The sequence below is a fragment of the Triticum urartu genome, chromosome 2A (assembly GCF_056163025.1).
Source record: "Triticum urartu cultivar PI428250 chromosome 2A, HENAU_Tu73, whole genome shotgun sequence".
NCBI lineage: Eukaryota > Viridiplantae > Streptophyta > Magnoliopsida > Poales > Poaceae > Triticum > Triticum urartu.
Genome location: NC_141874.1, coordinates 528,946,560 through 529,018,648, shown reverse-complemented (window position 1 = coordinate 529,018,648; position 72,089 = coordinate 528,946,560). Strand labels below are relative to the sequence as shown.

Sequence of the window (72,089 nt, the reverse complement as noted above, 5' to 3'; positions counted from 1 at the left end):
GATACCGACGATCGAATCTCGGGCAAGTAACATACCGATGACAAAGGGAACAACGTATGTTGTTATGCGGTCTGACCGATAAAAGATCTTCGTAGAATATGTAGGAGCCAATATGAGCATCCAGGTTCCGCTATTGGTTATTGACCGGAGACGTGTCTCGGTCATGTCTACATTGTTCTCGAACCCGTAGGGTCCGCACGCTTAAGGTTACGATGACAGTTATATTATGAGTTTATGCATTTTGATGTACCGAAGGTTGTTCGGAGTCCCGGATGTGATCACGGACATGACGAGGAGTCTCGAAAAGGTCGAGACATAAAGATGGATATATTGGAAGCCTATGTTTGGATATCGGAAGTGTTCCGGGTGAAATCGGGATTTTACCGGAGTACCGGGAGGTTACCGGAACCCCCCGGGAGGTATATGGGCCTTAGTGGGCCTTTGTGGAAGAGAGGAGAGGTGGCCAGAGATGGGCCACGCGCCCCTCCCCCCCTTGGTCCGAATTGGACAAGGAGAGGGGGCCGGCCCCCCTTCCTCCTCTCTCTCCTCTTTTCCCCCCCTCCGCGAATCCTATTCCAACTAGGAAAGCGGGGGAGTCCTACTCCCGGAGGGAGTAGGACTCCTCCTGGCGCGCCTCTCCTGGCCGGCCGGCCCCCCTCCCTTGAGCCTTTATATACGGAGGCAGGGGCACCCCTTAGAGACACAAGTTGATCCACGTGATCATATTCATAGCCGTGTGCGGTGCCCCCTTCCACCATAGTCCTCGATAATATTGTAGCGGTGCTTAGGCAAAGCCCTGCGACAGTAGTACATCAAGATCGTCACCATGCCGTCGTGCTGACGGAACTCTTCCCCGACACTTTGCTGGATCGGAGTCCGGGGATCGTCATCGAGCTGAACGTGTGCTAGAACTCGGAGGTGCCGTAGTTTCGGTGCTTGATCGGTCGGGCCGTGAAGACATACGACTACATCAACCAAGTTAACGCTTCCGTTGTCGATCAACAAGGGTACGTAGATCACACTCTCCCCCTCTCGTTGCTATGCATCACCATGATCTTGCGTGTGCGTAGGAATTTTTTTGAAATTACTACGTTCCCCAACATCTAGACCCGTTCTGGCACCCTGCCGGAGGGGGGAATCCCTCTCCGGTGGTCATCTTCATCATCCCGGTGCTCTCCATGATGAGGAGGGAGTAGTTCTTCCTCAGGGCTGAGGGTATGTACCAGTAGTTATGTGTTTGATCTCTCTCTCTCTCTCGTGTTCTTGAGATGATACCATCTTGATGTATCGCGAGCTTTGCTATTATAGTTGGATGTTATGTTTCTCCTCCCCCTCTACTCTCTTGTAATGGATTGAGTTTTCCCTTTGAAGTTATCTTATCAGATTGAGTCTTTAAAGATTTGAGAACACTTGATGTATGTCTTGCCGTGCGTATCTGTGGTGACAATGGGATATCACGTGATTCACTTGATGTATGTTTTGGTGATCAACTTGCGGGTTCCGCCCATGAACCTATGCATAGGGGTTGGCACACGTTTTCATCGTGATTCTCCGGTAGAAACTTTGGGGCACTCTTTGAGGGTCTATGTGTTGGTTGAATAGATGAATCTGAGATTGTGTGATACATATCGTATAATCATACCCACGGATACTTGAGGTGACATTGGAGTATCTAGGTGACATTAGGGTTTTGGTTGATTTGTGTCTTAAGGTGTTATTCTAGTACGAACTCTAGGGCTGTTTGTGACACTTATAGGAATAGCCCAACGGATTGATTGGAAAGAATAACCTTGAGGTGGTTTCGTACCCTACCATAATCTCTTCGTTTGTTCTCCGCTATTAGTGACTTTGGAGTGACTCTTTGTTGCATGTTGAGGGATAGTTATGCGATCCAATTATGTTATTATTGTTGAGAGGACTTGCACTAGTGAAAGTATGAACCCTGGGCCTTGTTTCAACACATTGCAATACCGTTTGTGCTCACTTTTATCATTAGTTACCTTGCTGTTTTTATATTTTCAGATTACAAAAACCTTTATCTACCATCCATATACCACTTGTATCACCATCTCTTCGCCGAACTAGTGCACCTATACAATTTACCATTGTATTGGGTGTGTTGGGGACACAAGAGACTCTTTGTTATTTGGTTGCAGGGTTGCTTGAGAGAGACCATCTTCATCCTACGCCTCCTACGGATTGATAAACCTTAGGTCATCCACTTGAGGGAAATATGCTACTGTCCTACAAACCTCTGCACTTGGAGGCCCAACAACGTCTACAAGAAGAAGGTTGTGTAGTAGACATCAAGCTCTTTTCTGGCGCCGTTGCTGGAGAGGTTAGCGCTGGAAGGTATATCTTTAGATCTTGCAATCGAGTCTTTTAGTTTCTTGTTTTATCACTAGTTTAGTTTATAAAAGAAAACTATAAAAAAATGGAATTGAGTTTGTCTCATACGCTTCACCTTTTTAATATCTTTCGTGAGTATGATGGAAAGGATAATTGTGCTCAAGTGCTAGAAGAAGAAATCTATAAAATGTTTGGCACTAAATTTTTGAATGATGAGCATGATTGCAATGTTGTTAGTATGAATTCCTTGAATATCCATGATGCTAATGATATGCAAAGCCACAAGCTTGGGGAAGCTATGTTTGATGAAGATGATATTTTTTGTCCCCCAAGTTTTGATGAGCAAATTTATTATGATAAAAGCATGTCTCCTATCTATGATGATTATTGTGATGACACGTATGCTTTAAAGAATAATGATAACCATGAAACTTGTCATCTTGATCTTAATTTTCAATCACATGATAGTTATTTTGTTGAGTTTGCTCCCACTATTATTCATGAGAAGAATTTTGCTTGTGTGGAGAGTAGTAAATTTTCTATGCTTGTAGATCATGAAAAGAACGCTTTAGGTTCTGGTTATATTGTTGAATTCATTCATGATGCTACTGAAAATTATTATGAGGGAGGAATATATGCTTGTAGGAATTGCCATAATATCAAGTTTCCTCTCTATGTGCTTAAAATTTTGAAGTTATGCTTGTTTTACCTTCCTATGCAAGTTGATTCTTGTTCCGACAAGTTGTTTGCTCACAAAATCCCTATGCATAGGAAGTATGCTAGACTTAAATGTTCTAGTCATATTCTTCATGATGCTCTTTTTATGTTACAATTCTTATCTTTTATGTGAGCATCATTGAAATCATCATGCCTAGCTAGGGGCGTTAAACGATAGCGCTTGTTGGGAGGCAACCCAATTTTATTTTTATTCCTTGCTTTTTGCTCCTGTTTAGTAATAAACAATTCATCTAGCCTCTATTTAGATGTGGTTTTATTGTTTTAATTAGTGTTTGTGCCAAGTAGAACCTTTGGGAAGACTCGGGGAAAGTCTTGTTGATCATGCTGTAAAAAACAGAAACTTTAGCGCTCACGAGAATTGCTGCCATGTTTATTTGTAAAGTTCTATTTAGTTAATTATTTTTGCATATGATTAATATATAAATTCCTCAGGTTTATTTGAGAATTTTATGAGTTCTAGAAGTATACGTTTGATTCAGATTACTACAGACTGTTCTGTTTTTGACAGATTCTGTTTTTCGTGTGTTGTTTGCTTATTTTGATGAATCTATGGCTAGTAAAATAGTTTATAAACCATAGAGAAGTTGGAATACAGTAGGTTTAACACCAATATAAATAAATAATGAGTTCATTACAGTACCTTGAAGTGGTGATTTATTTTCTTATACTAATGGAGCTTACGAGTTTTCTGTTAAGTTTTGTGTTGTGAAGTTTTCAAGTTTTGGGTAAGGATTTGATGGACTATGGAATAAGGAGTGGCAAGAGCCTAAGCTTGGGGATGCCCGAGGCACCCCAAGGTAATATTCAAGGATATCCAAGAGCCTAAGCTTGGGGATGCCCCGGAAGGCATCCCCTCTTTCGTCTTCTTTCATCGGTAACTTTACTTGGAGCTATATTTTTATTCACCACATGATATGTGTTTTGCTTGGAGCGTCAATTTATTTTGTTAGGATTTGCTTGCTGTTAGTTATAACAATGTTTTGCATCTTTTATTTCAATAAAAGTGGCATTGATAGCCTTTACTATGCCTATTTTACAAGTCTTCATGTTGCTGTTTGAAAACAGAAAGTTTACCGCTGTTGCAATAATTCCCTAGAAAAGTCAGAATGTGATAAAATGTTGAAACCTTTTGCATATTAAGCTCTGATAAAATTACTACAGTGGGAATTTTCTTTCATAATTTTTGGAGCTAGGGAAGTATGGATGTTGCTGCATTCTTTACAGACTTTCCTGTTTAGGAAGATTGCTGTTATGTTTGCATTGTTTGCATATGTTTGCTTCTTTAATGATTCTATTTGAGGATAGGACTACTAAATATGCAGAGGCATTTAGTATGCAATGTCGAATAATAATTTTAGTGATTTGCTATAGTAGAGTATGATAAGGTTTTTGCAATGGTTTATACTAACTTATCTCACGAGTCCTTGTTGAGTTTTGTGTGGATGAAGCTTTTGAGATTTAGGGAGACCGTGATATGAGAGGAATTAAGGAGACACAAAATCTCAAGCTTGGGGATGCCCAAGGCACCCCAAGATAATATTTCAAGAAGTCTCAAGCGTCTAAGCATGAGGATGCCCCGTTTGGCATCCCACCTTTCTTCTTCAACAACTATCGGTTAGTATCGGTTGATCCTAAGTTTTTGCTTCTTCACATGATGTTTGCTATTCTTAGATGTCATTTTATTTTGCTTTGCTTACTGTTTGAATAAAATACCAAGATCTGAGATTATTAAATGTTAGAGAGTCTTCACATAGTTGCATAATTATTCGACTACTCATTGATCTTCACTTATATCTTTCGAAGTAGTTTGTCATTTGCTCTAGTGCTTCAATTATATCTTTTAGAGCATGGTGGTAGTTTTATTTTGAAGAAATAGATGAACTCTCATGCTTCACTTATATTATTTTGAGAGTCTTAAACAGCATGGTAGTTTGCTTAAATAATCCTAATATGCTAGGCATCCAAGATGGAATAGTAAAAACTTTCATATAAGTGCATTGAATACTAAGAGAAGTTTGATGCTTGATGATTGTTTTGAGATATGGAGGTAATAATATCAAAGTTGTGCTAGTTGAGTAGTTGTGAAATTGAGAAATTCTTGTGTTGAAGTTTGCAAGTCCCATAGCATGCACGTATGGTAAACGTTATGTAACAAATTTGAAACATGAGGTGTTATTTGATTGTCTTCCTTATGAGTGGCGGTCGGGGACGAGTGATGGTATTTTCCTACCAATCTATCCCACTAGGAGCATGCGCGTAGTGCCGAGGTTTTTGGTGACTTGTAGATTTTTGCAATAAGTATGCGAGTTCTTTATGACTAATGTTGAGTCCATGGATTATACGCACTCTCACCCTTCCATCCTTGCTAGCCTCTTCGGTACCGTGCATTGCCATTTCTCACATTGAGAGTTGGTGCAAACTTCACCGGTGCATCCAAACCCCGTGATATGATACCCTCTATCACACATAAACCTCCTTATATCTTCCTCAAAACAGCCACCATACCTACCTATTATGGCATTTCCATAGCCATTCTGAGATACATTGCCATGCAACTTTCCATCATTCCGTTCATCATGACATATTCATCATTGTCATATTGCTTAGCATGATCATGTAGTTGACATAGTATTTGTGGCAAAGCAACCATTCATAATTCTTTCATACATGTCACTCTTGATTCATTGCATATCCCGGTACACCGCCGGAGGCATTCATATATAGTCATACTTTGTTCTAGTATCGAGTTGTAATCATTGAGTTGTAAATAAATAGAAGTGTGATGATCATCATTTTCTAGAGCATTGTCCCAAGTGAGGAATAAAAAATAGAAAGGCCATAAAAAAGAGAAGGCCCAAAAAAAGGAAGGAGAAAGGCCATAAAAAAAGAGAAGGCCCAAAAAATGAAAATAAAAAAATGAGAGAAAAAGAGAGAAGGGACAATGCTACTATCCTTTGCCACACTTGTGCTTCAAAGTAGCACCATAATCCTCATGATAGAGAGTCTCTTGTTTTGTCACTTTCATATACTAGTGGGAAATTTTCATTATAGAACTTGGCTTGTATATTCCAACAATGGGCCTCCTCAAGTGCCCTAGGTCTTCGTGAGCATGCAAGTTGGATGCACACCCACTTAGTTTCTTTTGTTGAGCTTTCATACATTTATAACTCTAGTGCATCTGTTGCATGGCAATCCCTACTCCTTGCATTAACGTCAATCGATGGTCATCTCCATAGCCCATTGATTAGCCTCGTTGATGTGAGACTTTCTCCTTTTTGTCTTCTCCACATAACCCCCTCATTATTCTATTCCACCCGTAGTGCTATATCCATGGCTCGCGCTCATGTATTGCGTGAAAGTTTATAGGTTTGAGATTACTAAAGTATGAAACAATTGCTTGGCTTGTCATCGGGGTTGTGCATGATGAGAGCATTCTTGTGTGACGAAAATGGAGCATGACTAAACTATATGATTTTGTAGGGATGAACTTTCTTTGGCCATGTTATTTTGAGAAGACATAATTGCTTAGTTAGTATGCTTGAAGTATTATTATTTTTATGTCAATATGAACTTTTATCTTGAGTCTTTCGGATCTGAATATTCATGCCACAATTAAGAAGAATTACATTGAAAGTATGCCAAGTAGCACTCCGCATCAAAAATTCTGTTTTTATCATTTACCTACTCGAGGACAAGCAGGAATTAAGCTTGGGGATGCTGATACGTCTCCAACGTATCTATAATTTTTGATTGTTGCATGCTATATTATCTTCTGTTTTGGATGTTTATGGGCTTTATTATACACTTTTATATAATTTTTGGGACTAACCTATTAACCCAGAGCCCAGTGCCAGTTTCTGTTTTTACCTTGTTTTAGGGTTTCGAAGAAAAGGAAAATCAAACGGAGTCCAATTGACCTGAAACTTCACGGAACTCATTTTTGGAAAGAAAGAAGCCCAGAAGACTTGAAGTGCACGTAAGGGAAGCTTCGAGGAGGCCACGAGGTAGGGGGGCGCGCCCACCCCCCTAGGGCGCGCCCTCCACCCTTGTGGGCCCCTCGTGGCCCCCTGACATACTTCTTCCGCCTATATATCTCCATATACCCTAAAAACATCAAGGAGCACAATAGATCGGGAGTTTCGCCGCCAGAAGCCTCCGTAGCCACCGAAAACCAATCTAGACCCATTCCGGCACCCTGCCGGAGGGGGGAATCCCTCTCTGGTGGCCATCTTCATCATCCCGGTGCTCTCCATGACGAGGAGGGAGTAGTTCTCCCTCGGGGCTGAGGGTATGTACTAGTAGCTATGTGTTTGATCTCTCTCTCTCCCTCTCGTGTTCTTGAGATGATACGATCTTGATGTATCGCGAGCTTTGCTATTATAGTTGGATCTTATGTTTCTCCTCCCCCTCTACTCTCTTGTAATGGATTGAGTTTTCCCTTTGAAGTTATCTTATCAGATTGAGTCTTTAAAGATTTGAGAGCACTTGATGTATGTCTTTTCGTGCGTATCTGTGGTGCCAATGGGATATCACGTGATTCACTTGTTGTATGTTTTGGTGATCAACTTGCGGGTTCCGCCCATGAACCTATGCATAGGGGTTGGCACACGTTTTCGTCGTGATTCTCTGGTAGAAACTTTGGGGCACTCTTTGAGGTTCTATGTGTTGGTTGAATAGATGAATCTGAGATTGTGTGATACATATCGTATAATCATACCCACGAATACTTGAGGTGACATTGGAGTATCTAGGTGACATTAGGGTTTTGGTTGATTTGTGTCTTAAGGTGTTATTCTAGTACGAACTCTAGGGCTGTTTGTGACACTTATAGGAATAGCCCAATGGATTGATTGGAAAGAATAACTTTGAGGTGGTTTCGTACCCTACCATATTCTCTTCGTTTGTTCTCCGCTATTAGTGACTTTGGAGTGACTCTTTGTTGCATGTTATTATTGTTGAGAGGACTTGCACTAGTGAAAGTATGAACCCTAGGCCTTGTTTCAACACATTGCAATATCGTTTGTGCTCACTTTTATCATTAGTTACCTTGCTGTTTTTATATTTTCAGATTACAAAAACCTTTATCTACCATCCATATACCGCTTGTATCACCATCTCTTCGCCGAACTAGTGCACCTATACAATTTACCATTGTATTGGGTGTGTTGGGGACACAAGAGACTCTTTGTTATTTGGTTGCAGGGTTGCTTGAGAGAGACCATATTCATCCTACGCCTCCTATGGATTGATAAACCTTAGGTCATCCACTTGAGGGAAATTTGCTACTGTCCTACAAACCTCTGCACTTGGAGGCCCAACAACGTCTACAAGAAGAAGGTTGTGTAGTAGACATCACTCGTGTTCTTTCGGAGTTGACTCAGGTTTGGGTTGCTACTGAGGATATCAGTACATCTAGCTTTGGGATCCATCTGGTGGGAACTTTGTTGATTATGATTGAGCTAGAGCAGTGCACTGAGACGATTTCTTATATGATAAAACATGGTCTGCATCCTTTAGGCATGAGTGCTACTAGCAGGGCATTGTTGGTGTTACAGCTTGAGAGGACATTATTTCCACGTACAGATTTTCTTGTTGGAAACCTTGCAGTCAATTCAAATTCCTGTGCAGTCAATGCCCCTGGGGATTATAGTCATCAACATCCCTTTCTTCAGATTGTCAAAGAATTTGGAGAATGCTTACCGATAGTAGAGAACAATGGTTCAAATAATTCAGTGGAAGATCTCAAATATGATACATCAGTATGGCGCCTAGAGGATTGCAAGTGTGTGATTTTGATGCCGCTCAGCTATGAAGAAGCACCGAGTTCGACGGTAACTCAACCGGTGAACAGTTATTTCAATGGGTTTGCAAGTTCTTGTTTGAGGGTATCTCCAGTTCATGAATTCAATTATATGATGTCTAGTGCGACAATTTCAGATGGGCCGTGAGGTTGGGGGCTTTTCTCTTGGGCAAGTTACCCTACACATCCTTTTGTTTACCATCAGTCCAACCAAAACACCCATGGCCATCCCCTGTTGCAGCCATGTTCACTCAGTGGCTCTTATTTCCCATGATGACTATTACTGGATTTGTGCCTATTCATAAGATTTATGTAAGGCTCTATGAAGTTGGGATTGCTCAATGGATTGGCAGTAAATCAGCTAGTGCATGTCACCTTGAGAAGTCTTGGGATCCTGGCCCCGGTAAAAAAACATTGTCAGTTCAGATTTCTCACCCATGGGAAGATATTACTCACTGTCAAATAATGTTTCAAGATGACCAACATGTGGTGGATGAAATGCAATTCTCTTCTGGCTGCCCACAAGAACATTTTCATGAAGGAAACAATCCTAGTTTTGTGAAGATAATCAGCAGTGGAGCACCGGCCATGAGTGGTATGACATTCTCTACAGGCTACAATCAATATCATTTTCAAGAAGGAGGGGTGTCATCACCGTCGCCACCGTCTTCGCGCAAGGCTCTGTCAACCATGAGCACTACCTCGGCTTCGACCACAACAGTGTTGACAAGGGCTATGTCCTCGACGCCTTCTTCGCTGGAGCTTCCATCAGCCACAACTACTGCTCCTACTTCCTTGAAGTCCACTTCTGTTTCGACCGCCAGCGTGACTACGTCCTGGTCAAGCAACATCAACTGCAATGGGATCCGGGGGGTTTTGTGTGGCGTCGGCTTGGGGTCAAGCCGAATTTCAAGAAGGGGGGATGTCAGGAGCCCTCCTGATGGGTATGCGGGCATGCCCCTGGACAGGTACATGGGTCGGGCCCATCAGCCTACCGAAGCTGAAGACTACAAGTACCAGCAAGTGGACGACGCTCTGGTCATCCAGTGGATCACGGCACGGAACGGCGGCGGCTCCTCTCTCTTTCCCCTACCTCCAGTTCTTCCCCTTCATCTCATTCGTGTATCCAGATTCTTGTAATAGCTACTGTGATTGAGTTCCTCTGCGAGACTACTACTAGTTCGCGTGTGAGATATCAAGGGGATACTTACAATGGGCGAATCGAGGCGGCAGCCGAGGCGAACAATGATGGAGGGGAATGGCGTGGGTAGCGTTGCGGGTGCTTCCCTGCCTTGATCCAGGGGTGTGGTCGATGAAGAGGAGCATTGTCGTCCTCTTGAAGAAGTTGGTGCAGCTCGAGGTGGCTGGTGGACGTGGTGGTTTGCGACGGCGTGCTCCGATGCGTCTCGGCGGAGCTCCAAATCGAGAACATGGGCGAGGGGAAGGGTAAAAGGGGGAACTAGGGTTTCAGGGGACGGAGAGAGACGACTGGGATGGTGTTATCCACTCCACGGTGCTGCACTCGCAAGGGAGGGTCAGGCACGCTGGCCATGGCGATCGCCCTTTCCTGGGTGTGGCAAGAGCTGGGGAAAGGCCGGCTAAAGTGGGCCGGGCCGCACTGTGCCATTGCTGGTCCAAGTGCACAATGTAAGTTTTTTACTTTTATTATTTTTCTCTTCTATTTTGTATTTTTTCTTTGTTTTACATTTAATTTCGCTACTAAATGATTTTAGTAAGTTATGAAACTTGGCATACAAAATCTAGGCAACAAATTGACGAGGCCCACAAAGTTTGAGGCCAATTGGAAAATATATATAATTAGGTTTATATTTAAATGGTTATTTTAACTTTTGCTGGACCACTTATTAATTTTCTATGAATTTATTTGTGGGCCAAATGATGTTGGTTTATACATGATAATTCCTTGATGATTATTTGCAACCTAACCAACATTTGTTTTATTGATTGAATAAATAATAGTTTGACTTGAAATTTGAATTTGTCTTGAGTTTTAATATAGTGATAATTAGTTTAGTAAGGCATGGTAACATGTCATCATTAGGGTGAGGTTACTGTAGCATGACACTCGGGGTGTTACATCCACCCGGTCGAAGCGTACATAACGTTGTCCGTCTGGTCGCGAACATGCACATACGATGAACTGTGGCCGAGTAAGTAGATCCCTCGACATAGCAGTTCAGACAGTCCCGTCTAAACCGTGTACACGTACATACAACCACATGCCAAAAAATACAGCCACATATGTACATACGGGCGGGGTATCAAACGCGTACTCGCATATACGTACGGACAGGGCTCGTGTACATGGAGAAACAACGGACGACAGCAACAGCGTCCTATTCATCGGCAGACAACCGGCTGGGTCAGAACGGAGAAACAATGTCGTGTTCATCGGGAGACAACGGAATGCGTCATGTTCATTGGGAGCCAACCGGCTTGGACGGAACAGCCGAAATGGGGTCAGGCATACCGCAAAGCGGAGCAAACGACCTTTTGTTCGACCGCGTACAGTCGAGATGAGATCACGTTCACCGAAAGGAGTCTGGCGTGCCGCAAAACATAGGAAACAGACTTCTTTTTGAGCGCCTATGGTCGAAATAATGCCATGTTGATCGGGAGGTGTGTAGCGTACCGCAAAATAGAGAAAACAGACTTCTGTTCGATCGCCTACGGTCGAAATGGGGTCCTGTTAATCGGGAGGGTGTGTCGTATTGTAAAACGGGACTCCACGGCCTACTGTTCATCCATCGTCGACTCCCTCAGCCTCCACGAGCTACTGTTCATCCACTGCCGACTTTCTCCAGCATCCATCGGCTACTGTTCATTCACCCTCGATGGGGTCCTGTACATCCACTCCCAACCGACATGGTGTGGCGGCCCCCTCTCGGGGTCCTGTTCATCCAGCGGCAACCGCCTACATGGCCGGGGTCCTGTTCATCCAACCCTCACCGGAAATTGTTTATCCACAGCCAACCAACCGGTTGGACTCACCACACGTCTCGACTCGCTACGTATCGCGTGTGCGGCAGCAACGGGCACTGTTCATCTAGAGGCAACCCAACGCCAGTTGGCTACGTCTCGCTCGGGGGCTCGATCAGCTTTAGTAAGCAGCAAAGGGGTCGATGGGGTTCAGTCCGCAGGGAAGGGATCGATCAGGTTCAGTTAGTAGCGAAGGAATCGATCGGCTTCAGTTAGCAGCGAAGGGATCGATCAGCTTCAGTACGTGGTGGGATCGATGGATCGATTGGGTTCAGTAAGAGAAGGCCTCGCACACACACACACGCATACGAGGGAAACACGCAAACCACACTGCATCGCTCAGCCCCGACCACCCACCGTTAACCAGGAACTCCCCGAAATTTTCCTCGCCCTCACTTCTACCATGATTTTTTACGCCATGGACGGCCCAAAGAATGTCATGCAGGTGCGCCTCCGGCATGCCTAAGGAAGAAAACCCCATTTTCTGTCATGATTTTTTGTCATAGAGGTAGGAGCCCTCCACATCTATGATGATACGTGTTTTTGTCACAATTATCGTCATAAAAGTGTCATAGCCATGACAGAAAAAGTTTTCGTTCGGGCCATAATGTCAAGTATGTTTTTTTGTAGTGGTACGGCCCGACCGCACCGATCTGGTAACGGCCGTTTATGGCCTCGCCGTCACACGCGGCAATGACGTGGCCTGACTGGCGGGGGCGGAACGTCAGAAAACGGTTTAAAATGTTAGCAACGGACAATTGGGTTTTTTGAGACAACCGACGCGAAAAGTGGTGGGTATCAGTCACAAACAAATTTTCGGTAGTTTTTCGGAACCCTAACGTGAAAAATGGTAGTTTTTTACTATTCACTCCCCCCTACCCAACTTAACTAGTAGACTTCTAAATTTTTTTAGTTGGGCTTCTAAAATAAGCTAGATAGGAGGCAACTTATTCTATAAGTCAGCAAAAAAAACTTGCACCTAGCAAATTATGGTTTGTTTAGTACTTCCTCCATTCCATGATGTAGTGCATATAGATTTTTTTGAAAAGTCAAATCTCACAAATTTGATCAAGTTTGTCGAGAAAAACATTTACATATAAAATGTCAAACATATATCATTAGATTAACTATAAGATGAAGTTCCATATTATATATATATGGTATCGTGGATATAAATAGTTTTTCTCTGCAAACTTGGTCAAAGTTTACAAGGTTTGACATTTCAAAAAAAAACTATACACACTACATTATAGAACGGGGGAGTAACAATTATGAAGATAAAACAGGTGTGGTATGTGGTTGTAACAGTACACCCTGTTTATGTGCATCTATATAGAATTATAGATCCAGCGGTTGTGATATACTTGCACAAATAAAGGGATGATGCGACAGATCGACGACATGATATTTTGCATTCTCGTTTATGTGCTGATTTTTTAGTGAGTTTCTTCTTTATACCGAACTAATGTGCTGGTAAGATGAGTTGGGAGTTGGGACAAAAATATTATGTTCTGAAAAGAGAACCTATTTCTCTGCTGTCATTTAGACGGCTGTCTTGCCACCCATGCATCAGCTGTCCAAGCTAGGTCTTGTCGTTCTAATCCTTTTTAAGTACAGGAGGAATACAATAGCAATTAGCAAAGCATCTTTTGAGATGACAATATTATCTTATCTTAACGTACACAGTCAGTCCCAACTTATGCACATGCTCCAGTTGCACGGGGGTCCCAAACTGCCATGTGGACAGCACAGCTATTAAGGATGCTTCACCAGTGATCACTTGGTAAGAAAACTCAGTTATTAGTAATTTTTAAGCCGTTATAACAGCTCGCAAAAACTAGAGTGATATTCTCACAGATCAAAGTAGGTACTCTTGTCCTTTCACATTTGTTTTTATGTTGTTCTGGAAATAAACGGCGTTTGTTTGCAAAACGATTAAAGATTAACGAAGTAACTGAAATTCACAGGGACACGCAGGTGTGGTGACACGCACCTGCTCAACCGTGCCTGCAAAGTTCTTGGATCTTGCACGAAGGCACAACAAGTATTAAGTTGTTGGATGTTGTCGGTCCTTCTAAAACATGTGATTTTGTCGGTCGGTCATACCAAGTTTTAGAGTTGAACTTAAAGCTTAAGATGTTGTCGGATTTTGTCGGTCGCTTGTACTAAGTTTCAGAAGTTGAAAGCCCTTGTCGACAGAAACATGAATATGAAAAAAAATATTAATTTGGACATTTGGTTCAAAAAATACGAAAGATTGAAAATCGAAAGCCAAAAGAAACAGGGGGATGTGTGCCCTCGCATCTGCGTGCTACAAATCCCCTCCCAACAAGTAGGTAAACAATTCCGAGCAGTATTGAATTCCAATGACAATTTTAGGGGTTGTTTGCACTCTCTATAGAGAAAGGATTTCCATCAACTTAAGACTATTAGTACATTATTATTATTTTCCTTGTGGCATGAAACACTATTTAATCTAAACTCAAGTGAATTTCTTATCACATAGAATTTGAAAGAACATACCACTCCAATCGTATTCCTATTCCTATTCCTAAGTTTAAAAATGTTGCAAATCAAAGGTGCAGCTGCTCTTGAGCGAATGGATTGGAACTTTAGTTTGATTACTGTCGCAACTAGTGCAGTTTTAGAGCAAGTCTAGCAAAGTCGTCATATGTACAATCAGCATGGTGTATATCGAGCGCGGTTTGCTCTATATGCATTCGAAGGCCAGGCACACGACGAGCAAACTCAGAATCATCATATTGCAGTCTTCATAATTTTTTTCCTGTTTTCATTCAAAAACTTTGTTCTCTCCCAAATTTATCTGCAGAGCACATCAAGTAACACATAGATATAGTTTTCGACAAGTTGCATGAACAAAAACAGTTAAACAAATGACATGTACAAATCACATGTTACCATCATGTGCACTGTCCCATCCTCCTTTGGTGTGTGCGCTCCTTCGAAGTTCTTGGAACGTATGACCATATCTCGCGCCTTCGTCCAAAAATCTCACACCACTGGATCCATTTGGCTCAAATCCAACATGATAAACCGATTATGCCTGGCTATGCATTCATCTCTCACACGATCTCCTTAATTTGGAGCCTAAGCACCTCCATCTCCTTTTGATTTTGGAGCCTTGCTACTCCCGAAGGAGTTGTTAGATTTCCCTGAAGAGTCAGGGTGATGTAGCACAATAGCATAAAGTATTTTCCTTAGTTAAGAACCAAGGTTTGTCGAACCAATAGGAGGCAATACAGGTACAATGTTAACAACACTTGCACACAAACAAAATAATTGCTTCCACCCAACAAAGGCAAGGGGGTCATCACTCCCCTTGTTCTTGCTAGCCACAAGGTTAAAAGAAAATAATAATAAAGATAGCAAAGGATAATAATAACTAGGATAATGATAGTAGATTGATAGCAATTGTAGGAACTAGTAATATATGGAGAATGGACCGAGGGGCCATAGGTTCACTAGAGACATATCTCCCCAAAGCAGAGTAGCGAAGGGTAAACAAATTACTGTTGGGAAATTGACAGAATTGCGCATAGTTATGAAGATTATCAAATGCATAATCATTATATAGGCATTACGTCTGTGACTAGTAGACCGTTAAACTTACTGAAGTGTACTACTATTACTCCATGCCAAGACCCATATCCAGCATGCATCTCAAAGTATTAAGTTCATACAAACCGAGTAACACATTAAGCAAGATGACATAATGTATACAGAATAAGGCCAAGCAATATGTTCAAAGTCCATCCTTTTATCCTTACTAGCAAGAATATAATTATGTGTACTTATCCTTTCTGTCACTGGACATGATCACCGTGAGATTAAACCTACTATAAAGCACCTATCCCACTAAGGATAAATCAATTAACTTGGCCAAAGTAGACTGGTAGATTGGAGTAAAATACGAAGCTATAAAATTACACAGTAATTAAGGCTCAAGAACTCAAAATAGATATATGAATAATCTGATCATAAAGCCACACTTCATCGGATCCCAACAAACACATCACAAAAGATTACATCAGATTGATCTCGGAAGAATCATTGTATTAAAGATCAAGAGAGAGAGAGAGAGAGAGAGAAAGCCATCCGGCTATTGCTATGGACCCGTAGGTCCTATAGGAACTACTCACACATCATCATCATGGAGGCAACAAGGTTGATGAAGATAGCCTCCCCAATGGTTTCCTTGCCTGGAAGAGTACCAAAAAAAGCCTCCAGATGGGATCGCGGAAGAAAGCGGCGACAGAAAAATAGCCTTGCGGTGGCGGAAGAATTGGTTCGGGGCTCGCTTCAGGGTTTTTGGAATATTAGAGAATTTATAGGCTAGAGATTAGGTCAAACAGAGGCTTAGGGGGGCCACAAGTTCACCTCTGGCGCCTACCCCCAGGGCTCACCACGAGGGATTGTGGCCCCCTTGTATGTCTTATGGTCTCTCTTTGAAGCTTCTAGGGTCTCTTATGTTCCATAAAAAATCACCGTCAAGTTTCATCGTGTTTGAACTTTGGTAGGTATGTTTTTCTGTGAAACAAAATACATGCGAAAAACAAGAACTAGCACTGGGCACTAAGTTAATAAGTTAGTCGATAAAAATAATATAACATGACATATAAAGCATGTAAAAGTGGTAATATAATAGGATGAAACAAGCAATGATTATAGATACGTTGAAGACGTATCAAGCCTACGTGCATCCATCTCTACATCATGTCGTATTCTCTCTTGCATAGCATCCCATCTAGCCACCTTCTCTAACTTTTATGGCTTCCTCTTCTCGTTGTACTTGTTTCTCGTTCTCATCAACTCATCGATCTTTTTTTCACCGCCTTCACATTTCCTTCACTCTTGAGTTTCTCTCTTCCCTTCTTCCTTTCATCGACAAGACCCGTGGTAGATGCTGGAGTGGAACTTCACACCTTTTTCCTCCATCACCATCATAATCTTCACCATCGTCCATCGAGATGAATTTTTACACTTCCTAGCTTTCGAACTACCATCATAATTCCATGACTTTCACTTCTTGTGGCCTTGCAACAAGTTCCAGAAAGGATGAAGGCCAAATGATTTGCCCTTCGGTTTGGGCATTTGTCGGCACCTCTGTTGGGCTAAGTTGTTCTAAAACAGGCGAATGCTTAAATTGACGAGAATGCTTATAGTAATGCAAATGTGGAAAGACAACAAGATTACTTATTGGTCAATGGTGACACCACTACGAGGAGTGTGCTTCACTTGCTCCAAAGAACTTGTCCAACGGTTGCACATTGCTTGATCTCTCGTAAAAGTGATTGGGCAACCCCCAAGTGTAAGGATGAAGTAACTTAGAAATAAGTAGTTCCCTCGATTGAGAACCAAGGTTTATGAAATTAATAGGAGTCCTTTAAGCAAACAAAGTCACGGGTGCGTGCACACAAAACACATCACACTCTTGCCCCAGGGGCGGAGCTACAATGTTGGGCCAGGGTCAATTGACCCTGATGACCTTGGCTTAAACCCTGTTATATACATACAACCCATGAAAGAAAGGATGGAGTGAACCAAAAAGACTGACCCTGTCTGACCCAGCTGACTCCCGTAGCCCAAATAGCATGCAGGCCCAGTCTGACCCAGCAGCCACATAGCCCAAATAACCCCGCTGGCCACTGCCGATAGTGAAAAACAAATCGATCGTTGGTGGAAATCGAGCATTGTCCATTCTCACACTACTCTGATTGATCAATTTATGCTAGGACTCCAGGGCCTCAGAAAAAATAGATTTCCAACAGCCTCACATATTACTTGTATCGTGACTCGAGCGCTCCACGTATCCCAAACAAATCGATCTCCTGGCTCACTCGATCATTCATGCCTCTTGTCGTGAGTCGTCCTTCGTTCTTTCTTTCCAGGTTGCCCCCGACCCCTCTGTTTTCCTGAAACCACCGCGGCCCTACCACACCACCCAATCTCCACTCCTCTCCTCTATAAGTAGTCAAGATTCGTTCTGCAGATTCAATCTCTAAGTGACACTAAAGCCGATTTCTTCTTATAATTCCTATTCTCCTATTATCTAAAAATTCTTATTGTCCTATAATCTTAGGGTTTGTTTAACGTGTTGATTTTTTTTTTCTTATAATTGCTTGAAGGTCTCGATGGATAATCCAATCGCGTGGAATATGCAAATCTAGATTAAGCGTCAAGTCACATCCCATCAAAATGAATTTTACTTTTTGAAGATAAAAGATCAGGGAGGTCAAGAAAAAATAGAGAAATAACTATTTTTGTAACCAGAGCTTATTTTGTTATGATACATTGACAACTATGATGTCTTATTTAATGTGAGGTTACTAAAAACATAATAAACATGGTACTCAATATGGGTTGCACATTTTTAGCCATACATTATCTTTACTTTGTTTTTGAGGGCCTACATTAGTACTTCTTGTTCGTGTTGACTCTGATGACCTTTTTTCCTATCTTCGCCCCTATCTTGATCCAACATTTCAAGAAGGTTATCATGATTCTTGTCCTGCTACTTACAAAGGTAAATTGCATGGCATGGTAGGAATTGATAGACAATAAAATAAAACGGTACAACAAAGAATGATATTTTTGTAGATGTTTTCAATAATGGAAAATAGAACCCCGGGGCCATAGGTTCACTAGTGACGTCTCTCTAAGCAAATAAGTGTGGTGTGGTGAACAAATTATAGTGGGCAGCGATTACAATACTAGTATTTATGACTACGGTCATTTATTGCATAATCTTGTATAAGAATTACGTCCGTGAATAGACCGTTATCTAACCGCATCTACAACTAATATCCCACACCAGGACAGCTATCTGATGACCCACATGTATAGGGGATCAATTATAGCTCTTTTCGGTAAGTAAGAGTGTCGAACCCAACAAGGAGCAGAAGGAAATGACAAGTGGTTTTCAACAAGGTAATGTCTGCAAGTGCTGAAATTGTAAGTAGCGGAGTAGTTTGATAGCAAGATAATTTGTAACGAGCAAGTAACGATAGTAGCAATATAAGTGCAGCAAGGTAGCCCAATCCTTTTTTAGGCAAAGGACAGGCCAAAACGGTCTCTTATGATAAGAAAGGCGTTCTTGAGGGTACACAGGATTTTCATCTAGTCACTTACATCATGTTGGTTTAATTCGTGTTTGGTACTTTGATAATTTGATATGTAGGTGGACCGGTGCTTAGGTGTTCTTCTTACTTGAACAAACCTCCTACTTATGATTAAGCCCCCCCCCCCCCCCGCAAGCATCCACAACTACGAGAAAAGTATTAAGAATAAATTCTAACCATAGCATTAAACTTTTGGATCCAATCGGTCCCTTACGGAATAGCGCATTAACTGGGGTTTAAGCTTCTGTTACTCTCGCAACCCATCATCTAATTGCTACTCCACAATGCATTCCCTTAGGCCCAAATATGGTGAAGTGTCATGTAGTCGACGTTCACATGACTCCACTAAGGGAATCACAACATACATACTATCAAAATATCGAACACATATCGAGTTCAGATGATTACTTGCAACATGATTTCTCCCATGACCTCAAGAACAAATAACTACTCACAAATGATAATCACGCTCAAGATCAGAGGGGTATTAAATAGCATATTGGATCTGAACATATAATCTTCCAGCAAATAAACCATATAGTAATCAACTACAAGATGTAATCAACACTACTAGTCACCCACAAGCACAAATCTATAATTCCGGTAGCAAGATTGAACACAAGAGATGAACTAGGGTTTGAGATGAGATGGTGTTGTTCAAGATGTTGATGGAGATTGCCCTCCCCAAGATGGAAGAGTTGTTGGTCATGATGATGACGATGATTTCCCCCTCCAGGAGGGAAGTTCCCTGATGACCCACAAGTGTAGGATCTATCGTAGCCTTTTCGATAAGTAAGAGTGTCAAACCCAACGAGGAGCAGAAGGAAATTATAAGCGGTTTTCAGCAAGGTATTCTCTGCAAGCACTGAAATTATCGGTAACAGATAGTTTTGTGATAAGGTAATTTGTAACGAGTAGCAAGTAATAAAAGTAAATAAGGTGCAGCAAGATGGCCCAATCCTTTTTGTAGCAAAGGACAAGCCTAGACAAACTCTTATATGAAGGAAAGCACTCCCGAGGACACATGGGAATTATCGTCAAGCTAGTTTTTATCACGTTCATATGATTCGCGTTCAATACTTTGATAATTTGATATGTGGGTGGACCGGTGCTTGGGTGTTGTCCTTACTTGGACAAACATCCCACTTATGATTAACTTCTATTGCAAGCATCCACAACTACAAAAGAAGTATTAAGGTAAACCTAACCACAACATGAAACATATGGATCCAAGTCAGCCCCTTACGAAGCAACGCATAAACTAGGGTTTAAGCTTCTGTCACTCTAGCAACCCATCATCTACTTATTACTTCCCAATGCCTCCCTCTAGGCCCAAACAATGGTGAAGTGTCATATAGTCGACGTTCACATGACACCACTAGAGGGATGACAACATACATCTCATCAAAATATCGAACAAATACCAAATTCACATGACTACTAATAGCCAGACTTCTCCCATGTCCTCAGGAACAAATGTAACTACTCACAAAGCATATTCATGTTCATAATCAAAGGGGTATTAATATGCATAATGGATCTGAACATATGATCTTCCACCAAGTAAACCAACTAGCATCAACTACAAGGAGTAATCAACACTACTAGCAACCCATAGGTACCAATCTGAGGTTTGGATACAAAGATTGGATACAAGAGATGAACTAGGGTTTGAGATGAGATGGTGCTGGTGAAGATGTTGATGGAGATTGACCCCCTCCCGATGAGAGGATTGTTGGTGATGACGATGGTGATGATTTCCCCCTCCCGGAGGGAAGTGTCCCCGGCAGAACAGCTCTGCTAGAGCCCTAGATTGGTTCCGCCTCGTGGCGGCGGACTTTTGTCCCGTAAGCTTTCTTATGATTTTTTCTCGGACGAAAAACTTCATATAGCAGAAGATGAGCATCGGAGGGCCACCAGGGGGCCACGAGGCAGGGGGCGCGCCTGGGGGGTAGGGCGCGCCCCCACCCTCGTGGCTAGTGGGTGGCCCCCCTCTGGTACTTCTTGCGCTCAGTATTTTTTATATATTCTGGAAATTACTTCCGTGAAGTTTCAGGACTTTTGGAGCTGTGCAGAATAGGTCTCTAATATTTGCTCCTTTTCCAGCCCAGAATCCTAGCTACCGGCATTCTCCCTCTTCATGTAAACCTTGTAAAATAAGAGAGAATAGGCATAAGTATTGTAACATAATGTGTAATAACAACCCATAATGCAATAAATATCGATATAAAAGCATGATGCAAAAGGGACATATCAACTCCCCCAAACTTAGACCTCGCTTGTCCTCAAGCGAAAGCCGAAATCAAAAAATATGTCCACGTGTTTAGAGATAGAGGTGTCGATAAAAATAAAATACAGACATGAGGGCATCATGATCATTCTTAGAACAACAATATATATATTTTTTTCATATGATCTCTTATGCTAAAGTAACAATTCAATCACAATTTCAAGTATGAATCATAAACTTCATTGAGAACCAACAAACTCTAATCTCAGTCATTGAGGCAATTGCAATTTATCATAACATAGGAAAGAGTCAATATAAGAACTTTTCAGCAAGTCCACATACTCAACCATCTTTTAGTCTTTCACAATTGCTAGCACTCACGCAATATTTATGGGTATGAAGTTTTAATTGGACACAGAGAAAGATAGGGGCTTATAGTTTTGCCTCCCAACATTTTACCTCAAGGGTAATGTCAACAATAATAGTTCATGAAGACTCACATACAATTAGCTATATATATCAGGATCTTTCCAACACATTGTGCTTGCCAAAGGATAAAATGTAAAAGGAAAGGTGAAGATCACCATGACTCTTATATAAGGTAGAAGATAAAAGTAAAAGATAGGCCCTTCGCAGATGGAAGCAGAGGTTGTCATGCGCTTTTATGGTTGGTTGCACAAAATCTTAATGCAAAATAACGTCACTTTATATTGCCACTTGTGATATGGACCTTTATTATGCAGTCCGTCGCTTTTATTTCTTCCACATCACAAGATCGTATAAAGCTTATTTTCTCCCACACTAATATGTCATACATATTTAGAGAGCAATTTTTATTGCTTGCATCGATGATAACTTACTTGAAGGATCTTACTCAATCCATAGGTAGATATGGTGGACTCTCATGGCAAAACTGGTTTTAAGGGTATTTGGAAGCACAAGTAGTATTTCTACTTGGTGCAAAAGAATTGGCTAGCATGAGGGAGAAAGGCAAGATCAACATGTTGGATGATCCATGACAATATAATTTATCTCAGATGAAAGAAAACATAACCCATTATGTTGTCTTCCTTGTCCAACGTCAACTCTTTAGCATACCATACTTTCATGAGTGCTCACAATCATAAAAGACGTCCAAGATAGTATATTTATATGTGAACCTATCTTTCTTTATTACTTCCTATTAATTGCAACGATGACCAAAACTATGTTTGTCAACTCTCAACAACTTTTATTCATCATACTCTTTATACGTGAGCTCATTATTCTCCATAAGATCCATATGATCTCTTTATTTCTTTCTCTTTTTATTTTATTCCCTCAATATCATAGAAAAATAACCAGGCCCTTGACTCAACACTAATCTCTATTATATAGCTCACATACTCGATTACATAGAAGGATCATAAAGCAAAACTCACAACTAGATCATACTAAAACTTTATTCTACTAGATCAAGATATTATCAAAATGATCGAACTAAGAAAAATGGTAAAGATAAAAGTTGTGATGGTGATACGACACCGGGGCACTCCCCCAAGCTTGGCAGTTGCCAAGGGGAGTGCCCATACCCGATACTCAGTTCTTCTTTGTTGGTGAAGAAGGTGGAGTTGTTGATGATGTAGGCTTGTCGTCCCTCTTCCAATGCATAGGCTCACCATCATAGAAGGATGATCGAGTCTCCTAAATCCTCAAATCTGCAGCCAAACTCATCCTCTTGAATATATATTCATACTCACAGTTTTGATTTTGCGGGTCATAGATCTGGGCTTGGAGGTGCTCGATTTTCTCATGAAGCTTGAAGATGGCCTCCCCAATGTCCCTGACGTCCAGCTTGTGGTTATTGGTGAACTCCGTGATCATAATGTGATTGGAGTAGAGTCCATGCTCCACCATCTCCTGACACTTGAAAACTTGTTGCTCCAATGCCTTGAGCCTTGCCTCCGTGCTTCCGGTCCTCCTTGGTCCCTCAACATCGTGGATGTGCAACAACCCCTCACGCATCTCAATGGTTTGAGGGTGTTGCAGCACCTCCGCGAGGTAGGGGTTGATGACCTTCTCGAAGAACTTGTCCTTGGGGGCACTTGAAGACGACATGACGACCTAGATCTGTCAGAAAAACAGCTCGAAACAAAGACAAGAGATATTTGCGTGATATGCTGGTCAAAACCTTCGGGAGATTATATAATGAATTTTTACCGACCAATAGAAGTATCGTGCAAGAAAACGGAGTCCGGAGAGCACATGAGGTGCCCACGAGGCAGGGGGCGCGCCCAGGGGGGTAGGGCGCGCCTCCCACCCTCGTGGAAGCTTCGTGTCCTTCCCGGACTGCTTCTTATTTTCCTATTTTTCTAAATATTCCAAAACAGGGAAAATTGCCATTATAACTGTTTTGGAGTCGGTTTACTTACCGTACCACATACCTATTCCTTTTCGGGGTCTGAAACGTTCTGGGAAGTGTCCCTTATGTATTCCTCCGGGGTTACGGTTTCAATAACATTAGTTTCAACATTTATGGGGTTACCTGAGATATAATGTTCGATTCTTTGACCGTTCACCACGCTCAGATTTGTGCCTTCAAAGTTGTTGATTTTTATGGCACCGGAATGATAGACCTCCTCGATAACGTAAGGACCTTCCCATTTAGAGAGAAGTTTGCCTGCAAAAAATCTTAAACGAGAGTTGTATAGCAATACATAATCACCTACATTGAACTCACGCTTTTGTATCCTTTTATCATGCCATCTTTTAACTTTTTCTTTAAACAACTTAGCATTTTCATAAGCCTGGGTTCTCCATTCATCAAGTGAGCTAATGTCAAAAAGCCTCTTCTCACCAGCAATTTTGAAGTCATAGTTGATCTCTTTAATAGCCCAATATGCCTTATGTTCTAATTCAAGAGGTAAGTGACATGCTTTACCATAAACCATTTTATACGGAGACATACCCATAGGATTTTTGTATGCAGTTCTATTGGCCCATAGTGCATCATCAAGTTTCTTGGACCAATTCTTTCTAGATCTATTAACAGTCTTTTGCAAAATTAATTTGAGCTCTCTGTTACTCAATTCTACTTGACCACTAGACTGTGGGTGATATGGAGATGCAATTCTATGATTAACATCATACTTAGCAAGCATTTTACGAAAGACACCATGAATAAAATGTGAGCCACCATCAGTCATTAAATATCTAGGGACTCCAAACCTCAGGAAAATAACTTCTTTAAGCATCTTACTAGAGGTGTTATGATCAGCACTACTAGTTGGAATAGCTTCTACCCACTTAGTAACGTAATCAACAGCGACTAAAATATGTGTATACGCGTTAGAGGAAGGAAAAGGTCCCATATAATCAAAGCCCCAAACATCAAATGGTTCAATAACAAGTGAATAATTCATAGGCATTTCTTGACGTCTACTAATATTACCAATTCTTTGACATTCATCACAAGACAAGACAAACTTACGGGCATCCTTGAAGAGAATAGGCCAATAAAAACCGGATTGCAATACCTTATGTGCAGTTCTATCTCCAGCATGGTGTCCTCCATAGGCTTTGGAGTGACACTTGCGTAGGATCTGTTCCTGTTCATGCTCAGGTACACAACGTCTAATAACACCATCTACTCCTTCTTTATAAAGATGTGGGTCATCCCAAAAGTAATGCCTTAAATCATAGAAGAAATTTTTCTTTTGTTGGTATGTGAAACTAGGTGGTATAAATTTAGCAACAATATAATTAGCATAATCAACATACCACGGAGCAATACGAGAAGCATTACTGACATTTAACTGTTCATCAGGAAAGCTATCATCAATAGGTCATGGGTCACCAAGAACATTTTCTAACCTAGATAAGTTGTCTGCAACAGGGTTCTCAGCTCCCTTTCTATCAATAATATGCAAATCAAATTCTTGTAGCAAGAGAACCCATCTAATAAGTCTAGGTTTAGCATCTTTCTTTTCCATAAGATATTTAATAACAGCATGATCAGTGTGAATAGTTACTTTAGAATCAACAATATAAGGTATGAACTTATCACAAGCAAATACAACTGCTAAAAATTCTTTTTCAGTAGTAGCATAATTTCTTTGGGCATTGTCTAGAGTTTTACTAGCATTTTGAATAACATTTAATTTCTTATCAACTCTTTGCCCTAGAACATCACCTACATCATAATCACTAGCATCACACATAATTTCAAAGGGTAAATTCCAATTAGGTGGCTGAACAATAGGTGCATAAATCAATGCTTTCTTAAGTATTTCAAATGCTTCTACACAATCATCATCAAAGACAAAAGGGATATCTTTTTGTAATAGATTAGTCAGAGGCCGAGAAATTTTTGAGAAGTCCTTAATGAACCTCCTATAAAACTGGCGTGACCGAGGAAGCTTCTTATACCTTTAATGTCCTTGGGACATGGCATCTTTTCAATAGCATCAACTTTAGCTTTGTCAACTTCAATGCCTCTTTCAGAAATTTTATGCCCCAAGACAATACCTTCATTAACCATAAAGTGGCATTTCTCCCAATTCAGAACAAGATTAGTTTCTTCACATCTCTGCAAAACTCGATCAAGGTTGCTCAAGCAATCACCAAAAGATGATCCATAAACAGAGAAATCGTCCCTGAAAACCTCGCATATCTTTTCAAAAAAGTCAGAAAATATAGCCATCATGCATCTTTGAAAGGTAGCAAGTGCATTACATAAACCAAAAGGCGTACGTCTATAAGCAAAAGTACCGAAAGGGCAAGTAAAAGTGGTATTTGCTTGATCATCAGCTGACACAGGTATTTGAGAGAAGCCAGAGTAACCATCTCGAAAGCAAAAATGTGTATGTTTGGATAATCTTTCTAGCATTTGATCAATAAAAGGAAAAGGATAATGATCTTTTTTAGTAGCTTTATTTAATTTACGGAAATCAATTACCATCCTATAACCTGTAATAATTCTTTGCGGGATCAATTCATCTTTATCATTAGGAACAACAGTAATACCTCCCTTCTTAGGGACACAATGGACAGGACTTACCCACTGACTATCAGCAACTGGATAAATTATACCTACCTCAAGGAGTTTTAATATTTCCTTTCTTACCACTTCTTTCATCTTAGGGTTTAGCCGTCGTTGGTGATCAATAACTGGTTTGGCATCTATTTCCAAATTTATTTTGTGTTGACATAGAGTGGGACTAATGCCCTTAAGATCATCAAGAGTATATCCAATAGCAGCACGGTGCTTCTTCAGAGTTTTCAATAATTTATTTTCTTCATGCTCTGAAAGGTTAGCACTAATAATAACATGATATATCTTCTTTTCGTCAAGATAAGCATATTTAAGAGTATCAGGCAATGGTTTAAGCTCAAACACGGGATCACCCTTGGGTGGAGGAGGATCCCCTAGGATTTCAACAGGCAAATTGTGTTTCAGAATGGGTCCTTGTTTAAAGAATACTTCATCTATTTCCCTTCTTTCATTCATAAACATATCATTCTCATGGTCTAGCAAATGTTGTTCTAAAGGATCATTAGGAGGCACAACAATAGAAGCAAGACCAACAATTTCATCTTTACTAGGCAATTCTTCATCACGGGGTTGTCTACGAAATTTAGAAAAATTAAAATCATGAGACATATCATCCAAACCAATAGTAACAACATCCTTCTTGCAATCTATCTTAGCATTAATAGTATTCAAGAAGGGTCTACCAAATATAATGGGACAAAAGCTATCTTGAGGGGAACCAAGAACAATGAAATCAGCAGGATATTTAGCCTTCCCACACAAGACTTCAACGTCTCTAACAATCCCAATTGGTGAAATAGTATCTCTATTGGCAAGCTTAATTGTGACATCTATATCTTCTATCTCAGCAGGTGCAATATCATGCATAATTTCTTTGTATAAGGAAATAGGTATTGCACTAGCACTAGCATCCATATCACACAAGCCATGATAACAACGATCTCCTATTTTAACAGAAATAACAGGCATGCCTACCACAGGTCTATGTTTATCTTTAGCACCAGGTTTAGCAATTCTAGCAGTTTCTTCACAGAAATAAATAACATGCCCATCAATATTATCGACAAGAGATCTTTAACCATAACAATATTAGGTTCAACTTTAATTTGCTCAGGGGTTTGTGTGTCCTAATATTACTCTTGTTGACTACAGTTGAAGCTTTAGCATGATCCTTAATTCTAACAGGGAAAGGTGGTTTCTCAACATAAGCAGTAGGAACTATAGGATCATTATAAGTGATAGTATTTTCTTCAACTTTAACAGGTGCAACTACTTTTACTTCAATGGGAGGATTATATTTAAACCACTTCCCCTTAGGGATATCAACATGAGTAGCAAAGGATTCACAGAAATAAGCTACTATCTCAGAGTCAAGTCCATATTTAGTGCTAAATTTACGGAAAGCATCGATATCCATAAAAGATTTAACACAATCAAACTTAGGTGTTATACCTGACTCCTTACCTTTGTCGAGATCCCAATCTTTAGAGTTGCGTTTAATTCTCTCCAATAAATTCCATTTGAGTTCAATAGTCTTCATCATAAAGGAACCAGTACAAGAAGTATCGAGCATGGAGCGACTGTTGTTAGAAAGTCGAGCATAAATTTTTTGAATAATCATTTCTCTTGAGAGCTCATGATTGGGGCATGAATATAACACTGACTTAAGCCTCCCCCAAGCTTGAGCGATGATTTCTCCTTCGCGAGGCCAAAAATTATATATAAAATTACGATCACGATGAACAAGATGCATAGGATAAAACTTCTGGTGAAATTCCAATTTCAATCGCTTATAGTCCCATGATACCATATCATCACATAGCCTATACCATGTCAATGCATCTCCCTTCAAAGATAAAGGAAAGACCTTCTTCTTGATAACATCATCGGGCATACCTGCAAGCTTAAATAATCCACTATCTTCATCCACATAGATTAAGTGCAAATCGGGATGCAATGTTCCATCTCCTGCAAAAGGATTAGCTAGCAGTTTCTCTATCATACCCGAAGGAATTTCAAAGTAAACATTTTTTAGTAGGTTCAGTAGGTTGAGGGGTAACTAATTGTGGTTCCGGACGAGGTGAAGATACCCCGAACAAACCCCTCAAAGGATTATGTTCCATGGTAACAAGTGACAGTAAATTTCAGCACACTATATAAATTTTTCCTTACCAAATTCCACCTACCAAAGGCGCTTCACTCCCCGGCAATGGCGCCTGAAAAGAGTCTTGATGACCCACAAGTGTAGGGGATCTATCGTAGCCTTTTCGATAAGTAAGAGTTTCGAACCCAACGAGGAGCAGAAGGAAATGATAAGCGGTTTTCAGCAAGGTATTCTCTGCAAGCACTGAAATTATCAGTAACAGATAGTTTTGTGATAAGGTAATTTGTAACGAGTAGCAAGTAATAAAAGTAAATAAGGTGCAGCAAGATGGCTCAATCCTTTTTGTAGCAAAGGACAAGCCTGGACAAACTCTTATATGAAGGAAAGCGCTCCCGAGGATACATGCAAGGGAATTATCGTCAAGCTAGTTTTCATCACGTTCATATGATTCGCATTCAGTACTTTGATAATTTGATATGTGGGTGGACCGGTTCTTGGGTGTTGTCCTTACTTCGACAAACATCCCACTTATGACTAACTCCTATTGCAAGCATCCGCAACTACAAAATAAGTATTAAGGTAAACCTAACCATAGCATGAAACATATGGATCCAAATCAGCCCCTTACGAAGCAACACATAAACTAGGGTTTAAGCTTCTGTCACTCTAGCAACCCATCATCTAATTATTACTTCCCAATGCCTCCCTCTAGGCCCAAACAATGGTGAAGTGTCATGTAGTCGACATTCACATGACACTACTAGAGGGATGACAACATACATCTCATCAAAATATCGAACGAATACCAAATTCACATGACTACTAATAGCCAGACTTCTCCCATGTCCTCAGGAACAAATGTAACTACTCACAAAGCATATTCATGTTCATAATCAAAGGGGTATTAATATGCATAATGGATCTGAACATATGATCTTCCACCAAGTAAACCAACTAGCATCAACTACAAGGAGTAATCAACACTACTAGCAACCCACACGTACCAATCTAAGGTTTGGATACAAAGATTGGATACAAGAGATGAAATAGGGTTTGAGATGAGATGGTGCTGGTGAAGATGTTGATGGAGATTGACCCCCTCCCGATGAGAGGATCGTTGGTGATGACGATGGTGATGATTTCCCCCTCCCGGAGGGAAGTGGCCCCGGCAGAACAGCTCTGCCGGAGCCCTAGATTGGTTCCACCAAGGTTCCGCCTCATGGAGGCGGAGTTTCGTCCCGTAAACTTGCTTATGATTTTTTCTCGGATGAAAGACTTCATATAGCAGAAGATGGGCATCGGAGGACCACCAGGGGGCCCACAAGGCAGGGGGGCGCGCCCAGGGGGTAGGGCGCGCCCCCACCCTCATGGCTGGTGCATGGACCCCCTCTGGTAATTCTTGCGCTCAGTATTTTTTATATATTCTGGAAATAACTTCCGTGAAGTTTCAGGACTTTTGGAGCTGTGCAGAATGGGTCTCTAATATTTGCTCCTTTTCCATCCCAGAATCTCAGCTGCCGACATTCTCCCTCTTCATGTAAACCTTGTAAAATAAGAGAGAATAGGCATAAGTATTATGACATCATGTGTAATAACAGCCCATAATGCAATAAATATCGATATAAAAGCATGATGCAAAATGGACGTATCATCCCCCCAGCGAAATCACTCCACCGGAGGACAAAAGTGCTCCTGCCCAAGTTCCGCATCGAGATGGCGATGCTCTGTCTCGAAAGTCCCCTCCTTATTTTTTCTAGGTCAAAATGACCTATATACCAGAAGATGGGCACCAGAGGTGGGCCTGGGTGAGCACAACCCACCAGGGTGCGCCTGGGCTCCCTGGCGCGCCCAGGTGGGTTGTGCCCACCTGGTGGGCCCCCTCTGATAGTTATTTGCTCCAATATTCATCATATATTTGATAAAAAATCTCCGTGAAGTTTCAACTTGTTTGGAGTTGTGCATAATAGGTGGCCTGACGTAGCTTTTCGAGGTCCAGATTTCCAGCTACCGGAATTCTCCCTCTTTGTGTGTACCTTGTAAATCATGAGAGAAAAGGTATTATAATTACTCCAAAAAGCATTATTATGCATAAAAACATCATAAATAACAGTAAGGAAACATGATGCAAAATGGACGTATCACTATCCAGTATGCATCTCGAAGTATTAAGTTCATGATAAGCATAGCATTGCAACATTCATGATGGCATAATATAGACAGTAAAACTATCATCTAAGTGTGATAAATAAACCATCGTTTTATCCTTAATGGCAAGAATAAAATACATGTTCGTTCCCTTTTTGTCACTCGGATAGATCACCTCAAGATTGAACCCATTACAATGCACAACTCCCTGTGAAGAACTACCTAACAATCTTGGACAGAGACGACAAGCATGGCTACTAAATTATGCGGCCAAAAGCTTCAAAAGATTCAATATAATTTAGTGAACAATCTGATCATAAAGTGACAATTCATCATATTCCAACAAACACAACCACCGATTACATTATATGCATCCCAATCATATGAGGCAGCTCATGGAAATTTTATATCGAATCACAAGGGAGAGAGGATGCCATCTAGATACTTCTATGGACACTAAGCTCCTAAGGAAACTACTCACACACGACCATGAAGGCGACAAGGTTGATGAAGATGGCTCTAGTGGTGGATTTCCCTTTGTCCTAGATTTGAAGTCACCTCATCGATTTGTGAGAGATTTGAAGGTATGATCCGTTCTCCGCCTAATGATAATATTTGAAACGTTCCTTGGTGCACTTTCACTATTTTGCGCTTGGATTTTTCTTTCCAGACAACCACGTCAAAAGATATATCTTTCCATGCCAACACAATCAGAATATACTCGTTAGCCTTAAAGTTAGTTCCCTGAACTATTTTCTTCCTCCGCAATCCATAACCTCCAATTGATCAAATTTAATTTTTGTCCGAACTGATGATCTAAAAGTGGCAACAATACGGCCTTGAGATTGACATAATTTGTTACGGAATGACCAAACCTAATATTGATAATTGATTCCTTGTGAAAGATCGATCCCTCCAAATTTAGAAATCGTTAAATCGCAAACATTGCACATTTCCCCTGCAACTTTCAATAACCACGTTGCAAACCCAAGAGGTGCAGAAGTAGGTTGTGGCGTGGGACCCATAGGAGACATGGGATCCACCACCTAAATAATGGAATCAAAGACGGAGGTCGAGGCGCCGTCCATGCCGTCGTCGTCAGAGACCGAGAACAACCGGAAGACTCCGATAGAGTTGATCTTAGCTGTTGCGTCCAGAAGAAGCAGCACCGCCTGTGTTCACCATCGGGTAGCACCATCTACCATGTCTAGATATCCAACCATTATAAATCCCATTTTTTCTCTACCTCATTATCATTTTTTAACTGAACTACTTCATTATCATTACGATAGCGGAATAAAACAGTGTTCCATTTATAATCCAATCCACCATGTCTAGATATCCAATAGTTATTAATCCCATTTTTCTTACCAAACTACCTCATTATCATTTTTTAACCAAACCACTTCATTATCAATACGATAAACAGTTTCCCATTTATATTCCAACCCAATTATACGACCAGTTCATCATCGCACCCATTATTCGGTTTCCCTCAAGATTCCTACCGAAGAAAAAGAAAGCATCAATCAATAATGAGAGAGAGGGAGAGAGTGGGAGAGATGCCAACCCAACAATCATGCAAGCCGCTACTGCACAATGCATCGGCGCTGTCCCACGCAACGCCACCGCACAGCTCAGTTCCGGCCCTCCTTTATAAGCCCCGCCGCGCCTCTCCATCGCTCCCCCACCCACACACACACATTTCAGCTCACAGCGCAGGCAGAGGAAGCGAGAAGCGAGCCACCAAGAAACCACCCAAGGTTTGCTTGCACAATGGCCGCTTCTCAGCTCACCATCCTCTCCGTCCTCGCGCTCCTCGCCGTGGCCGCCACCGCTCAGGCGCCCGGAGCAGCTCCCGCGGCAGCGCCCCAGGCCCCGCCTCCCCCGCCGGCGACCCCGCCCCCGGCAATGGCGCCCCCTACCCCGGCGCCGGTGTCCCCGCCCCCTACCGCGGCCCCGGCGCCCGCGCCCACCGTCGCCCCCACGCCCTCCGCCACCGCACCGGCGCCCGCCGACTCCCCGGTGTCCTCCCCTCCGGCGCCCACCCCGGACATGTCGCCCTCGCCCACCGCCGAGCCCGCCACCCCGGGCAGCGGCGCCGCTGGTCTCCGCCCCGCCTTCGTGCTGGCCGCCGCCGCCGTCGCCATCTACGCCTTCTAGATGACCTGATGATGTATCATTTCATTGTTTCTTTGCAGCCTTTGTTTCATTTCTCCCCCTCTTTCCCCCCTTCCGTCCGCACATTTGTGTACCCTCATCTTCTGCTGTAATTACGATCATTGATTTAATTTATGCATTTCACCATTATTCTTGTATGCTGGGAGCTCGATCTTGAGATGTTACTTTGTGGTTGTGCGCATAACGCTGTAACGATACTACTTTAATCACTCAGCTAGCTATTAGAGAACAGTTTCAGATAGCTAGAGAAAGGACATCAAGCTAAGAAGAAGAACTTGATTTACTCGACGCAGAGACTATGAATATGAACCAAAGGCCGTCGATCCCACTTAACACGCACAAAGAACACCTAAGATTTTGCTAGGTCGCAATGGCATTATACTATTTCTTGGAAAATGTATGTGGATTTTGTCAATAAAAATGAAGAGAACATCTGATGAGGGGGGCCAGATCCGCCGCCCCTTGCATAGTTGTAGTTTTACAGTCTGTCCTGCATCTGTTGAGCGAGCTTGACCAGCCCACGAGGCCACGATCCAAACGGCGAGAAGCCAGATACAGATGGTTCTGCCGGTCTGACAGGGCTAGCCATAGAAAACTATAGCAGAAAAGTTTGTCCGGTTGCTGTGCATAGTGTTCGGCTACGAGTAGGAGCAGCAGGTAGAGGTAGAGCCGGGCCATGTGCCCGGATTGGCTGGGACAGCTGGGGCATGTGCAGGCGCAGCGAGCTGTTGGTTCGCGGGAGGTTCAAAGCACCGCGCCCATGTGGGCATGTGGCCGGCCGCGCCCAACGCGCCGGCGGCTCAGGGCGCCCTTGTCCCACCGTCTGGACGACTATTAATCTGGGGGATCCTCACGGACCGATCCCACGGCCGGGAGAGAATTACCTTTTTACTACGTAGTAGCGTCCATCGCGGCAACGAAGAGCGACAAATCGATTATGGACTTGTCACGCCTTCGCCGGCGTTGGCGGACAGCGAGTCGCCTGAACCTGATGATCCAGGCGATGGTGCGGGGCCCAGCAGTCAGACAGATGGTGGCGCAAGGTGAAGCGTCGAGTGGGTGTGGTGGGCTGGCTGGTGTGCCCACATGTCAGGATGTGTGTGTGCTCTATGTATATTAGCTGGGCATATGCCGTGTGTGAGGGATATGCGTGAGTTGAACTCTGAATCCCCTTCCCCTGTTCTCTGGACCTCTCTCAACCTTCTCTATCCTCACCTGTACTCTGTCTCTCACCCCAAATCCTTTCTGTACTTGTGAGATTTATCAAGCTATGAGATGGGGCATGACAATTTGGTAATCAGAGCCTAGATGCTCTGCTCGCGCTCACGAATCCCAGATCGACTCGTAAAAATCCCACCGCGAAAGGTGCCTTGATTTGCTTCGGCGAATTGGCTCGAAATCCTGAGCGGGGTTGAGTTGATTCAGGAGGAGCCGCGACGGCGCCGTCGAAGCCCTCTGCCCAGACCGCTTTGATTTTGGATCGAATGGAGGGCCTTCAAAAAATCGGTGGAGGGGATTTTGGCAAAATTTGACGTCATGACGACCGAGGTGAAGGCGATTGGGAAGGACGCCTCGGGACCTCCGCTCGCCGGCCCCACCACTAGCAAGGCTCCCTTACTGGCCAACAGCGGCGGCGCTCCGCTACTGGATACACCACAACAGTCGCCTGCATATGTCGCTGCACGGCCCTCACTACAACATCAAGAGATCCCAGAGTACGATGGATACAGTGCTCGTCCTCCTCGTATGGATTTTCCTAAATTTCAAGGAGAAGCACCACAACTATGGATTGATAAATGCCTCACATATTTCGAGCTCTACAAAACACCGGCACATCATTGGGTGAGCCACGCCAGTTTGCACTTGGAAGGGCATGCGGCGATGTGGTTTCAGGCATTCAAACGTCGCCATCGTTTGGTTAGTTGGGAAGATTTCCAGGTAGCAGTGGTAGAAGAATTTGGTACTGAAGAATATGATAGCCAGATGTCCCGTTTGCTGCAACTAAAACAGATGGGAACTGTAGCTGAATATAAACAACAATTTGAGTCAGCTATGTATCATCTGACAGCTCTAGATCCATCACTGAATCAGCGCTGGTTTGTGGCTCGGTTTATGCTCGGTTTGCGAGATGACATCCGTTGTGCGGTACGGTTGCAGGCGCCCTCCAGTGTCACGCGTGCGGCATCCCTGGCTAGGATCCAGGAAGAAGAAGGAGAGACGCACAGGCCTCGTGGGCGTCCTCCTGCTCCAACCAAGCATCCGCCTACCACAACAGTGCAGACAACTGCGGCAACAGCACCACGCACAGATTGGCCGCGTCGCACTGGTAATGATGATTTCAACCGTGAACGTCAGCTCCGGGATTTTCGTCGTGCTAATGGTCTTTGTTTCAAGTGTGGTGACAAATACAGCAAGGAACATCAATGTCGTCGCACCGGTCAATTGCTGACTATTGAAGTGGGTGATTATGGGGAAGTTCTTTCAGATGACGCAGTGCATGCCCTGAGTTTACTTGATGAAACCACAACTAGTGGTGAGTGCTGCCAGTTATCGGTTCATGCTCTCGCTGGAACTGAATCAGGGCAGACAATTCGTTTGCAAGCTACTGTCGGTGGCCAAGCCATGTTACTATTGGTTGACTCGGGCAGTTCTCACACTTTTGTTACAAAGTCTTTTGCTGAGCGTGCAAAGTGTATTATCACAGCTGCTCCAGCAGTGCCGGTCAGAGTAGCCAATGGTCAGTTGATGCACTCAAATTCTCAAGTTCAAGGGCTTACATGGTGCTCCCAAGGGCATGAGTTCTCTACTGATATGCGTATCTTGGACCTGGGAGCATATGATGCCATTCTTGGAGTCGATTGGCTAGCACGTTTCAGTCCCATGAATTGTCATTGGGGTAAGAAAACCTTACAGTTTCACCATCAGGGCAATATGATTGTGTTACAAGGAATTGTCGCCGCAGAGCAAGGGGTTTTACCGGAATTGCATGCTGAACAACTGCTGCAATGGCTGGATACAAATGAAGTTTGGGCTTTAGCAGTGGTAGACAATTTTATTCCTGACGATAAGCAACTGTCTCCAATGGCACCTGATCTTCACACCTTATTACAGGAATTTTCCGACATATTTTCTGAGCCAAATTCTTTGCCACCCAGGAGATCCTTGGATCATGCAATTACTCTGCAACACGATGCTCAACCAGTTAATGCCAGGCCTTACCGCTATTCTCCGCTGCAGAAAGATGAGATCGAGAGGCAGGTTGCAGAGATGCTCCGGACCGGTGTGATTATACCCAGCATGAGCCCATTCGCATCTCCAGTCCTACTCGTACAGAAGAAGGACGGAACTTGGCGGTTTTGCATCGATTATCGTCGTCTCAACGATCTTACTATCAAGAATAAATTTCCCCTTCCCATCGTTGATGAGTTACTGGATGAGCTTGCTGGAACCAAATTCTTTTCCAAGTTGGATCTCTGTGCGGGATATCATCAAATCCGCATGCATCCAGCTGACGAGGCAAAGACTGCATTCAAAACACATCATGGTCATTTTCAATTCCGGGTGATACCTTTTGGGCTCACCAACGCCCCGGCAACTTTTCAGTGTGTGATGAACTTAGTGTTCGCTCCATTTCTGCGCAAATTTGTGATAGTTTTCCTGGATGACATACTGGTCTACAGTCCTTCTTGGGCTGACCATCTGCAACACCTACGTTTGGTTTTGGAAACACTGCGTCAGTCCCAATTCTTCGCCAAGCTGACGAAATGCTCATTTGGCCAGCAGAGCATACAGTACTTGGGTCATATTATATCTTCAGAGGGTGTCGCTACTGATCCAGAGAAGACGGCAGCAATGGAACAATGGCCAATTCCAACAAATGCAACCGAGCTCAGGGGTTTCCTCGGCCTAACAGGATACTACCGTAAATTTGTGCAAAACTATGGACTAATTTCCAAGCCTTTGACACAGTTGCTTACAAAGAAGGGTTTCGAGTGGAATGATCAGGCCACAGAGGCTTTCCTCTCTCTGAAATCTGCGATGGCACACACCCCTGTTTTGGCTCTGCCGGATTTCTCGGTTCCATTTTCCATTGAGACCGATGCTTGCGACACTGGTGTGGGAGCAGTGTTAATGCAGCGTGGCCATCCTATTGCTTATATGAGCAAGGCATTGGGAATCATGAATCGCAAACTATCCATTTACGAGAAAGAATTTCTCGCGGTGATCATGGCCGTGGACAAGTGGCGTCAGTACCTTCAGCGAGGCCCTTTTACCATTTTGACCGACCATAAGAGCCTTTGCAACTTAACTGACCAGCAACTCACATCGGATCTACAACGAAAAGCCATGTCCAAATTAATTGGACTTCAATTCCAATTCAAGTACAAACGAGGGGTGGATAATGGGGCGGCGGACTCTCTGTCGCGTATTGCTCATCAATTTGCAACACAAGCAATTTCAGTTTGCAGGCCAGATTGGGTACAGGAAGTACTGAATTCGTATCACACAGATACAGAGATGACTGCACTATTGCAGCAGCTTACAATTCACTCTCCTGACGCTAAAGGTTATACTTTGGAGCATGGGTTAATCAAGTTCAAAGGAAGATTGGTCATTGGGGAAAATTTGGCACTACAGACGAAATTGATTGCTTCTCTGCATGATAGTGCCGTCGGTGGTCATTCTGGCATTCAGGCAACTTATCAACGGGCCAAGAAACTTTACTACTGGCCCGGAATGAAGTTGGCTGTGGAGCTTTTTGTGAAACAATGCCCAACCTGTCAACATGCTAAGAACCCACACACTCGACCTGCCGGTCTGCTCCAGCCGTTGCCACCTCCTCACGCTCCATGGCAGGAAATCACAATGGATTTTGTGGAAGGTTTACCGATGTCTGAGGGCGCTAATGTGATTCTGGTCGTGGTCGACCGATTGACCAAGTACGCACACTTCCTTCCTTTGCATCATCCTTACACAGCCTCCACTGTCTCCAAGCTGTTCGTGGACCAAATCGTGCGTATCCATGGAGTTCCCTTGTCAATTATATCTGACCGTGACAAGATTTTCACGAGTCACATCTGGAAGGATCTGTTCAAGGCTGTGGGCACAAAACTGCATTACAGTACAGCACATCATCCGCAAACTGATGGCCAGAGTGAGCGTGTGAACCAATGTGTTGAGCAATATCTGCGTTGTGCTGTCCAGGATCGTCCAAAGACTTGGCGTCGATGGCTTGCTATGGCGGAGTTTTGGTATAATACCAGTCATCATGTTTCGCTTGGCTGCTCCCCATTCCGTGCTCTCTACAAGACTGAGCCCAATTTTGGTGGAATGCCCAATATTGCTGTTGATTCGACATCACCGGCCGCGGACACTGCAGCAGATTATCAGGAACACACCGAATTGCTGAGGGCACATCTGCTTCGAGCTCAACAGCGCACGAAGTCGCAAGCAGACCGTCGCCGCATGGAGCGTCAGTTCATTGTTGGCGAACAAGTTCTCCTGAAGCTCCAGCCGTACGCACAACATTCAGTTGTTAATCGTCGGTGCCACAAGCTTTCATACAAGTATTTTGGCCCGTTTACTATCCTGGAGCGAATTGGGGAAGTTGCGTACCGTCTGCAGTTGCCGGCCGCTGCCCAGGTACACCCGGTATTTCATGTGTCCCAGTTGAAGCCTTTCTCGGCAGATTACTCGCCAGTTTTCAGTGAGTTGCCACCACCGGACCTGATGCTCAGCGACAAGCTTCCTTCGGCCATTCTGCAACGCCGCATGGTCCGCGATGGCAACACGGCCACAACTCAGGTGCTGATCAAATGGGGTGACTTGCCGGATGACGCTGCTACATGGGAGAACTACGACGTCGTCAAGCTTCGTTTCCCGTCATCACCACTATGGAGGGATGCTCCAACTCAAGCGGCGGCGAGTGTCACGCCTTCGCCGGCGTTGGCGGACAGCGAGTCGCCTGAACCTGATGATCCAGGCGATGGTGCGGGGCCCAGCAGTCAGACAGATGGTGGCGCAAGGTGAAGCGTCGAGTGGGTGTGGTGGGCTGGCTGGTGTGCCCACATGTCAGGATGTGTGTGTGCTCTATGTATATTAGCTGGGCATATGCCGTGTGTGAGGGATATGCGTGAGTTGAACTCTGAATCCCCTTCCCCTGTTCTCTGGACCTCTCTCAACCTTCTCTATCCTCACCTGTACTCTGTCTCTCACCCCAAATCCTTTCTGTACTTGTGAGATTTATCAAGCTATGAGATGGGGCATGACAGGACTAAAAAAAGAAGAGATAAATACACCAATGGTGTTTGAACTTGTCAAGGATATACAATTTAATGCCTGAACTTGTAAAATACATCAAACTGGTTCCATAACTTGGCATAGATGTGCATATACGGTTCAAATGTCGTTTGTATACGTCTGCGACGCTGACAAGACGTGCCAACGTGACATGGGACCCACTGTCAATGACTGGATGGCGGAGACAAGGGTGTGTGGTCGGCCTGGTCTTTTGCGGAAGCCCCTCCAGAATTATTTTTCTAACAATAAAGCCCTTACGGAGAAACCGACAAATTATAAAATAAAAACTATAATTATAAAATAATAAAAAACTAGCGCTCTGGTGGTTCGAACGACCGACCTACCAGTCGTGTGCATGCTTGGATAGACACTAGATCACTTCACATTTGTTGGGTCATGATGATTCATAACCTTTATAAACATAGGTGTAACAACATAACTTTAAAAGAATGCAAAAATCTTCATGTCATTTTTAAAGCAAATCACGTGTTAGTTTAAAACATATTCATTCAATTGAAAATATTTATGAATAATAAACATGTTTATATGATTCATATATTATTCATGTGAGGATCCGCAATCTAAGGACGCACTAGACCTGTATTTTTTTAGAAAACACACCAACTTTTGTATACTATATAAACTTTGTAAAACAACACACCAGTTTTTACTTAAAGCACGAACACATTTATATACTACATTAATATTTTATAAAAATGTGGAAATTTTAAAATAATATGATATTTTTTGTAAATATATAAATGTTTCTAAAATTACTTTAATGTTTTATTAAAATGTGTATATTTTTTTAAATTATAAGATATATTCTTAATTCATAATTTTAATATTTGTATTTTTGTTAAATTGTTGCATTGGTACTTTATGAAATTATATCAACTTACTAATTTAATTTTTTTTAAATATATGTATATTGTTTGTACACATGATTATAGTTTATGTATGTTTTACAAATTTTTGAAATATACTCCCTCTGTTCCTAAATATTTGTCTTTTTAGAGATTTCAAATGGACTACCACATATAGATGTATATAGACATACTTTAGAGTATATATTCATTCATTTTGCTTCGTATGTAGTCACTTGTTGAAATTTCTAGAAAGACAAATATTTAGGAGCGGAGGGAGTAAAAAACAAACACGTTAAAAACTGAGCCACGCTATGGTCCATTTTAGCCAGACGGGCTCGTTATGTTATAAACCTAAATTTATTCGATTTTGTCAGTTTGTTTCAAAAAAAAGTAGGAGTGGCATGTGCATCAATTATGTAGCCCCTGATTGCAGGTTCAAATCAACGGCACTACATTGCTGAAATGAAAAAAAAATTATGTTGTTCACCTTTATATTTATAAAGTGTATGAATCCTTTTATGAAAGTAAATAGTATGAGCTAGTCTACTGGCTAGCCACGCTCACCTGCAGGTGTCAGGTTGATGGTTCAAATCCCATACCCGTTTTTAATTATTGATTGATAAACTTTTTACAATTTATCTTTGCAAGAAAAAATTTATTCCAAAAGGTCGCAAAAAAACCAGGCCACTCGCTTTGTCCCTGATAGCGGGTCCTATGCCATGATGGCGTTCCTCATCAACATCGCGGACGTATACAAACAAGATTTGAAACGTATATGCACGTTCATGCCAAGTTATGGAACCAATTCAATGTTTTTTGCAAGAAAAAATTTATTCCAAAAGGTCGCAAAAAAACCAGGCCACTCGCTTTGTCCCTGATAGCGGGTCCTATGCCATGATGGCGTTCCTCATCAACATCGCGGACGTATACAAACAAGATTTGAAACGTATATGCACGTTCATGCCAAGTTATGGAACCAATTCAATGTTTTTTGCAAGTTCAGGTACCAAAGTGCACATTCATGACAAGTTCAAGCACCAGTAGTGTATTTATCTTAAAAAAGAAGCAAGGAAATACAAACATAATTAACACATATTCAGCCTCCATACAATTAACCATGATCAACAAACTACACGAACGAACATCGGCACCAACTATCTCATGACATCACAGAGACAATAAAAAGTTCCTTGGTAGTGACGCCACCAAAAAGAGAATGACAGGAAAGTGTCGCAGTCGCCTAATCCAGCACCAAAGGCTAGGGTTTTTGTCCTGAAGATCAATTCCAAGAAAAAAAAATCCGAGCAATGCCTTCAACAAAATAACAATGCTTGCAGATGTTCTACAAAAATCCCGCGTCTGAGAGTACCAAGCTGGCTTGCTTAAGCACCCACTCGGGGTAGAGGGACCCTTCCCTGTCCTACAATACGCCGACGACACGCTCCTACTGATACAAGGGAATACACAACAAGTTGGCATCATCAAAAGGATTCTTGATTCATTCTCAAGCTTCACTGGGCTCACAACCAATTTCCAGAAGAGTTCCTTTGTCCCTATTTGCGTAGATCAGACGGTTTGCCAACATATTGCTCAAATCCTACAACGTCAGCCTTCTGCCTTCCCATGCACTTACCTGGGACTACCCCTATCCACACACAAGATCACACATGGACTGTTAATGCCTATTATTCACAAAGTGGACAAACGGATGTCAGGTTGGCTGGCTACCTTTCTATCATGGGGAGGACGGCTCATCCTGATTAATGTTGTTCTAGCAACGATCCCCAGCTACTTCATGGGGTCCTTCCTCTGTCCAAAACAATCCCTACACCAATTAGAGCAGATTATGAGGGGGTTCTTGTGGCAGGGAAAAAACCACGCAAAGGGTAGGACAGTGCCTTGTGGCATGGGATTTTGTAACTCTACCATAGCAGAATGGAGGCCTGGGAGTACGTGACCTTAGTGCACATAACAAGGCAATGATATGGAAGGTAATGACGAGAATACTGCAATCCAATACTGTTCCATGCTACCAATGGTTTGCATCAACATACTGTCGAAAGGAAATACCCGTTACAGCGCACAATGCAGACACTGCTATTTGGTGCTGCCTCAAATCCTCTCTGCAGCTAGTCCTACAGTCCACAAGGTGTGAGCTTGGGGATGGCACAACAGTATCATTCTGGTTTGATCTTTGGATGGAAGGTGGCCAGCTCATTCACTCCTTTCTGACACTTTTCACCTTCTTCAAATCAAAATTTTGCACTGTCGCCTCGCAGTACGTCAATGGTCATTGGATGATGCAACTACACCCCAATCTCTCCCACACGGCACTGTGAGAGCTGGAGATACTCAACGGCCTACTAAGCAGCATCTCACTGTCCGCCGATAGATCAGACATCAGGCGGCCGGTGGCGTTTGATAACAAGCTCTCAACAACATATTTTTACAAGTTGCTCACTTTCAGAGGTATGGACTGCCCCTCGACTCCTTACATCTGGGACCAAATCATACCCAAACGACACCGCGTCTTCCTGATGAGGACATCAATACCATTGTTACACCCACAACCCCTGCTGCTATACATACTGGACCAATTACTAGAGCTCGCGCACGCCAATTGAATTATCAGGTACTTTTGTTTCTTGGTAACGATTCTAATGTTCATGAGAACATGATGCTGCCTAATTGGATACATTTGTTTTGCTTACAAATGAAGGGCCTAGCTTGGACAAGAAATATGAACCTTGGAGCAAGTTCAAGCATGGAGATGATGGCATGCGCAAGGGGAACAAGAACGGAGTTACAAGTGATGATTCCAGGACTTTGAAGCCACCATAATGAGTGCCTGAAGCCTTGGACGAAATATACAAGATGCCACTTCATAAATTTCGTCCAGAGGCTATTCTAGGTGCCGCATCACCTTATTTTTGGGTCACACCCATGTAATTTCGAAATACTTGATTATAGGCAGTTTTTAGAGTCCGTATGTGTGGGGAAACAAGAGTTAGGGTTGGTTTCGGGCCCCTCCTCCAAGGGCCACGAAATTTCCCCCTCTCTCCTCCATATATACAGCCCTTAGGGCATCGTTTAGACTTTGAGTTTTGTTTAGATTAAAAGTTCGCCATAGCTGCAACTTCGCGTACTTTGTTTGTGTTCAATGACTAGACTAAGACGTCACATAACCCCACCTTGATCAATAAAGCTTTCATATTATATTCGCAATATCCAGATTGCAATCTCAGTTTCTTGCTTGTTCTTCGTTTGCTCGAAGGAAGCAGACCTTCGTGGTCAGGTTGATCGTGCTCCGGCGTGGTCAATAACCTCTCGGAGTTGGTTTAGCGATTGCTAAGGCGTGACGTCCTCGCACGTTCATAGTCAGATTGTCAAAGTCGACTTCCTCCAAAATGATAGCCACCATCTCATCGAAAGACGGGACACCTTGGCCTCTATCAAGTGGTATCAGATTTTCAGGTTGCTCGGTGAGATTTTATAGTTTTTCGTAGTTTAGATAGAGTCTGTTCTTCATACCTATATCTGAACCAGTTTGAGCCTTTGCATAGTCTTTTCAGTATTTTGCTTTGTTGAATTTGCGGTTGCATCGTCGTGTCTAGTTGCTGGTCTTAGAGTCTAGTCTTTTAGAGTTTCGAGTTCTGGTCATAAGTTGTCATGCCGCCACCGCACCATCATCATCGCCCTTGCCATATACCATCACCAATCCGTATCCATATACCACCACCAATCTGTATCCATATACCACCACCGCTGCCATATCCTACCACCATATATTCACCACCAAACCGAGTTCCTTTCATATTAGGTTTGTTTTCGAGATCTGTCTAATTTTCGATTCGTGTTTCCTTACCTGAGTAGGTTTCAGGAAAAAAAAGTCTAGAGATGTCGGAGTAAATAACCATGGGTAGCCTAGCCGGCTCCCCCTGGCCCGTCTGAAAAAATTACGAGCTGATTCGGCCCTCAAGAATCCAAGACACAGGGCCGCCTTCCCCTTGCCGGCTGTCTCCAGGCCGGCTATCGGAAGGCGGCCGACTTCAGCCCTCATGAAGAGAAGCCGCGGGAGGGCCGGCTCCGAGAAGCCGGCCGCGAGAAGGCCGACTCCAAGAAGCCGGCTCCCATAAAGCGGTCAAGATCGTACCCTCGAAGTCTGCATCCACATAACGGCGATGTGACGGGGCGTGGCTACAGTGAAGCCTGCCACCCCCCGAATCCCGGAGCACGCCTGGCACAGTGCGCCGTACGGGTGGCCATGACCCGTCCGGCGCAGCACTGTTGCCACGTTGACCCTGATGTCATCCACGACGGGCTACCAGTACGGCCCACGGGCGGTGGGCCCCTTCGGGCAGAGAGACACCCGAAGGCGGCCAGACCTCCCCCAGTCGGCCCAAGATAGAGCCGGCTCCCCACAGCCGGTTTGCCACCTCCCTTGAAGAAGACGCCCCATTAAGGAGACAAGACGCGGTGGGGCTACAGTGATCGCCCACCGGGCGGCGGCACTGTAGCCACGCCCACTTCGGCGAAGCCCTCGCCACCAAGATTGAGCAACAGTAACCAGCCGCCGACAAGGCCCTGACAGTGGGGCCTGCCTATCGACCAAGGAGCCGACAGCCGGCAGGACCCACTAGCCGGCGGGCCCCAGCAGCCGGCGCAGAAGCCGGAGAGCGTAGACACAGACGGCTGGGCCCCGTGCCCTGCCGGATTACCATTGTACCCCCGGGGGGTAGGCCTATATAAACCCCCCGGGGCATCCATGCAAAGAGAGATCAATCCCTGCTAGTCTCAGACACCACATAGGGAGGAGAAGAGAGCAAGCCGTGCCCTTCTTCCTCCTCTCGCCAAACAGCTCAAGGAGCACCGTGTAGCTACTTGTTCATCTAGTGACCATGCGGAGACCCCGCAGAGCAGCAGTAGGGGTGTTATCTCCACGGAGAGCCCCGAAGCTGGGTAAGATTCGCCGGCGTGCATGTCTTCGCCTCATCCCGTTTCCAGGCACCGGCGACGTCTTACTGGCTCCCACAATGATAAGCCACCCGTTGGCATATGTCGCACTTACCACCCGACATTTGGCGCCCACCGTGGGGCCAGGTGCACCGGCGTCCGGAGACCTGTTCTGGACGGGAACCCTCTTCCTCCCCCGCGAGCGTAGCCAGCCCGACACGCCCGATGGCGCTTGCCACGACGTGCTACAAGGCGTCACCAACATCTGTGCGGCGAGCAGCCTCGCCGATCTCCTTGACAAGACTCTCATCTCTGACGAGCTCGCCTCCGACGCGGGCACCGACCACCTCGTCAACCTCCTCGGCCAGCTCCATGTCTCCGGCGAGCCTGCCGTGGACTTGGAGTCGGTTGGCTCCACCGATCCGATGCCTGTCGACTCCGACACGGCCTCACTCGACACGTTCCCCACCAACATCGCGATCTACAATGACCCGCTTCCCCGGGCCGATGGCTGCGACGCTGTCACCACCGAGGTGATGGTCATCGGCCACGGCGGCGCTTCTGATGAGAGCGCCCACGACGCCCCGCACGCGGCGGTCCACGACTTGTCCATCCCCCTCCCGGCCAATGCCGACGCTGAAGCACTGGAAGCTCGCCGCCTTGCCCTCCTCGCGGAGGGCCGGAAGTTGGTTTCCATGAGACGCCTCGTTGAGGCCCACCGATGCGAGGCCGACCGCGCCGCCTTTGGCACGCCGCCCCCAGGCAGGCCTAGCCGGGCCGGCGTTGTCAGACAGCGCGACGCTGTCGTCGCCGATACGCTGGGAGTCGACCGCCTAGTCTACGCTACTCCACTCGAGAACCTGCGCGCCGCCCAGGCGGCCGTAGACGAGCTAGATGGACTGGGGGCCGAAGAACTCCCCCACATGACCCGACGCATCCAGCAGCTGATCGATGCAGCCGCGCAGCGGCACGAAGCCGACGCCCGCGCGGAAAGCCCTCCCCCGCGCCAAGATCACGGCGCGACATCCCGGACGCCGACTACGGGTAAAACCCGCGCGCGGCGCGAGAAAGAACCGGCTGCCAGCCGAAGCCGAAGCCGAATCTCCATCGAGCGAGACACAGAAGGCCACCCCCGGGCCGTGGAGTGGCGGGGCAACCTGCGTCTGCCCCGGCCCCGTGGAGAGAGATATCCCACCCCACCGCCTGTTGCGCATCCGACTCTCAGCGGCCGGCTAGGTCGCCGCGAAGGAGTCGGCGAGAACGACGCCCGCCATCGGATCGACCGCCTGGAGCGATCCCTAGCGCTAGAAGAAGAAGACGATGTCAGCCCGCCTTGCTTCGGCCCCCGCATCCGCGACGAGCCTTTCCCCAAAGAGTTCTCGCTCCCAAGAGACACGCCCAAGTACAACGGCTCCGTGAAGCCGGAAGATTGGTTGATCGACTACTCCACGGTGGTTAGCATAGCCAACGGCAACAGGCGCGTTGCCGTGAAGTACGTGCCCCTCATGCTGCAGGGCACGGCGCGGACCTGGCTCAACAGCCTCAAGCCATACAGCATCAACAGCTGGCTAGACTTCACAGAAGCCTTCGTCCGCAACTTCACCAGCACCTACAAGCGGGCTCCCAAGCCCAGACAGCTCTCCTTGTGCGTACAAGGCCTCGCCTAGTCCGCTCGCGACTACCTCACGCGTTGGGCCGAGCTCCGCAACTCTTGCGAAGGGGTGCACGAGGTGCAAGCCATAGAATACTTCACTGCCGGGTGCCGAGAAGGCACCCTCCTCAAGCACAAGCTCCTCTGCGACTAGCCGACTACCCTCGACGAGCTTCTGATCATAGCGGACAAGTACGCCACCGCCGACTCCTCGATGAAGACCGAACCCCGGGTAGACGCGTCCGGAAAGGTACTCAACCCGGCGCCCAAGACCCCGGTTGGGGACTCCGGCCGACGCCCACACCAGAACGACCACAAGCGCAAGGGCCCGGCGCCGCCCTCCACCAGTCGGCAGGTGGCCACAGTCGAAGACGAGCAGCCCGAAGCGCGGCCCGCACCCAAGAAGCAGAGGGGCGGCAAGCCGGCTTGGCAGCCGGCCTTCTCCTACGAGCAGACTCTCGACGCCCCGTGCAAGTTCCACAGCGGCGCGAAGCCGTCCAACCACACGACCCAGAAGTGCCACTGGCTCACCCAAATCTCTAAAGGCGAAGGGCTCGCACCGCCTCCGCCTGCCGGTCCGCCGCCTCCGGCTCCGCAGCCGCCGGCCGCTCGGCCCGCAGTTGGAGCCGTGCATGATGAGTTCCCCGACGAGCATGTCGCCTATATCATCTTTACAAGTCAGCCCAAAGACCGGCGCAGCAAACGCCGAGAGCACCAAGAAGTCAGCATGGTTGCTGCCAACCCCGCCGAGCACATGCACTGGTCAGAAAAACCTATCAGCTGGAGCTAGACCGACCACCCAGAGGTGATGCCGTCTCCCGTCTCTTATGCATTGGTTTTGGATGCCACCCTTGCAACGGATAGACGCGCTGCCCGATTCTCCCGCGTGCTGATAGACGGCGGGAGCAGCATCAACATCCTGTACCGTGACACCATGGAGAAGCTGAATGTCAAGACGAAGCAACTCATGCCTACTCGGACTATGTTCCATGGCATCATACCCGGCCTGTCCTGCGCCCCCATTGGCAAGATCAAGATTGATGTACTTTTTGGGGACAAGGAGCATTTCCACCGGGAAGCGATCTGGTTTGAAGTGGTGGACCTGGAGATCCCTTACCATGCATTGCTTGGCCGACCTACCTTGGCCAAGTTCATGGCAGTTCCCCACTATGCATACCTCAAGATGAAGATACCGAGCACCAAAGGCGTCATCACCATAGCCGGCGATTACAAGAAGTCCTCTGAGTGCGCAGCAGCCAGCAGTCGGCTGGCCGACTCCCTTGTGATTGCCGAAGAAAAGAAGATGTTGGACCGAGTCGTGGCCATGGCCGGCAAGCAGTCGAACTTGTCCCCCGATCCCAAGGAGCATGATGCTCAAGGATCTTTTCAGCCGGCCAAGGAGACGAAGAAGATACCTCTTGACCCCGAGCACCCAGAGAGGTTTGCCGCCATCGGGGCAAACCTAAACAGCAAATAGGAAGGAGAGCTCGCCGATTTCCTCCGTGAGAATCGGGACATCTTTGCATGGTCCCCCAAGGACATGCCGGGCGTTCCAAAGGAATTCGCCAAGCACAAACTACACGTCCGAGAAGACGCAAAGCCAGTCAAACAACCCCTCCGCCGACTGTCGGAGGAGAAACGCAGGATTGTGGGAGAGGAGATAGCCCGGCTTCTGGCAGCCGGCTTCATTATGGAAGTTTTCTTTCCAGAGTGGCTCGCCAACCTGGTCCTCGTGCTAAAGAAGAACAACAAGTGGCGCATGTGTATAGACTACACGAGCCTCAACAAGGCCTGCCCCAAAGATCCCTTTGCCCTGCCAAGGATTGACCAAGTGATAGACTCCACGGCCGGATGCGAGCTGTTGAGTTTCTTGGATGCTTACTCAGGGTATCACCAGATAAAGTTAGATCCGGCAGACCGCCTGAAGACCTCCTTCATCACACCATTCGGAGCCTTCTGCTACCTGACTATGACATTCGGCTTGAGAAATGCTGGTGCCACTTTTCAGCGTTGCATGCAGAAGTGCCTCCTCAAGCAACTCGGCAGAAATGCCCACGTCTACGTAGACGACATTGTGGTGAAGACGGAGAAGCACGGCACCTTGCTGGAAGACCTCAAGGAAACATTTGAGAACCTATGCCGGTTCCAAATCAAGTTTAACCCCGAGAAATGCGTGTTCGGAGTACCAGCCGGCCAGCTCCTAGGCTTCCTGGTCTCCGAACGCAGCATCGAATGCAACCCAGTAAAGATCAAGGCCATTGAGAGAATGGCGATTCCCACCAAACTTTGAGACGTCCAGAAGTTTACCGGATGCTTGGCCTCCCTGAACCGCTTCATCAGCCGGCTCGGAGAGAAAGCTCTTCCCTTCTACCGCCTCATGAAGAAGACCAACTACTTCGAGTGGAATGACCAAGCCGATCAAGCTTTTCACGAGCTGAAGAAGATGCTGGCCACGCCGCCTGTCCTGGCGGCACCGACTAAGAAAGAGCCCATGCTCCTCTACATTGCCGCAACCAGCCGGGTGGTCAGCACCGTCATCGTAGTCCAACGCCCAGAAGAAGGCCGAGCCCAGCCGGTCCAGAGGCCGGTGTACTATTTGAGCGAGGTGCTGTCTACCTCGAAGCAGAACTACCCGCACTACTAGAAGATGTGCCACGGCGTGTACTTCGCCGCCAAGAAGCTAAAGCCCTACTTCCAAGAGCATCCCATCACGGTTGTATGCACCGCCCCGCTGGCCGAGATCATAGGCAGCCGGGATGCATCCGGCCGGGTGGCGAAATGGGCCATCGAGCTGGCCCCCTATATGATCTTCTACCAGCCTCGCACCGCCATCAAGTCCCAAGCATTGGCCGACTTCCTCGTCGACTGGGCCAAGACCCAGTACCTACCGCCGGCTCCCGACTCCAGTCATTGGCGCATGCACTTCGATGGGTCCAAGATGCGCACCGGCTTGGGAGCCGGCGTCATCCTCACCTCTCCCAAAGGCGACAAGCTCAGATACACGCTGCAAATTCACTTTGCCGCCTCCAACAACGTGGCCGAGTACGAGGCGCTCATACACGGGCTCCGGCTTGCCAAAGAACTCGGCATTCGCCGGATCCTATGTTATGGCAACTCGGACTTGGCGGTCCAGCAATCATCCGGCGACTGGGATGCCAAGGACGCAAATATGGCAAGCTACCACTTCCTCGTTCAGCAGATCAGTGGGTATTTTGAAGGATGCGAGTTCCTCCACGTACCACGAGCCGACAACGAGCCAGCTGATGCCCTGGCTCGAATAGGCTCCACTCGGCAAGCAATACCAACCGGTGTCGCTCTACAACGCCTCCTCAAGCCGTCTATCAAGCCGTCTCCAGAGTCCGATTCCATCTTCGTGCCGCCTGACCCCGACGCAGCCGGCTCGAAGAACCAAGCAGGTGACCTGGGGACTTCGATAGTCGGCCAGGGGGTATCAGCAGGCGGCACGGGGACTTCCGTAGTTACGCCCGACCCGGGGACTGCCTCACCCGGCTCGGGGACTGCGGTAGTCGGCCCGGAGACTACACCAACACAACAGGCGGCGACCGACTCCAGCATTTCACCGCCCAGCCCGCCCGCCCTGGTCGCAGTAGCTGTTTTGGCAATAGAAGAAGTCACAGCTCCGTCATGGGCTCAATCCATCCTCAACTTCCTAATAAACCAAGATCTGCCGGCTGACGAAGTAGAGGCAAGACAAGTCCAACGCCGAGCCGGAGCATACACAATCGTCAACAGAGAACTCATCAAGCGCAGTGTCACTGGAGTCCTCCAATGATGCGTTGAGCAAGAGAAGGGCATTGCAATCCTCAGAGACATCCACCAAGGAGAATGCGGCCACCATGCGGCCTCAAGATCACTCGTCGCCAAACCCTTCCGCCATGGTTTCTTTTGGCCAACTGCTTTGGATGACACCAAGGAGTTAGTTAAACATTGCAAAGGGTGCCAACTCTTCAGCTCCAAGCAACACATGCCGGCTTCAACACTCAAGACCATTCCCCTCACTTGGCCCTTCGCCGTTTGGGGACTAGACATGGTGGGCCCATTCAAGACGGCGCGCGGCGGCATGACACATCTGCTTGTCGTCGTGGACAAATTCACCAAATGGATTGAGGCAAAGCCGATCAAGAAGCTGAATGGGCCAACTGCCGTGACATTTATCGCAGTATAACAACTCGGTACAGCGTGCCACACAGCATCATCACCGACAATGGCACGAATTTCGCCAAGGGAGCCTTGGCACGTTTCTGCACGACGCAAGGCATCCGGTTGGACCTAGCGTCCGTCGCCCACCCGCAGTCAAACGGCCAGGTCGAGCGAGCCAACGGCCTCATCCTTTTCGGCATCAAGCCCCGACTGATCGTACCACTGGAGCGTTTAGCCGGCTGTTGGCTCGATGAGCTGTCGGCTATCCTCTGGAGTCTGCGCACTACACCAAACAAGTCAACCGGCTTCACTCCTTTCTTCCTCGTATATGGTGCTGAGGCGGCCATCCCAACTGACACCGAGTTCGACTCGCCTCGGGTAACCATGTACACAGAAGCCGAGGCCAAGGAAGCACGAGAAGACGGCGTCGACCTGCTGGAAGAAGGCCGGCTATTAGCCCTCGGCCGGTCCGCCATCTATCAGCAGGGCCTGCGCCGCTACCACAGCCGGAAGGTCAAGCCAAGATCCTTCCAAGAGGGCGATCTTGTGCTCCGGCTGATCCAGCGAACAGCCGGCCAGCACAAGCTCTCGGCCCCTTGGGAGGGCCCCTTCGTCATCAGCAGAGCCTTAGGCAACGACTCCTACTACCTGATCGACGCGTAGAAGCCGAAGGCACGAAAGAGAGACGACTCCGACAAGGAGTCGGAACGACCATGGAACGCCAACCTCCTCCGAAGGTTTTACAGTTGAAATACAGTATGTATCACGCTAACTTTTGTACTAAGTACGAGACAATAGGGCCCCCCGAGGAGAGCTCGGGGACTGCCATCTTTTGTCTATGAATGAAAAGTATCATGCTTATGGCCTTGTCATTGCATTCACTTTTTTCCGTCCAGCACCGGGTTCGATTAGTCAGCCCGGGGACTGGCCGCCTGGAGTTATATTAGAAGTCCTACCCGTAGTCAGACAAGTAGTGTGTCGGCTCCCAAGCCTTCTCTTGCCAAAAGTCGCAGTTCGAAGAACCGGCTGTCCGACTGGCAAGAGTTGCCGGCCGGCCGGCTTCCATTCACCTCGCTCCAATCTAAGAAAGCTCGAGTACTTGCCTTCCCAGAAGGGGAAGGCGGCAAAGGAAACAGCCTAAGGATAAAAAGCATACATGAATGGAAACCAAACACGCAATAATATTTACATAAAAGACCTTCAAAAGGCCAACATTCAACATAGTTCGAATACACCCCCAGTGGGTGGAACTGCGCAAGTTTAATAAAGTTGTTCAAAAGGCAACAAGCAGGAAAAAACAAGGACGGTAGACTAAGCCAAGGGAGCGACTGGCGAGTCGGGCAGGTCGGTGGAGACGGCAGTGCCGGCTGGAGGAGTGGCCGGCTGGCGAACCTCGACATGATCACCGCCTCCCGCAGAGGGCGCGCTAGCATGTGCCTTGTTGCCGGAGGCACGATCAGGCTGAGGTTGGCTGCCTGCTTCACCAGTCGGCTCAACGTCTTCGCCGTCCTCTCCTTCGTCGTCTTCGCCTTCATCACTGGAGGCGATCTCCTCTGCCGAGTCTTCACCCGCTGCCGGGTCCAGCCCGAACCACTCCTCCGGCTGGGCAACGCCGTCGTCATTGATCTCAGGAGCAAAGACACTGATGTCAGTACACTCGGCGATCGTCGAAGCACGCTGAGCAATAGCCGGCCGCATCTCCTCCAACTCTTCGTCGGCCTCCAGCCGCCAGGTGCGCAGCTGGTCTAGGTTCAGCCCCGGATACCAGGCTCGGACGAACTCCAGCGCCCGCCCAGCTCCAAGCCGGGCTGCCGACGCCTTCCAGGCCTCGAAGCGGCCAACCGCCACCTCCAGCCAGTCGGCAGTCCGACTCGGGGTGCGGGGAATCGTCTCGCTTGGCCAGAGGGCGGCCAACACCTGCGCCCCGGCACGCTGGAGGCGGCGGAGCATACGGTGAGCCGGCTGCAGCCGGGCTTGGACCGCCAAGAGCTGCTCCTCAAGCATCCGGCTCGCGTCCGGCGCGATTTCAGCCCTCGCCTGCCGGCATACCTCGCGATGGGCCTCTATGGATTGGGTGGCGAAGATGGAGTAGCCGGGAAAGTAGTCTGCACAGAGAACAAAAAGCAGCACAAGTCAGAACATAAATCAGGGATCAAAGGGCAAGCAGGGAGTGAAGAAGGCGGCTTACCATCGATCAGATCCTCGATACGGCTGAAGCCCTCGCTCAGCACCTGCTTCGCTTCAGCCCAGCCCGCCGCTTCGGTCTCGAACTCGGCCTTCAGGGCGTCCTCGTTGTCCTGCGCCTTCTTCAGGGCCGCCTTGTGGCTCTCCTCCTGGTCGGCCAAATTCTTGACCAGGCGGTCACGCTCCAGGACCAAGGCGCTGTACTCGGCTTCCTTGGCGCGAAGGGCGGCCTGGGCCCCGCTGAGCTGCTCCCTCAAGTCGGCATTGGCTCCTGCAAGCATGAAGACAAAGGAAAAATTAATAAGGGGAAGTCGTCAAGGAAGATCCGACCCGGCTGCTCAGCAGTCGGCCCGAATCTCGGGGACTACACCCAGTGGGTGCGCTGACGTGCCCCCACAGGAGATGAGCGAGACAAACACGCACTCCGGCTGCTAGTCAGGTCCTCAGTTCTCCGGCCCAGCTCCTGAGCCTGGAATTTGAAGGCGGCTACGCGAAGGTTATGATACTCCTGGAATATTATACAGGAGGCAAGGATAAGTTAAGTTGTCAGAACCTAGTAAGTTCCAAGCCGCCTGCGCAGCAGCCGGCTTGGAACTCGGGGACTATACCTAGTGGGTGCGCTGACGCGCCCCCACGAAAGAAAGCGAAAGAGCAAAATAACCAAGGACAGAAGACTCACCCGGATGACGGCCCGCGTCGAGAGAAACTCTTGAGTGTATCGCTGCAGCGAGGCGGCCTGAGCTTGAAGCCAGTTCCGGACCTCCTGGGCCGCCGCGTTCAGCTCGCCCGTCCCCCCGCTGGGAGTCCACTCGGACGCGCTGACGCTGGCCGCCTCCAGGGCCTCCGCCGTCTGGCTGGCGCCCGCTGCTCAGTGTGGTTCCGGCGCGGAGGCGCCACCCCCTGCGCGCCGGTGCAATGCCGGCTGCACCTCGAGGCCGGCCCCTGCCGCCGGCTTGCCCCTGGATGGCTGCTCTGGCGCCGCAGCTGATTGGCCGCTTTGGCCCGCTCCAGTCGGCGCCATCTGCAATGCCCCCTCCACGAAGATCACGGGGTCCTCCCGCCTCTCCATCACCGGCGGGCCTTGGTCGACCTCCTCCGACGGGGGCACGGGAACGTCGGGGGCCATGGCACGGAGGGGAACAACGAGCAGCGGAGGCCGGTTGTGCGAGGCCTCCGCCTCCGTCTCCGCGGCTGCCGCCTTCGCCCGGGCCTTGGCTGCCGCGTCGGCCTGCTCCTTCGTCGCCTGGGCGGTCCTTCGCTCCGCCGCCTCCCGCTCCTCCTGCGCCTCCCACGCGTTCCGCTCCGTGGCCTCCTTAAGGTCGGCGCGGGGATCCACGCGGCGGGAGCTTGAAGACCCTCCAGTCGGCCGACTACGGAACCGCCATGACCTCGCTCGAGAGAAAGCGGCGCCCTGTCCGGCGAGAAAAGAAAGGTTTAGAAGAGTTTCGGACGAAGAAGACAAAAAATATATACGCAAGACATTCGACGACTTACGCAGAGATCGCCTGCGGCTGCTTCACCGCCTTGCGGAAGCGGGCCGCCTCATCCCGCTTGGTCGCCGCCGTGGAGGCCTTGGATTTTTTCAGCTGGCTGCAGAAGAAGGTCGACGCGACCCGGCGCTTCTGCGCGCCGCCACGGGCAGCCGGCATGGCAGACGAGCCCACGCCTTGATGATCGGGCGCCGGCTGGCGGTGCGGGGCGACTTCGACCTCGTCGTCATCCGGCCAGTCCTCGAAGCTGGCCCTGAGTCCCGCGCCTCCGGCCTCGTCGCCTTCCCCCATGATGGCATCTTCCATGGCGGCCGCTCCCAGGTCCGAATCGTCGGTGTCGTCCACCGTGCGGTCGGGGAGGAGCTGGCGCTCTACCCCCGCGGCCCCGGCTGTCGGCGGGAGAAGAGGGTTCTGCAAAATGCAAACCAATTGATCAAGAGTCGGCTATCATGAGGCCGGCTACAAAAAAGGAAGAAAAGAAGAAAGAACTTACGGCAGGCGGAGGGTTGGCGCGGGAATACGGCTCCTTGCCGTATCGCCAATCCTCGGCGAGCTTGCAGTTGGAGATATAATTCACCATGTAAGACACCTCTGCGTGAGGCATCTCCCTGGTGCTCAGCCGGCACGGGTCGAAGCGGCCGCTCATTTGGCAGATCATGTGAGGCCGGCCTTGGAGCGGAAGAACCCGGCGCTCCACGAAGGCGGCCACCAAGTTGGCTCCGGTCAGGCCCTCCGACTGGATCATCACCCGAAGCCGGGAGACGGCTGCGTTCCCGGCCTGAGACAGCGACCTGGCCCGGTAGCTCCACGAAGGCTGCCTCCCAGCCGGCGGGCCGGCTACGTAAGCCGGCAGGTTGACGTAGTCGCCTTGTTGGGCGACGTTCTTCATGTAGAAATAAGACTTCTGCCAAAGCTTCACCGACTGGATCAGCAGAATGGATGGGAACGGATTGTTCTCGCTCGCCCACCTCATGGCAATGAAGGCTCCGCAGGGGGCAGGCACGCCCGCGACGACGGTGCCGAGCTTGCTTTGGAAGAACTCCCCCCAGAGCTCGAGCGTGGGGAGAACTCCAAGAAAACCATCGCACAGGGTGACGAAGGCCGACAGTAGCATCACCGCATTGGGCGTGAGGTGATGCGGCTGGAGGTGGTAGAACTTGAGGAAGGCTCGAAGGAATCCGCTCGCCGGGAGGCCGAAGCCGCGCAGGCAGTGCGAGCGGAAGATCACCCGCTCGCCCTCCTCCGGTGCCGGCGAAATCTCCCTCGCAAGCGCTTGACGAACCCGCACAAGGTTCTCGCCGGGCAGACGCCGTGTCCGGCGGAGGAACTCGACGTGGTCCTCGTGGACGTTGGAGGCATCCCATGAGCTCGACAACGCCATGGGAGCGATGCGACGGGGAGCAAGACGAAGCGACGGCGAAACGACGCGGCAAAGGATTGCTGCGGCGGGGAGCAAGACGAAGCGACGGCGGAACGGCGCGGCAAAGAGTTGCTGCGGCGAAGATAAGAAGGAGGGAGAGAAGGGGCGGAGTGAGGGAGAGCGCGCGAGCCTCTGCCGCTCCCCCTCCTCCTCCTACTTATAGAGCGCGCGACGGAGCCGAGGAGGCGCGGCGTGGGGGAACGTGGGGATCAACTGCGCCCACTCCCCCACGTCCCGCGATTATTGTGCCTTGATGGCCGAATAAAACCACCGCGGGAAGGCGAGCGGTCCATGTGGGCCGTAGAAGATCCGCGCTCGGACCGAGGCCTGCGAGTGGCGGGCCCGGGCCTGCGGCGGCGTCCCGTCGCGCGTGTGCGTTGGCAGGATTTCCTCGCCACGTGGCCTGCGTTCCCGCCTATGAGAAACAGAGCTTTTCCAAAGACGGCGCGCATGAGCAAAGCCGGCCCCTCGGGATAGGAAGCTGACCTAGCTTCTCGTCCCTTTGTCAGCCTCGAAGCTCGATCAGCTTCGGGGACTACTGTCGAAGTAAACAACCATGGGTAGCCTAGCCGGCTCCCCTGGCCCGTCTGAAAAAATTACGAGCCGATTCGGCCCTCAAGAATCCAAGACACATGGCCGCCTTCCCCTTGCCGGCCGTCTCTAGGCTGGCTATCGGAAGGCGGCCCGACTTCAGCCCTCATGAAGAGAAGCCGCGGGAGGGCCGGCTCCGAGAAGCCGGCCGTGAGTGAAGGAAATATGCCCTAGAGGCAATAATAAAGTTATTATTTATTTCCTTATATCATGATAAATGTTTATTATTCATGCTAGAATTGTATTAACCGGAAACATAATACATGTGTGAATACATAGACAAACAGAGTGTCACTAGTATGCCTCTACTTGACTAGCTCGTTAATCAAAGATGGTTATGTTTCCTAACCATGGACAAAGAGTTGTTATTTGATTAACGGTATCACATCATTAGGTGAATGATCTGATTGACATGACCCATTCCATTAGCTTAGCACCCGATCGTTTAGTACGTTGCTATTGCTTTCTTCATGACTTATACATGTTCCTATGACTATGAGATTATGCAACTCCCGTTTGCCGGAGGAACACTTTGTGTGCTACCAAACGTCACAACGTAACTGGGTGATTATAAAGGTGCTCTACAGGTGTCTCCAAAGGTACATGTTGGGTTGGTGTATTTCGAGATTAGGATTTTTCACTCCGATTATCGGAGAGGTATCTCTGGGCCCTCTCGGTAATGCACATCACATAAAGCATTGCAACTAATGAGTTAGTTGTGAGATGATGTATTACGGAACGAGTAAAGAGACTTGCCGGTAACGAGATTGAACTAGGTATTGAGATACCGACGATCGAATCTCGGGCAAGTAACATACCGATGACAAAGGGAACAACGTATGTTGTTATGCGGTCTGACCGATAAAAATCTACGTAGAATATGTAGGAGCCAATATGAGCATCCATGTTCCGCTATTGGTTATTGACCGGAGACATGTCTCGGTCATGTCTACATTGTTCTCGAACCATAGGGTCCGCACGCTTAAGGTTTCGATGACAGTTATATTATGAGTTTATGAGTTTTGTTGTACCGAAGGAGTTCGGAGTCCCGGATGAGATCGGGGACATGACGAGGAGTCTCGAAATGGTCGAGATGTAAAGATCGATATATTGGACGACTATATTCGGACATCGGAAAGTTTCCGAGTGATTCGGGTATTTTTCGGAGTACCGGAGAGTTACGGGAATACGTATTGGGCCTTATTGGGCCATACGGGAAAGAAGAAAAAGGGCCTCAAGGGTGGCCGCACCCCTCCCCTTGGTCTGGTCCGAATTGGACTAGGGAAGGGGGGCGCCCCCTTCCTTCCTTCTCCTTTTCCCTTCCTCTTTTCCTATTCCATATGGGAGGTGGAATCCTACTAGGACTAGGGAGTCCTAGTAGGACTCCACACTTGGCGCGCCCCCTCCTAGGGCCGGCCTCCTCCTCCCTTGCTCCTTTATATACGGGGGCAGGGGGCACCTCTAGACACAAGTTGATCCACGTGATCATATTCTTAGCCGTGTGCGGTGCCCCCTTCCACCATAATCCTCGATATATTGTAGCGGTGCTTAGGCGAAGCCCTGCGACGGTAGTACATCAAGATCGTCACCACGCCGTCATGCTGACGGAACTCTTCCCTGACACTTTGCTGGATCGGAGTCCGGGGATCGTCATCGAGCTGAACGTGTGCTAGAACTCGGAGGTGCCGTAGTTTCGGTGCTTGATCGGTCGGGCCGTGAAGACGTACGACTACATCAACCGCGTTGTGCTAACGCTTCCGCTATCGATCTACAAGGGTACATAGATCACACTCTCCCCTCTCGTTGCTATGCATCACCATGATCTTGCGTGTGCGTAGGAATTTTTTTGAAATTACTACGTTCCCCAACAGTGGCATCCGAGCCTAGGTTTTATGTGTTGATGTTATATGCACGAGTAGAACACAAGTGAGTTGTGGGCGATATAAGTCATACTGCTTACCAGCATGTCATACTTTGGTTCGGCGGTATTGTTGGACGAAGCGACCCGAACCGACATTACGCGTACGCTTACGCGAGACCGGTTCTCCCGACGTGCTTTGCACAAAGGTGGCTAGCGGGTGACAGTTTCTCCAACTTTAGTTGAACCGAGTGTGGCTACGCCCGGTCCTTGCGAAGGTTAAAACAACACCAACTTGACAAACTATCGTTGTGGTTTTGACGCGTAGGTAAGATTGGTTCTTGCTTAAGCCCGTAGCAGCCACGTAAAACTTGCAACAACAAAGTAGAGGACGTCTAACTTGTTTTTGCAGGGCATGTTGTGATGTGATATGGTCAAGACATGATGCTAAATTTTATTGTATGAGATGATCATGTTTTGTAACCAAGTTATCGGCAACTGGCAGGAGCCATATGGTTGTCGCTTTATTGTATGCAATGCAATTGCGCTGTAATGCTTTAGTTTATCACTAAGCGGTAGCGATAGTCGTGGAAGCATAAGATTGGCGAGACAACAACGATGCTACGATGGTGATCAAGGTGTCGCGCCGGTGATGATGGTGATCATGACGGTGTTTCGAAGATGGAGATCACAAGCACAGGATGATGATGGCCATATCATATCACTTATATTGATTGCATGTGATGTTTATCTTTTATGCATCTTATCTTGCTTTGTTTGACGGTAGCATTTTAAGATGATCTCTCACTAATTATCAAGAAGTGTTCTCCCTGAGTATGCACCGTTGCGAAAGTTCTTCGTGCTGAGACACCACGTGATGATCGGGTGTGATAGGCTCTACGTTCAAATACAACGGGTGCAAAACAGTTGCACACACGGAATACTCAGGTTATACTTGACGAGCCAAGCATATACAGATATGGCCTCGGAACACGGAGACCGAAAGGTCGAGCGTGAATCATATAGTAGATATGATCAACATAGTGATGTTCACCAATGAAACTACTCCATCTCACGTGATGATCGGACATGGTTTAGTTGATTTGGATCAAGTGATCACTTAGAGGATTAGAGGGATGTCTATCTAAGTGGGAGTTCTTAAGTAATATGATTAATTGAACTTAAATTTATCATGAACTTAGTCCTGGTAGTATTTTGCAAATCATGTTGTAGATCAAAAGCTCGCGTTGTTGCTTCCCTGTGTTTATTTTGATATGTTCCTAGAGAAAATTGTGTTGAAAGATGTTAGTAGCAATGATGCGGATTGGATCCGTGATCTGAGGTTTATCCTCATTGCTGCACAGAAGAATTATGTCCTTGATGCACCGCTAGGTGACAGACCTATTGCAGGAGCAGATGCAGACGTTATGAATGTTTGGCTAGCTCAATATGATGACTACTTAATAGTTTAGTGCACCATGCTTAACGGCTTAGAATCGGGACTTCAAAAGACGTTTTGAACGTCATGTACCATATGAGATGTTCCAGGAGTTGAAGTTAATATTTCAAGCAAATACCCGAGTTGAGAGATATGAAGTCTCCAACAAGTTCTATAGCCAAAAGATGGAGGAGAATCGCTCAACTAGTGAGCATGTGCTCAGATTGTCTGGGTACTACAATCGCTTGAATCAAGTGGGAGTTAATCTTCCAGATAAGATAGTGATTGACATAATTCTCTAGTCACCATCACCAAGTTAGTAGAACCTCGTGATGAACTATAGTATGCAAGGGATGACGAAAATGACTCCCGAGCTTTTCATGATGATGAAATCGATGAAGGTAGAAATCAAGAAAGAGCATCAAGTGTTGATGGTAGATAAGACCACTAGTTTCAATAAAAGGGCAAAGGGAAACTTCAAGAAGAACGGCAAGCAAGTTGCTGCTCAAGTGAAGAAGCCCAAGTCTGGTCCTAAGCCTGAGACTAAGTGCTTCTACTGCAAAGGGACTGGTCACTGGAAGCGGAACTGCCCCAAGTATTTGGCGGATAAGAAGGATGGCAAAGTGAACAAAGGTATATTTGATATACAGATTATTAATGTGTATTTTACTAGTGTTCGTAGCAACCCCTCGGTATTTGATACTGGTTCAGTTGCTAAGAGTAGTAACTCGAAACGGGAGTTGCAGAATGAACGGAAACTAGTTAAGGGTGAAGTGACGATGTGTGTTGAAAGTAGTTCCAAGATTGATATGATCATCATCGCACACTCCCTATACTTTCGGGATTAGTGTTGAACCTAAATAAGTGTTATTTGGTGTTTGCGTTGAGCACGAATATGATTTGATCTTGTTTATTGCAATACGGTTATTCATTTAAGTAAGAGAATAAATTGTTGTTCTGTTTGCATGAATAAAACCTTATATGGTTACACACCCAATGAAAATAGTTCGTTGGATCTTGATCGTAGTGATACACATAAACATAATATTGAAACCAAAAGATGCAAAGTTAATAATGATAGTGCAAACTTATTTGTGGCACTGCCGTCTAGGTCATATTGGTGTAAAGCGCATGAAGAAACTCCGTGCTGATGGGCTTTTGAAATCACTTGATTATGAATCAGTTGATGCTTGCGAACCATGCCTCATGGGCAAGATGACTAAGACTCCGTTCTCCGGAGCGAGCAACTGACTTATTGGAAATAATACATACTGATGTATGCGGTCTGATGAGTGTTAAGGCTCACGGCAAGTATCGTTCAAAGAATTTCAGAGTGAAGTGGAAAATCATCGTGACAAGAAAATAAAGTTTCTACGATCTGATCGCGATGACAAATATTTGAGTTACGAGTTTGGTCTTCAATTAAAACAATGTGGAATAGTTTCACAAACTCATGCCACATGGAACACCACAGCATAATGGTGTGTCCGAACGTCATAACCGTACTTTATTGGATATAGTGCAATCTATGATGTCTCTTACCGATCTACCACTATCGTTTTGGGGTTATGCATTAGAGACAGCTGCATTCACGTTAAAAGGGCACCATCTAAATCTGTTGAGACGACACCGTATGAACTGTGGTTTGGCAAGAAACCAAAGTTGTCGTTTCTTAAAGTTTGGGGTTGCAATGCTTATGTGAAAAAGTTTCATCCTGATAAGCTCAAACCCAAATCGGAAAAGTGTCTCTTCATAGGATACCCAAAAAGTTACTGTTGGGTACACCTTCTATCACAGATCCAAAGGCAAGACATTCGTTGCTAAGAATGGATCCTTTCTAGAGAAGGAGGTTCTCTCGAAAGAAGTGAGTGGGAGGAAAGTAGAACTTGATAAGGTAATTGTACCTTCTCCCTTATTGGAAAGTAGTTCATCATAGAAATCTGTTCCTGTGACTACTACACCAATTAGTGAGGAAGCTAATGATGATGATCATGTAACTTCAGATCAAGTTACTACCGAATCTCGTAGGTAAACCAGAGTGAGATCCGCACCAGAGTGGTACGGTAATCCTGTTCTGGAGGTCATGCTACTTGACCATGACGAACCTATGAACTATGAAAAAGCGATGGTGAGCCCAGATTCCGAAAAATGGCTTGAGGCCATGAAATCTGAGATGGGATCCATGTATGAGAACAAAGTATGGACTTTGGTTGACTTGCCCGATGATCGGCAAGCAATTGAGAATAAATGGATCTTCAAGAGGAAGACAGACGCTGATAGTAGTGTTACTATCTACAAAGCTAGAATTGTCGCAAAAGGTTTTCGACAAGTTCAAGGTGTTGACTACGATGAGAGTTTCTCACTCGTATCTATGCTTAAGTCTGTCCGAATCATGTTAGCAATTGCTGCATTTTATGAAATCTGGCAAATGGATAAACAAAACTGCATTCCTTAATAGATTTATTAAAGAAGAGTTGTATATGATACAACCAGAAGGTTTTGTCAATCCTAAAGGTGCTAACAAAATATGCAAGCTCCAGCGATCCATCTATGGACTGGTGCAAGCATCTCGGAGTTGGAATATACGCTTTGATAAGTTGATCAAAGCATATATTTTTATACAGACTTGCGATGAAGCCTGTATTTACAAGAAAGTGAGTGGGAGCACTACAACATTTCTGATAAGTATATGTGAATGACATATTGTTGATCGGAAATAATGTAGAATTATTCTGCAAAGCATAAAGGAGTGTTTGAAAGGAATTTTCCAAAGAAAGACCTCGGTGAAGCTGCTGACATATTGAACATCAAGATCTATAGAGATAGATCAAGACGCTTGATAAGTTTTTTTCAATGAGTACATACCTTGACAAGATTTTGAAGTAGTTCAAAATAGAACAGTCAAAGAAAGAGTTCTTGTCTGTGTTACAAGGTGTGAAATTGAGTAAGACTCAAAACCCGACCACGACAGAAGATAGAAAGAGAATGAAAGTCATTCCCTATGCCTCAGCCATAGGTTCTATAAAGTATGCCATGCTATGTACCAGATCTATTGTATACCCTACACTGATTTTGGCAAGGTAGTACAATAGTGATCTAGGAGTAGATCACTGGACAGCGGTCAAAATTATCCTTAGTGGAATAAGGATATGTTTCTCGATTATGGAGGTGACAAAAAGGTTCGTCGTAAAGGGTTACGTCGATGCAAGTTTTAACACTAATCCATATGACTCTAAGTCTCATTCTGGATACATATTGAAAGTGGGAGCAATTAGCTAGAGTAGCTCTGTGCAGAGCATTGTTGACATAGAAATTTGCAAAATACATACGGATCTGAATGTGGCAGACCCATTGACTAAACTTCTCTCACAAGCAAAACATGATCACACCTTAGTACTCTTTGGGTGTTAATCGCATAGCGATGTGAACTAGATTACTGAATCTAGTAAACCCTTTGGGTGTTGGTCACCTGAAGATGTGAACTAATCACATAAAGATGTGAACTATTAGTGTTAAATCACATGGTGATGTGAACTAGATTATTGACTCTAGTGCAAGTGGGAGACTGAAGGAAATATGCCCTAGAGGCAATAATAAAGTTATTATTTATTTCCTTATATCATGATAAATGTTTATTATTCATGCTAGAATTGTATTAACCGGAAACATAATACATGTGTGAATACATAGACAAACAGAGTGTCACTAGTATGCCTCTACTTGACTAGCTCGTTAATCAAAGATGGTTATGTTTCCTAACCATGGACAAAGAGTTGTTATTTGATTAACGGGATCACATCATTAGGTGAATGATCTGATTGACATGACCCATTCCATTAGCTTAGCACCCGATCATTTAGTATGTTGCTATTGCTTTCTTCATGACTTATACATGTTCCTATGACTATGAGATTATGCAACTCCCGTTTGCCGGAGGAACACTTTGTGTGCTACCAAACGTCACAATATAACTGGGTGATTATAAAGGTGATCTACAGGTGTCTCCAAAGGTACATGTTGGGTTGGCGTATTTCGAGATTAGGATTTGTCACTCCGATTGTCGGAGAGGTATCTCTGGGCCCTCTCGGTAATGCACATCACATAAAGCCTTGCAAGCATTGCAACTAATGAGTTAGTTGTGAGATGATGTATTACGGAACGAGTAAAGAGACTTGCCGGTAACGAGGTTGAACTAGGTATTGAGATACCGACGATCGAATCTCGGGCAAGTAACATACCGATGACAAAGGGAACAACGTATGTTGTTATGCGGTCTGACCGATAAAGATCTTCGTAGAATATGTAGGAGCCAATATGAGCATCTAGGTTCCGCTATTGGTTATTGACCGGAGACATGTCTCGGTCCTGTCTACATTGTTCTCGAACCGTAGGGTTCGCCCGCTTAAGGTTTCGATGACAGTTATATTATGAGTTTATGAGTTTTGATGTACCGAAGGAGTTCGGAGTCCCGGATGCGATCGGGGACATGACGAGGAGTCTCGAAATGGTCGAGACGTAAAGATCGATATATTGGACGACTATATTCGGACATCGGAAAGGTTCCGAGTGATTCGGGTATTTTTTGGAGTACCGGAGAGTTACGGGAATACGTATTGGGCCTTATTGGGCCATACGGGAAAGAAGAAAAAGGGCCTCAAGGGTGGCCGCACCCCTCCCCTTGGTCTAGTACGAATTGGACTAGGGAAGGGGGGCGCCCCCTTCCTTCCTTCTCCTTTTCCCTTCCTCTTTTCCTATTCCATATGGGAGGTGGAATCCTACTAGGACTAGGGAGTCCTAGTAGGACTCCACACTTGGCGCACCCCCTCCTAGGGCCGGCCTCCTCCTCCCTTGCTCCTTTATATACGGGGGCAGGGGGGCACCTCTAGACACAAGTTGATCCACGTGATCATATTCTTAGCCGTGTGCGGTGCCCCCTTCCACCATAATCATCGATAATATTGTAGCGGTGCTTAGGCGAAGCCCTGCGACGGTAGTACATCAAGATCGTCACCACGCCGTCATGCTGACGGAACTCTTCCCCAACACTTTGCTAGATCGGAGTCCGGGGATCGTCATTGAGCTGAACGTGTGCTAGAACTCGGAGGTGCCGTAGTTTCGGTGCTTGATCGGTCAGGCCGTGAAGACGTACGACTACATCAACCGCGTTGTGCTAACGCTTCCGCTGTCGATCTACAAGGGTACGTAGATCACACTCTCCCCTCTCATTGCTATGCATCACCATGATCTTGCGTGTGCGTAGGAATTTTTTTGAAATTACTACGTTCCCCAACAGTGAGAAGGCCGACTCCAAGAAGCCGACTCCCATAAAGCGGTCAAGATCGTACCCTCGAAGTCTGCATCCACATAACGGCGATGTGACGGGGCGTGTCTACAGTGAAGCCTGCCACCCCCGAATCCCGGAGCACGCCTGGCACAGTGCGCCGTACGGGTGGCCATGACCTGTCCGGCGCAGCACTGTTGCCATGTTGACCCTGATGTCATCCACGACGGGCTACCAGTACGGCCCACGGGCGGTGGGCCCCTTCGGGCAGAGAGACACCCGAAGGCGGCCAGACCTCCCCCAGTCGGCCCAAGATAGAGTCGGCTCCCCACAGCCGGCTTGCCACCTCCCTCGAAGAAGACGCCCCATTAAGGAGACAAGACGCGGTGGGGCTACAGTGATCGCCCACCGGGCGGCGGCACTGTAGCCACGCCCACTTCGGCGAAGCCCTCGCCACCAAGATTGAGCAACAGTAACCAGCCGCCGACAAGGCCATGACAGTGGGGCCTGCCTATCGACCAAGGAGCCGGCAGCCGGCGGGCCCCATCAGCCGGCGCAGAAGCCGGAGAGCGTAGACACAGACGGCTGGGCCCCGCGCCCAGCCGGATTACAATTGTACCCCCGGGGGGTAGGCCTATATAAACCCCCCGGGGCATCCATGCAAAGAGAGATCAATCCCTTCTAGTCTCAGACACCACATAGGGAGGAGAAGAGAGCAAGCCGTGCCCTTCTTCCTCCTCTCGCCAAACAGCTCAAGGAGCACCGTGTAGCTACTTGTTCATCTAGTGACCATGCGGAGACCCCGCAGAGCAGCAGTAGGGGTGTTATCTCCACGGAGAGCCCCGAATCTGGGTAAGATTCGCCGGCGTGCATGTCTTCGCCTCATCCCGTTTCCAGGCACCGGCGACGTCTTACTGGCTCCCACAATGATAAGCCACCCGTTGGCATATGTCGCACCTACCACCCGACAAGAGACCCCCGGGCAGTTTTTAGGCCAAAATTTTCGCAGCCAATTTTTCCCTATCCTATTTTTAGTTTTTTCTGAGTATTTTGAGCCACGTGCCATCATAATGATTTTTTGTCACACTTTTTCGTCGTCGCTGTCCTGATTTCCAAAAAAAAGTCAAAAAAAAAATTCGTGCCCATCCTGTCAGTTTGACCTGGGAAGAGTTTTGAGACACTCACCATTATAGTGATTTTTCGCAAAAAAAGAGGAGCGCAAAAAAAAGAGCGATTTTTTTCCAGAGTGTGCTTTTCCTTTGTTTACGTGCAGCACCTTGATTTTGTTAGTGTTCTAGGCTCGCGTCTCTAGCATGGTCTAGCCTGGGACCAGCATAGTACCGTCGTTGAGCGTTTATTTAACTTTGCATCTCTGAATTGATTATTGCTAATATTTTTGCTACCATATTATAAGCCTTCCTAGCTCCACATAAATCTACGTCATGCATTTGACTCTCCCTGGTAATCGCTCTATCCAAGCTTTGAGCATTTTGACTACATCGGTTGCTGATCACCGCCTGCTGCTAGGTAAGAACTGGTAATAATTTGAGATTTACTTGATGGATTTGTGACACCCACCGCCATCACTTGTTAGTAGTCTATAGGATCATATTCTTGTGTGTTTCTATTGCTGCTAACCAAGGCAGGATCACAAGCCGACGAGATTGACTCGGAGAACTTGATGAACAAGGAGCTTCATGATAAGTTTCAGTAAATGATGAGTGGACAGGTGCAAGATGTGCTAAATAGATTTGAAGAGGCCATGGAGAAGATAGATGGCATGGAGAAGACGTTCGAAACAAAGCTCGATAACAAGTTTACTGAATTGCTTTCGCGTTTTCCACCACCACCGCCGGCTGCACCTGTCACACCTCTACAACAACAACAACAACAACAACGTCGCCTTCCAAATCAAGTGGGACGAGCACATCGCGTTCCCATTGACCCTAGACAAAATTCTGGTGCCGCTGTTGATGCTTCTGTAGCTCCTGCTGCTACTACAGAGGTGGAGGACCATTACGAGGATGAGGTTGATCAAAATCAGAACTACGTGCAACCACCAGCACCGCCACCACCAGGTCGTCCTCAGGCATATCATCGCAACTGTAGGGCTGCACCACCACCTGAGGTACGAGATCATGACCTTTTTCCTAAACTGAAATTGAATATTCCACCATTTGAGGGTAGATATGTTCCTGATATATATCTTACTTGGGAGTTAGAAACTGAACAACGTTTTACATGTTTACAATATCCCGAGGAGAGACGTGTTCCCGCTGCTGTTTGTGCTTTCACTAGTTTTGCATGTGTTTGGTGGTCTGAACATTGTAGATTATATCCTATTCCAGCTACTTGGGATGCTTTGAAAACTGCTATGCGTACTCGTTAGGTTCCACCATATTATCAACGTGAATTACTTCAAAAATTGCAGCGCTTAAGACAAGGAAAAAATTATGTAGAAGAATATTATCAGGAATTACAAAACTGGCATGATTAGATGTGGTATTGTTGAGGAGAATGAAGCTATGCTTGCACGTTTTATGGGTGGATTAAATAGAGATATTCAGACCATTCTAGAGTATAAGGAGTATAATAATATCACTCGTTTATTCTATCTTGCTTGTAAAGCTGAACGTGAAGTGCAGGATCGACAGGCATTGGCGCGGACTAACTTTTCTGCAGGTCGACCTTCATCATGGACACCGCGTGCATCCTCTAATTCCACACATTCTACTGCACCGACACCTTCATCAGCTGTTACCTCCAGCCGTGATACAAGGAAGCAGGCACAACCACCATTATCTGCCAAGAGCACACCTATCAGGCCTGCACAGAGTTCTTCTTCTTCCATGGCATCAACAGGGCACACAAGTGATATTATTTGTCTTCGCTGTAAGGGAAGAGGACATTTGGCGAGAGAATGCAAATCTCAACGTGTGATGATTGCTACTGAGGATGGTGGGTATGAGTCCGCTAGTGACTATGATGAGAAGACTTTGGCTCTTATTACACGTGAAGAACACGGTGGAGATGATTCTGATCATGAGACGCAATACATGGCTCCTAAAGAGCTGACAGGTATGAATGTTTAGTTGCTCAACGTGTTTTGAGTGTGCAGGTCACACAAGCTGAGCAAAATCAGAGGCATAATCTGTTCCATACAAAGGGAGTTGTGAAGGAACGTTCTGTTCGCGTCATCATAGATGGAGGGAGATGCAACAACTTGGCTAGCATGGAGATGGTGGAGAAGCTATCTCTCACCACAAGACCACATCCACATCCTTACTACATCCAATGGTTCAACAACAGCGACAAGGTTAAGGTAACACGTACTATTCGTGTGCATTTTAGTATCTCTACATATGCTGATTATGTTGATTGTGATGTGGTACCCATGCAAGCATGTTCCTTATTACTTGGTAGACCATGGCAATTTGATAAAAATTCTATACACCATGGTAGAAATAATCAGTATACTCTTGTTCATAAGGATAGCCATATTACTTTGCTTCCTATGACTCCTGAATCAATTTTGAAAGATGACATTAATAGAGCTAATAAAGCAAAACAGGAGAAAAATAAGAGTGAAAATCAGATTATGGCAAAAGAATTTGAGCAACAAATGAAACCTAATAATAAACCATCTAGTGTTGCTTCTGAAATTAAATTGAAAAGTGCATGTTTACTTGCCACAAAATCAGATATTGATGATCTAGATTTCAGCAAATCTGTTTTGTATGCTTTTGTGTGCAAAGAGGCATTATTTTCATTCGAGGATGTGCCTTCCTCTTTACCCCCTGCTGTTACTAACATTTTGCAGGAGTTCGTTGACGTCTTCCCACAAGACGTGCCACCAGGATTACCACCTATTCGAGGGATTGTGCATCAAATTGACTTAATTCCCGGTGCATCGCTACCCAACCGTGCACCATACTGTACCAATCTAGAGGAGACGAAGGAGATTATACGTCAAGTACAGGAGCTGATCGACAAAGGTTACATATGCGAATCTCTTAGTCCTTGTGCTGTTCCTATTATACTAGTGCCTAAAAAGGATGGTACGTCGCATATGTGTGTTGATTGTGGAGGCATTAATAATATTACTATTCGTTATCAGCATCCTATTCCTAAGCTAGATGATATGCTTGATGAATTGAGTGGTTCTACAATTTTCTCCAAAGTTGATTTACATAGTGGATACCATCAAATTCGTATGAAATTGGGAGATGAATGGAAAACAGCATTTAAAACTAAGTTTGGTTTATATGAGTGGTTAGTCATGCCTTTTGGGTTAACTAATGCACCTAGTACTTTCATGAGACTAATGAACGAAGTTTTACGTGCTTTCATTGGATAATTTGTGGTAGTCTATTTTAATATATACTGATTTATAGCAGATCTTTGGAGGAACATTTGGAACATTTACGTGCTATTTTTATTGCTCCACGTGATGCACATTTGTTTGGTAACCTTGGGAAGTGCACCTTCTGCACCGACCGAGTATCTTTCCTTGGCTATGTTGTTACTCCACAGGGAATTGAAGTTGATAAAGCCAAGATTGAAGCTATTGAGAGTTGGCCGCAGCCTAAAATGGTCACACAAGTGAGGAGTTTTCTTGGCCTTGCTGTATTCTATAGGCGTTTTGTAAGAGATTTCAGCACCATTGCTGCACCTCTCAATGAGCTTACAAAGAAGGATGTGCCTTTTGTTTGGGGTACCGCACAGGAAGAAGCCTTCACGGTATTGAAAGATAAGTTGACACATGCTCCTTTACTCCAACTTCCTGATTTTAATAAGACTTTTGAGCTTGAATGTGATGCTAGTGGAATTGGATTAGGAGGTGTGTTATTACAAGATGGCAAACCTGTTGCATACTTTTCTGAAAAATTGAGTGGTCCTAGTTTGAATTATTCTACTTATGATAAAGAATTATATGCTCTTGTTCGGACTTTAGAAACATGGCAACATTATTTATGGCCCAAAGAATTTGTTATACATTCTGATCATGAATCTTTGAAACATATTAAAAGTCAAGCTAAACTGAATCGTAGACATGCTAAATGGGTTGAATTCATTGAGACTTTCCCTTATGTCATTAAACACAAGAAGGGTAAAGAAAATGTTATTGCTGATGCATTGTCTCGTCGCCATACTATGCTTTCACAACTTGACTTCAAAATATTTGGTTTGGAGACCATCAAAGATCAATATGTGCATGATGCTGATTTTAAAGATGTAATGCAGAATTGTAAAGAAGGAAGAACGTGGAACAAGTTCGTCATTAATGATGGATTTGTGTTTCGTGCTAACACGCTATGTATTCCAACTAGCTCCGTTCGTATTTTGTTGTTGCAGGAGGCGCATGGAGGAGGATTAATGGGACACTTTGGCGCGAAGAAGATGGAGGATATACTTGCTACACATTTCTTTTGGCCAAAGATGAGACGTGATGTTGAGCGTTTTGTTGCTCGCTGCACTACATGTCAAAAAGCTAAGTCACGACTAAATCCTCATGGTTTATATATGCCTTTGCCTGTACCTAGTGTTCCTTGGGAGGATATATCTATGGACTTTGTTTTAGGTTTACCTCGAACAAAGAAGAGGAGGGATAGCATATTTGTTGTCGTGGATAGGTTCTCGAAAATGGCACACTTTATACCATGTCACAAAAGCGATGATGCTGTTAATGTTGCTGATTTGTTCTTTCGTGAAATTATTCGCTTGCATGGTGTGCCAATTACTATTGTTTTAGATCGTGATACTAAATTCCTTAGACACTTTTAGAGATGTTTATGGGCTAAGTTGGGGACTAAACTGCTTTTTAGTACTACTTGTCACCCCCAAACTGATGGACAAACTGAAGTAGTCAACAGAACATTGTCTACTATGCTTAGGGCTGTTTTGAAGAATAATAAGAAAATGTGGGAAGAATGCTTGCCTCATATTGAATTTGCTTATAATCGTTCATTGCATTCTACTACTAAGATGTGCCCTTTTGAAATTGTGTATGGTTTCCTACCTCGTGCACCTATTGATTTGTTGCCTCTTCCATCTTCGGAGAAGGTTAATTTTGATGCTAAAGAACGTGCTGAATTGATTTTAAAAATGCATGAGTTAACTAAGGAAAACATTGAGTATATGAATGCTAAATATAAACTTGCTGGAGATAAGGGTAGAAAACATGTTGTGTTTGCACCTGGAGATCTTGTTTGGTTACATTTGCGTAAGGATAGACTTCCTAATTTGTGCAAATCAAAGCTAATGCCACGTGCTGATAGTCCTTTTAAGGTGTTAGAGAAAATAAATGATAATGCATATAAACTTGAGCTGCCTGCAGATTTTGGGGTTAGTCCCACTTTTAACATTGCAGATTTGAAGCCTTATTTCGGTGAGGAAGATGAGCTTTCATCGAGGACGACTTCATTTCAAGAAGGGGAGGATGATGAGGACATCAATACCATTGTTACACCCACAGCCCCTGCTGCTATACATACTGGACCAATTACTAGAGCTCGTGCACGCCAATTGAATTATCACGTACTTTTGTTTCTTGGTAACGATTCTAATGTTCATGAGAATATGATGCTTGTCGGTGTCAAAACCGGCGAATCTCGGGTAGGGGGTCCCGAACTGTGCGTCTAAGGCGGATGGTAACAGGAGGTAGGGGACACGATGTTTACCCAGGTTCGGGCCCTCTTGATGGAGGTAATACCCTACGTCCTGCTTGATTGTTCTTGATAATATGAGTAGTACAAGAGTTGATCTACCACGAGATCGAAGAGGCTAAACCCTAAAAGCTAGCCCATGGTATGATTGTCTGTTGTTGGTCCTACGGACTAAACCCTTCGGTTTATATAGACACCGGAGGGGGCTAGGGTTACACAGAGTCGGTTACAAGGAAGGAGATCTACATATCCGTATTGCCAAGCTTGCCTTCCATGCCAAGGAGAGTCCCATCCGTACACGGGACGAAGTCTCCAATCTTATATCTTCATAGTCCAACAGTCCGGCCAAAGGATATAGTCTGGCTGTCTGGATACCCCCTAATCCAGGACTCCCTCAGTAGCCCCTGAACCAGGCTTCAATGATGATGAGTCCGGCGTGCAGATTGTCTTCGGCATTGCAAGGCGGGTTCCTCCTCCGAATACTTCATAGATGATTTTGAACACGAGGAT

The 72,089-nt window shown here is 46.1% G+C and overlaps 1 protein-coding gene across 1 annotated transcript; it reads left to right on the top strand.

Annotated features, from left to right (window-relative positions):
- The first annotated feature begins 32,204 nt into the window (after positions 1–32,204).
- LOC147985743 (uncharacterized) lies at positions 32,205–32,855 on the top strand. The gene has a single exon (XM_087544260.1). The coding sequence runs from the start codon at positions 32,314–32,316 to the stop codon at positions 32,698–32,700; it is 387 nt and encodes a 128-aa protein (XP_087400386.1). The 5' UTR covers positions 32,205–32,313; the 3' UTR covers positions 32,701–32,855.
- The last annotated feature ends 39,234 nt before the right edge of the window (positions 32,856–72,089 follow it).

Bases quoted from the DNA above. Each gene is read 5' to 3' on its own strand.
- LOC147985743 (XM_087544260.1), top strand. From the start codon at position 32,314: ATGGCCGCTTCTCAGCTCACCATCCTCTCCGTCCTCGCGCTCCTCGCC.